At 38.1% G+C, this 71,619-nt stretch overlaps 5 protein-coding genes across 5 annotated transcripts; 3 read left to right on the top strand and 2 right to left on the bottom strand.

Moving 5' to 3' along the window:
• Window positions 1-24,536: 24,536 nt before the first annotated feature.
• LOC104234942 (uncharacterized) lies at window positions 24,537-30,780 on the top strand. The gene is made up of 10 exons (XM_070167148.1): window positions 24,537-24,692; window positions 24,798-24,911; window positions 25,009-25,074; window positions 25,292-25,459; window positions 25,594-25,707; window positions 26,862-26,933; window positions 28,874-28,957; window positions 29,067-29,167; window positions 29,635-29,719; window positions 30,246-30,780. Exons 1-10 carry the CDS (start codon window positions 24,615-24,617, stop codon window positions 30,627-30,629), a joined length of 1,266 nt encoding a protein of 421 aa, XP_070023249.1. The 5' UTR covers window positions 24,537-24,614; the 3' UTR covers window positions 30,630-30,780.
• Window positions 30,781-31,815: 1,035 nt separating this feature from the next.
• On the bottom strand, window positions 31,816-37,845 carry LOC104234943 (kinetochore protein NDC80 homolog). Its single transcript, XM_009788598.2, has 4 exons — window positions 36,619-37,845; window positions 34,869-35,115; window positions 32,461-32,607; window positions 31,816-32,320 (listed from the first exon to the last, which is right to left on the bottom strand). The coding sequence occupies exons 1-4, from the start codon at window positions 37,755-37,757 to the stop codon at window positions 32,105-32,107; spliced, it is 1,749 nt and encodes a 582-aa protein (XP_009786900.1). The 5' UTR covers window positions 37,758-37,845; the 3' UTR covers window positions 31,816-32,104.
• A 4,994-nt stretch (window positions 37,846-42,839) lies between these two features.
• LOC138873638 (uncharacterized) lies at window positions 42,840-43,818 on the top strand. Its single transcript, XM_070152115.1, has 3 exons — window positions 42,840-43,169; window positions 43,235-43,416; window positions 43,551-43,818. Exons 1-3 carry the CDS (start codon window positions 42,840-42,842, stop codon window positions 43,816-43,818), a joined length of 780 nt encoding a protein of 259 aa, XP_070008216.1.
• Window positions 43,819-46,605: 2,787 nt separating this feature from the next.
• Window positions 46,606-51,337, top strand: LOC104234945 (NDR1/HIN1-like protein 26). The gene is made up of 2 exons (XM_009788601.2): window positions 46,606-47,397; window positions 50,795-51,337. The coding sequence occupies exons 1-2, from the start codon at window positions 46,804-46,806 to the stop codon at window positions 50,879-50,881; spliced, it is 681 nt and encodes a 226-aa protein (XP_009786903.1). The 5' UTR covers window positions 46,606-46,803; the 3' UTR covers window positions 50,882-51,337.
• Window positions 51,338-52,429: 1,092 nt separating this feature from the next.
• On the bottom strand, window positions 52,430-56,131 carry LOC104234946 (large ribosomal subunit protein uL3). Its single transcript, XM_009788602.2, has 6 exons — window positions 56,064-56,131; window positions 55,528-55,624; window positions 54,634-54,744; window positions 54,147-54,451; window positions 53,125-53,534; window positions 52,430-52,858 (listed from the first exon to the last, which is right to left on the bottom strand). Exons 2-6 carry the CDS (start codon window positions 55,610-55,612, stop codon window positions 52,600-52,602), a joined length of 1,170 nt encoding a protein of 389 aa, XP_009786904.1. The 5' UTR covers window positions 55,613-55,624; window positions 56,064-56,131; the 3' UTR covers window positions 52,430-52,599.
• Window positions 56,132-71,619: the final 15,488 nt, after the last annotated feature.

The following is a 71,619-nucleotide window of genomic DNA, read 5'->3' as shown; positions in this document are numbered from 1 at the left end:
ATATAATCACACGTTGAGATGCAATGCTCCTAGACAAATAATCCCTTTCTATTATGCATTTGCTCGGCTGCTTGTGTCGTCCCAGCTTTCTTGAAATTTTTATTGTTATTCACTTTTATTCACTTTTATTTATTATATATATCTTTTATCGTGGTGGTCGAATCTTAGAGATTGCCTACGTATCATGCCCCCACATGAATCAGACCATGCGTAGTTTGGACCAAAGGCAATCACTTTTATTCATTACACAAAGATGGAATTACATTTGAAAACTTTAAGAAAATGGCTTGAAAACACACACACTTAAATCAAAATAAAAGATACAATTCTTAACATCTCACAACGTGCCCCACTTTCCACTTTTGTTGTCAAATATTGGATTATCTGCTCAATGTGGGGCTTGACCTGGATGGCCTCCCAGCGTACGATACATCCTTTCCAACTCCATTGCTAGATGACGAGCAAAAGTGGGCGCATGCTCTGTAAACCTTTCATAATCCATTCCTTGGCAGTTTACATAACTTTGAGATGTGAAGACTGCCAGGTCGTGGATTTGTGCCCTGAAACCTTGGAGACGTTGGTCTTGGTCTTGCAATTGCTGCTGACGAGTGGTGGCTATATCTCTGACACGGTTTTCACGATCTAGAGCTGATTCTAACAGAGCTCGGAGTCTGGCCTGCTCTAATCTTGCTTGCGATCTTTCCCTGTCGAGGTCTGCTTGTTGATGTTCTCTGTTGCATCTTCTTGCCTCTTCTAGTTGTGCACGAAGCTGGTCTTCTGATCGCATCCAATAGTCTTTTTCCTTCTTGAATTGTGCCTTGTCTTTTTCGGATTGCCTATCTTGGCGTTCCTTGTTAGATCTGGCTTCTTCGTTTAATTGTTGGATCCTTTCTTTTGCTTTGCTCAATGCCCTTTCGTTTTCCGCAAGAATGGAATCATAATCTTGCATTCTTTCAAAGAGATTGGCGATGGTTTTTTGATCCTTCCAGCTCCTCTTTGGCGTTTCAGAAACTCTTTTCATTTTTTGGAATCGAGCATGAAGATTTTCATTCTCACAAGCTAGACTCTTTTTCTCGCCTTCGGCTTCTTGTGCTTGCAAATCTTTCTCCAAACTGAGGCTTCTTAGATTTTCTTTTAGGGCATGGATAGTTGCTTTGTACCCTTTTTCTTTTTCTCCCCAGATCAACCGCTCTTGGATTTTATCATTGAAGTTTTGAACATGGGGTCTTTTTGTTGGCCTTTTTAGCTCAGGTTCTGGTACATCATCCACGCGAGACCGTTTTTCGAACCACCTTGCATATCCAGGATTTATCTCACCCTTTGTAGCGTCTAGGACTTGAGTATCGCTTTTCAAGTATCGGCACCCATTCCACATCTGCTGAAGTAGAGCTTCGGGAATAGTGGCTTCTGGGTGTAATTCGATTACTTGCATACTCAAATCTTTATCATCAGGAACTATTTGATATCTCCCTAGTTGCCTTAGGACTCTTAGTGGTGCATACGGCTGAATGCTTCTCAATCCCAATAGTAGTAGATAACTATTTGAGGTTGACATATGTATTACTTCCCTCATCGGGAGCCATCCCAGGGTCCATTCAATTTGATTTGCCGTTAAAGCCTTAAGATGAGATACCCATGCTTCTATCCCTTCTGGAACCTGATAATTTTTTGTTCTTTCCTCATAGCTTTCGATGCAATTATCATTGTTTGACCCATACTGTATGATCTTGGGCTGTTGTTGGAGATGTTCAATCACCCATATTTGCAACAAAATTTTGCATCCTTCGAAGACTTTTGCTCCTGATTTGCATAAAGTCAAAGCCCGATAAATATCTGATAGAATGATGGGGACAAGGGTGTGATTTTCTTTAGTGGTGAGGATTTGCACAACTTTTGCGGTGCGAATATCAATTGTTCGCTCTTTATTTGGGAAGACCATGACTCCTAGAAAAGCCACCATGAAAGCAAATCGACGGTGCATCTGCCAAGTGTCTTTGTTTTGCTTGTTAGTAAGGCCTTTCTCATGAATTTCGAACCCATCTGACTTTCCGAACCTTGAATACAAAAAGTTGAAGGAACAACATCCATTGATGACATTGTTTTTCCTGATTTGACTGCTGATGTTCAGAAGACCGAAGAATCGATGTACCGAAGGAGCCTTTGTGAATATCAAGCTTTGATTTCTTAGACTTCCGTCAAAACCAGCATATCCAGCTATCTCCTCTAATGTAGGAGTAAGCTCGAAGTCAGAGAAACGAAAAACATTGTGAGCAGGGTCCCAAAAAGTTACTAACGCCGCAATCAGATCATCACGGGGTTTAACTTTCATAATGTCCGTGAGATTTCCCAAATGCTTGACGACCCATTTTTGACTGTCTTCGCCTAAATCATACCACCACATTTGAAGCTGACATAGAAATTCTTCCGTACTTGTGGATGAGGGGCTTTGTGTGGTGCTCATTTTGTATCTGAAATTTAATTTTGATAAAGTCAAAATTCATTTTTTGAAAATTTATACTAAAACAAAAAAAAATCATTTTCGAATTTTTTATTTATTTATTAAATACCTTTATTTCAAAATTTAAAACTATTTATTTTTCGAATTTTTTTTTTAAAATTTAAAACAACCCATTTTATTCCTTTCTTCTTACCATGATTTTATTTAAGCTGGTCAACAAGCATGTTCGAGGCAAATGAATGCACAAGTAACAAGTAGGATGCATCATGATGGTCTTTTTATTTTGGGTTCACCTGTCCTAGACAGACCCAACCCCTGTGTTGAGTCTCCAAGGCCAAATGTGTATGATGCAAATAGACGTTCCTACTAGGGATCCGGTACATGGCTGAGTTATTCTAAGTGTAAAACCTTAGGTTGATTGTTCTAAACCTGGCTTACCCAAACGGACAGTTTGAGCCGAAGCGGGGGCAACGTACCGGGAGCACGAAAGTCTGCCCGGCCTAGTTACTTGTCCCAACTCCGTCTTATTTGGTATGACTTTAACAGAAAGGTGGGTCACGCGCACGTGTACACCATAAATTCAGAAGACTCAGAAAGAAGGGGGTTTCGTAGCAGTTGTATATATTCACAATTCAAATAATATTAAAGCGGTAAAAAAAACATTTAGCATATTAGCATATAAACAGTTAAAAATCATATAGTAAATAAAGCCAATTAACACAGATATTTTAAGCTCGAATTCTTTAAACCCTGAACCAGAGATTCTGGGTTACAATAACACTGGTTTAGGTCCCCAGCAGAGTCGTCAGAGCTGTCGCACCTCCTTTTTACCGCACCCGCGGGGCGCGTGGGGAGTTTTCTCCAATTAAAGGACAGTCGAAACGGGATTTATTTAATTATTTAAGAGTCGCCACCTGGGAATTTTAAGGCGTCCCAAGTCACCAATTTCAATCCCTGAATCGAGGAAAATATGACTCTGTTTATTATTCTGCGAACCAGAAATCCTGAGTAAGGAATTCTGTTAATCCGGAAGAAGGTGTTAGGCATTTCCGAATTCCGTGGTTCTAGCACGGTCGCTTAACTGTTTTTATTATTGGCTTAATTATCTTGATTTTTATTAAATACTTTTTGTTACGTGATTTTTCTACCGCTTTTACTTATTGTGATTAAGGACCCTTCTTTGAATCGAATTACGCGTACGTATATTCGTGTTATAAATTAAAAAGATGCGGAATTGTGTCACGCGTATGTGTACACAATAACTTTTGATAATACATTTATTAAGCAATCATTTTTCGAGATTGTGTTGAATCAAGAATATTTGTTTTTCTTAAATATTGAACCGCACATCGCGGGTTTTTATGAAATTTTTAACGCCTTTGGAAAAATCCTTTTATTAAATATTCGCTCGAAATTGCGCGTACGCATAATCCCAATTTTTTTGCTTTTAAAAATATAATCAGGGTACGCGAACGTATCCCTAATTGCGCAAAATATTTGTAATGATATTAGGGATTTTTCCACAAATTGTTTATTATATTATGAGAAATCTTCATTTAAGATACCCTTTAATTCTTGAAAAAGAATTCACAATTTATTGAATGTTGCCCGTTGATTATAATTTCCGCATATAACATGTTCATCCAAGACTATTCAAATTCAAAATAAAGAATAAGAACATGATTAATACTATTCTTCACAAATACAACATATATATCTACATGCCCAATAATGAATTGTATATGAAACTAAAAATGATTTATAAAGGGAAGAATATTTTTTTTTAAGAACTTTTATTATTTCTATTTAGTGCAAGTCCTATTTCTAATTGTCGTTGATAAAAAGTGTTGCAATTTGTATATCTCATCTTATTCTCATATACTTGCTTTTAATCTAATAGGCCTAATTATTTATTTAGGATGGTAAATAGGCATCAAATTGATAATAAAGGGAATTATTGTACAAATTAATTAACAACATTGCCTTACATGCCACCTATTTGTATGTCTTGAAACATTCGTAGCACTTTAACATCATAACGAGCCATAACAACTCAACTCACCATCCACTAATGGTTCTATAAATACCTGTTATCATACCACAAAAGAACGTACAACTTATATCGTTCCATCCATAACTAAATCAAGTATAAGAATAAACTAGCAATATGGTTTTGATATTTTCACTCTATTCTAACAACGCCACAAGGCCTAGTAAATGACCAATCTTTATGTCATGTTTCTTACCTTGACAGTTCAAATATGATTAAACTAATGAGATGAAGGACTAACATTATTACAAAGCTTTATACGAACTTTCAAAGTAAGACAATTAGCTCATAGCTATCAGATTGAATTCACTACTAATTAACTAACATGAAACAAAAATGGAATTTAAACTGATGAGCTTGGACAAATGAAAAACAGAATTTCAATTCAAGCTTCATTGATGAGTCATGTTGAATCTCTTTCCAACTTAAAATTTAAAAGACATGTACCTGAAAATGAAGGTAGAAGGAGTACATTTCAGCAGTAGCAGCAGTAACAAAATCAGCAGAATATACCAATAACACAGCAAGTCTGAACAAGACCCGTTAACCCAGATGAACAGTGACAGAGACTTGAGAAAAATTTCAGATTTGAACCGAACAATATTCACAAGCAAACAACGGACAGATTCTAGAAAGATAACATTTCAGATTTCAGTTTCTTTCCTCTTCCTGTTTCAGATTCCTATTTCACATTTCTTTCTTTCTGTTTTTCACAAATGTGTATGTATTTCTGTGTGTATTTCCTAATGTTTTGGAAATCAGCCTCTCTTAAACAGACAACCTGAAGAAAAACAAAAACTGCCTTTCTAAATCAGATTGTTTCTCCTCTTAAAATCTACCCAAGATCTCAATTTTCCTTGTTCTAATCTCTCTGAAAACTGAACTCTAAAATTTCTGTCTGAAAACTGATTTCTCTCTCTCTGAAAACTGATTTTTTCTTTTCTGAAAAATGCCCTAAATCAGTCCCAATTCCTTCTCTAAAAAAAACTCTTAAACTCTCTTCAAGTCCCCCCTAAAACTGCCCATCAGATTCTGTATTTATACAGGTCTGCCCCCCTTTCTTTTAGTGCTGCCTGGACCCTTTCTTTTTTTTTTTAAAATCAGAAAAGTTCCATTAAAACTACTTTTGAATACTTTAAATCCTATTGAGTGCTATTTATCCTGTTTTTCAGCAGCCCATTATCCCTTGTTCCCCATTAATATCATTAACTAATAGCCATTAACACTCCATTATCAGCACACTATCACATTATTTCAATCCCAATAGTACCCCCCTGAAATCCTGATGTTATTACTGAAAAATCAGAACCTACTGCAAAACAGATTCTATAATCTGTATAAACTTAATTATCCTTCTGATTTACAGCTATAACCAATCCTATTAACCTCCTAACACAATTGTATTTGACCAACTTTTGTAAACTTGAATTCAAACTTGACATTACAACAATATTACACTGAGTTCAGCATGATAATTCAAACTGAACTTCAAATTTGAACCAAAATCAAACAAACACAGGAGCATTGTCAATATACTGACAATGCCCTGAAACTCACTGATTTCAGAAATCAACATATACACAGCATTCATTTTGCTTCACTGATTTGCAAACAAACATGATTTAATTGACGAGTATTAATCAGTTGACTATTTACAACATTTGTCCATAATCAGTCTAAAACAATAGAAGCAGACTGTTTCAGTCAGCATTTTCAGAAATGAAAATTCGTAATATAACTAATCGACGAACTTAATCGAGTCGATTACACATATTGTAAACAATCACAACCAACAGAAATAATTCATGTTTGGATTAAGTAGACGGGTAGGAGACAAAGATGACAGAATTAATCAAAATAAAAACATGAAAAATTAACAGGTTATTAAACAAACAAGAATACATGTAGAATACTCATAAGAAACAGAAAAAATACCTTTGAATCCTTCAATTTTATTCCGACTTGGACTCAACTCGGCTTCGGATTTTGTTTGAAATCAAACAGACCTTAGTCGAAGTATTTTCCACTGAAAATACTTCGACTAAGGTCGATTAAACCTCAATCTTTATTCAATCTGAACGGAATCCAAAAGTTTGGTATTTTTAGGGTTCTTGAAAGTTCGATTTGGGATTTAACCATTTCTGGTCAGATTCGAGGAGAACCAAACATGATACAAGGGTGAGGGTAGCCTAGGGGTCATTTGGTGTCAGCTTAAAACAGATCTGAGTTTGTTCTTGTTTGGTCCGAATCTTCAAAAGGAGATTCGAGAAGCTCGGAACTGATTCGAGCCAAACAAACAATACATCCATACTCAGGGTGGTTAGGGGAAGCTATGGTGTTATTTTGGAAGCCATCGGAGAAGATCAGGTTTTCAGGCCAACCTTCGATTTAAGATTCGAAGAGTTGGGGCCTGATTCGAAGGAAACTAAGGTCATATTCGTGTAGAGGATGTTCAGGGGGTCCTAGGGTGTTATTTTGGTTACCGGCGGCGTTGATGCCGCCGGGTTTCAGGCTTTGGGGTGTTAGGGCGGCTAGGGTTAAGGGGGGGTATGAGGAAGGTGATGATGAACAGTGGAGAGGGGGGGTTTAGTTAGGGGGCCGGGGTGAGGATTATGGGCTTATATAGGGACGGGGTGGGTTAATGCTGACCGTTAGATCTAATAGGATGAGTGGTCATGATTTATTTACTTAATCAAACGACGTCGTTTGGCTTAAGTTTGGGGGAACGGGTTGGACCGGGTGTTGGATCGGGTAAGGATTGTGGGTTAGGGTGATGAGATCTCATCCGTTGATTGGATTTGATCGAACGGTCCATGATGAACCACGACTAAACGCTGTCGTTTTGACTCTTTTCGGACTGGACCGGACCTGGGCTAAAGGGGGTAATTTGGTTTGGGCCTGGATTTAAATCCAGGTCCGATTATTATTATTTTTTATTTCTTTTTCAACTATTTCATTTTTCTAATTTAAATTTCCAATTTTAATTATAAAACAATTTTAACTTCACAAAAATATATTAATTACTCTATAACAATTATTTAACACATAGACAAGACATCAATCACACAGTGGAATATTTAAAATAGAACTATTGCATATTTTTTGTGATTTTATTTAAATTATCTTTTAAATGCATAATTAAATCCTATATGCATGCAACATGTATTTTATTTTATTTTTTCATTTTATTATGACAAAGTAAACACTTACGGATATAACACAAGTATTTAGCATCACGCAAATTCAAAAATTACACAGTAAAAGAAATTTATTTTATTTTTTTGATTTATTTTGGAGTAGTTTTCATTAAAGCAAAAATCACGTGCTCACAGTCATGTCTATGCATTTTCCTTCGATATCTGTTAAATATAAAGCACCATTGGACAATACTCTGGTACAATGAATGGCCCTTGCCAATTCGGGGTGAACTTGCCTTTTGCCCCAGCCTGATGTGGAAGGATGCGTTTCAGCACTTACTGGCCCACTTCAAACTTCTGGGGACGCACCTTTTTATTGTATGCTCTTGCCATTCTCTTTTGATACAACTGGACATGACACACAGCTGTCAATCATTTTTCATCAATCAAGCTCAACTACTCCAAACGGGTTTTGATCCACTCATCATTACCAATCTCAGCCTCAGCGACAATCCGAAGGGGCGGGATTTCAACTTCCGCAGGTATCACTGTTTCGGTTCCATATACCAACAAATAAGGGGTTGCACCTACTGAAGTACGGACAGTAGTCCGATAACCTAGCAACGCAAATGGTAATTTTTCATGCCATTGCCTGGAACCTTCTACCATTTTCCGAAGTATCTTCTTTATGTTTTTGTTAGATGCCTCAACTGCTCCATTCGCCTTGGGACGATATGGGGTGGAATTGCGGTATGCAATCTTAAACTGTTAACAAACTTCTTTCATCAAATTGCTGTTAAGATTAGCACCATTATCCGTGATGATCACCTTTGGGATTCCAAATCGACAGATGATATTTGAATGAACAAAATCGACCATTGCTTTCTTGGTTACAGACTAGAAAGTTTTGGCCTCAACCCACTTGGTGAAATAATCAATGGCTACCAGAATGAATCTATGCCCATTGGACGTTGCTGGCTCAATTGGTCCAATGATATCCATGCCCCAAGCAACGAAGGGCCATGGTGCCGACATCGTGTGCAATTCCGATGGTGGAGAATGAATCAAATCTCCGTGTATCTGGCACTGATGACATTTGCGCACAAAACTGATACAATCTCGCTCCATGGTGAGCCAATAAATACCTGCTCGGAGAATTTGCTTTGCCAGCATAGATCCGCTCATATGTGGTTCGCAGACTCCTGAATGTACTTCGGACATGACAGTCGTAGCTTGTTTAGCATCTATGCATCTTAACAATCCAAGGTCTGGTGTTCTTTTATACAAAACTCTTCCACTTAAGAAGAATCCACTTGCCAACCATCGAATTGTTCTCTTTTGATCCCTCGTGGCTTGCACTGGATATATCATCATTCTGATGTACTCCTTGATATCATGGAACCATGGTTCGCCATCAAGTTCTTCTTCAATCATGTTGCAGTAAGCATGCTGATCTCGTACTTGAATGTGCAAAGGATCGACATAGGCTTTGTCCGGATGGTGCAACATTGACGCTAGGGTAGCCAAAGCATCGGCGACCTCATTATGGACCCTCGGAATATGCCTAAACTCCACTGATCTAAACCGTTGACAAAGATCATGCAAACATTGTCGGTATGGTATAAGCTTCAATCGCGTGTTTCCCATTCTCCTTGAATTTGATGTACCAGAAGATCTGAGTCTCCTAAGACCAAGACTTCCTGGACATCCATGTCTGCAGCTAGCCTTAAACCCAAAATGCATGCTTCGTATTCAACCATATTGTTGGTACAATGAAAATGAAGCTGAGCTGTAACAGGATAGTGATGCCCTGTTTCAGAAATAAGCACGGCTCCTATTCCCACTCCTTTCATGTTAGCAGCCCCATCAAGAAAAGTTTCCAACCTGGTTTTTCGGCCTGTTCTAGCTCGTCAATATGAATCACCTCTTCATCGGGAAACTAAGTCCTCAGTGGCTCATACTTTTCATCGACCAGGTTTTCGGCCAAATGATCGGTCAATGCTTGGGCTTTCATCGCAGTCCGAGTCACATAGATGATGTCAAATTATGTGAGCAAAATCTGCCACTTCGCAAGTCTTCCTATCGGCATGGGCTTTTGAAAGATATACTTCAATGGATCCAAGCGTGAAATGAGGTAAGTAGTGTAGGATGACAAATAATGTTTCAATTTCTGTGCCACCCAAGTTAGGGCGCAACATGTCATTTCCAGGTGAGTGTACTTAACCTCATAAGCCGTGAACTTCTTGCTAAGATAGTAGATGGCCTGTTCTTTCCTTCCTGTGATGTCATGTAGTCCCAGTACACAACCAAATGAATTTTCCAGGACAGTCAAGTAAAAAATCAAAGGTCTCCCTGGTTCTGGTGGTACCAGCACATGCGAGTTAGACAAGTACCCCTTTATCTTGTCGAATGCTTCTTGACACTCATCAGTCCACTTGATCACAACGTCCTTCTTCAGCAACTTGAAAATAGGCTCACAAGTTGTCGTGAGCTGAGCAATAAACCTGCTGATGTAGTTCAACCTTCCTAACAGACTCATAACTTCAGTCTTGTTCCTCAAAGGTGGCAATTCTTGTATGGCTCTGATCTTTGATGGGTCCAATTTGATGCCTCGCCGGCTGACTATGAATCCCAACAGCTTTCCGGATGGAACACCAAATGCACACTTGGCAGGGTTAAGCTTGAGGTTGTACCTGCGAAGCCTCTGGAAGAATTTCCTCAAATCACCAACATGGTCGGCCTGATGCTTTGATTTTATGATCACATCATCTACGTATACCTCAATCTCCTTGTGTATCATATCATGAAGCACGGTAGTCATGGCCCTCATATAAGTTGCCCCAGCGTTCTTCAAACCAAATGACATTACCCTGTAGCAATAAGTCCTTCATGGCGTGATGAAAACCGTCTTTTCTGCATCTTCTTCATCCATTAGAATCTGATGATACCCGGCATAACAATCCACAAAAGATATTATCTCATGTTTGGCACAATTATCGATCAAAATGTGGATATTGGGTAGTGGGAAGTTATCCTTCGGACTTGCTTTGTTGAGATTGCGGTAATCGACGCATACTCTGATCTTGCTGTCCTTTTTCGGTATAGGCACGACATTAGCCAACCAAACAGGATATCGAGTGACCCGAATAACCTTTGTATCCAACTGCTTGGTAATTTCTTCTTTAATCTTCACACTCATATCAGTTTTGAATTTCCTCAACTTTTGCTTGACGGGAGGGAATGCTGGATCAGTAGGCAATTTGTGGACCACTAAATCAGTGCTCAAACCCAACATGTCGTCATATGACCATGCAAAAACATTTTTGTACTCGATGAGTGCTTTGATTAACTCTTCCCGGATCTCTGGCTCAAGGTGGACACTTATTTTAGTCTCTCGGACATTGTCTATGTCCCCTAAATTGACGACTTCTGTATCATTCAGGTTGGGTTTGGGTTTTTCTTCGAAGTGAATTAACTTCTTACTAATCTCTTCGAAGGCTTCATCCTCATCATCGTATTCTGATTCGTAATCACAATCTACTTCTTGAACTAATATTTCGGAATTAGATTGATTTTTAAGATTGGGCTGAGGATTCCTTATGCATGTCATGTCATTAGAACCAGCGTAAAAAGAACTGTATAGATAAGAAAAGAAAACAAAAAGGAAAACCATCAGGAATGATGAAGAAAGGGAAATTGTATTTCATTGAATGATAAAAGATAACAAGGTTTGCACACTCAAACAAACTGGAAAAAAATGAAATCTGGATTACAACCCTGGAATAATCCGTACAAACTTAAAGGAAAATCAAAGCAAACTACCAAGACACCTTCCAAGTAGGGAGAGGAGTAGACTTCCAATAATTAAGCTTTGTTTTTGGCCCGACAAATTGCACTTCCGCATTGCTAGAACCTTCTCCAATTTCCACCATGTTCACACTGTCGAACAACTTCTCAAATCTTCAATTAACTCCTTGTCAAGATCAATCACAGAACTGGGAATTGCTGTTACTGGGCGACTCCTCGTACCGGACTTGACAAATGATCTAGAAAGATGTGGGACCGACTTTGGAAGGAACCATGCCCTCTGTTTCAATTTCCTGGCTCTTTTTATGTCTGTGGCTATGGGCTTGAATCCCAGACCAAATGTTCCTAAGTTTTCAGGAAGAGACACGGGATGTATGATGCCTTGCAGAGCTGATCCCAAACCCTTTCCTCGTACAAAACCATTCTTCAGCATTTCATACGCTACCATGACTGATGCGGCGGTTATCTTTGGATTTGGGATACACTTCCCTTTTGGAATTTTCTCGACTGACATTGCGTCAGAAACTTGGTAGACCCATGGTCCCTTGTCATCTTCCATTTCAATGAATGGCACAATGGTGTTGCTGTGAGCACAAAAATTATCTTCGTCGTGCACAACTATTTCCTATCTGTCCCATTCAAACTTGACCATCTGATGGAGTATTGATGGTACTACTTTAGAGGCATGAATCCACGGTCGCCCTAATAGCAAATTGTAGGAAACAGCTATATCCAGCAGTTGGAATTCCATTGTGAATTCTACTGGACCTATAGTCAGCTCCAACATTATGTCCCCGACGGAGTCTTTGCCCCCGCCGTCAAATCCCCGCATACAGATGTTGTTCTTATGGATCCTCTCATCTTCTACTTTCATCTTGCTTAGAGTGGAGAGAGGACAGATGTTCGCACTTGAACCATTGTCAATCAATACCCGGGTAACCACAGAATCCTCACATTTCACTGTAAGGTAAAGGGCTTTGTTATGCTCAGTACCCTCTACGGGCAATTCATCATCGGAAAAAGTGACTTTGTTTACTTCAAAAATCTTGTTGGCTATCTTTTCCAGATGGTTTACCGAGATCTTGTCGGGGACATGGGCCTCATTCAAGATTTTCATCAACGACTGACGGTGCTCATCTAAATGGATTAGCAATGAGAGCAATGAGATCTGAGCGAGCGTTTTCCTCAACTGCTCTATAACAGAATAGTCATGCACTTTCATTTTCCTCAAAAATTTCTCTACCTCTTCTTTAGTTACAGCTTTCTTTACCGGCGTTGAGTTATCTTTAGATCTTCTTAACTCCTCGGGAGTGAAATACCTTCCTGAGCGAGTCAAACCTTGTGCTTTACAAACTTCTTCTTTGATTTCTTTCCCTTTGTAAATCATTGTCACCCGTTCATAATTCCAAGGAACAACCTTGTTGTTGATCACTGGAAGCTGAGTTACTAGTTTTATAATAACAGGCTCTGTGCGAGCACCCTTCACGACCACAATAGGTTTACTTGTAACCCCTAGTACTACCACTTTAGCTTTCTCTGGTTTCACTGCAACAGTGCTTGACGACCCTTTCTCGGCTACCACAACTGGCTTATTGTCTACCCCTTTCAACTGGACCACTGATTTCCCACTGGTTACCTTCTCCTTTGAACTTGTTTCGCTGGAACGGATCATCATTACCGTCTGTGAGGGTTTATTAGGCTCCTCTCCTTTGTGTACCAACTCAATCATATGGGTCTCATGGTGAGCTGGTAGTGGATTATGATTGATATTTGGTGCTTCTGGGGCCTGGACCTCGATCCGATGAGTATCAATAAGCTCTTGCACAACTGTTTTCAGTTTTCGACACTTCTCTGTATCATGCCCAGGGGCCCCTGAACAGTACTCACAACTCACCGAGTGGTCAAGATTTCTAGGAGGGGGATTTGACATTTTAGGCTCAATTGGATTCCGCATGCCCAACTGCCTCAACCTATGAAAAAGACTGGTATACGATTCCCCCAGTGGAGTGAAAGTCTTTTGCTTCTGTAACCTCTCATTCTTGAAGGCTTGGCTTGGTCGGAAACCCATTCAGGAGGGATTTCTATAGGCTCTTGGGGGTGGATATATGTTTTGTGGAGCTGGGTATGGATTTTGTGGAGCCGGCGCACGCCATTGTGCGTGTGCCAGGGTTTGGGTATAGGTTTGTGCCTGATGGACGGAAAAATGGGGATCTGGCGGTGGGTAGTATTGTTGTGGAGGGCTATATGGAGAGTGGGGGTAATTTTGGTGGTAGGGTCGGGGTTGGTTATAGTAGGGTGATGGGCCTCTAGATCCGAACCAGGCTCCGGACTCAACTGTCGCAACATCTTCTTTCTTCTTTTTCCCAAGTACACCCTAGTGCCGTTTTGGATGGCCTGGGTGGTTGCCTTGATTGCTGAATAACTCATGATCTTGTTGGACTTAAGTCCCTCCTCGACCATGCCTCCCATTTTTACAACCTCATTAAAAGACTTGCCGATTGCGGACACCAAATGACCAAAGTAGGTCGGCTCTAAAGCCTGCAAAAAGTAATCAACCATCTCGCTCTCTTTCATTGGGGGATCTACCCTTGCTGCCTGCTCCCTCCATCGGAAACCATATTCTCTGAATCTTTCATTGTGCTTCTTCTCCAGTTTAGTCAAGGATAGTCGGTCTGGAATGATCTCAAGATTATACTGGAAGTGACAAGCGAACGTTTGTGCCAGATCATCCCATGTGTATCATCTTCCGTGATCTTGGCGGTTGTACCATTCTAATGCTGATCCACTCAAACTCTGACTGAAGTAAGCCATTAACAATTCATCTTTTCCTCTGGCTCCCCTCATCTTGCTGCAAAAACCTCTTAAGTGTGCTACTGTATCACTGTGCCCATTGTATAGATCAAACTTGGGCATCTTGAAACCTGGCGGCAATTGCACATTTGGAAACAGACATAGGTCCTTGTAGGCCACACTTACTTGACCTCCTAATCCTCGCATGTCCCGGAATGACTGTTCTAGGCTCTTAACTTTTCTAAACATCTCCTCATGTTCGGGATTTTTGGCTGGTCTCTCAGCTTCTCTCGGGAGATCAGAACGTGGATTATAGGGGTAGGTTTCGGGAGCTTTGAAGGTGGGCTCCAGGGGGTAGTATTGGTTGTCCTGAGCTTGGAACATAGGCTCACTCGAGGATCTATGGAGTGCAGCTGGTGGAGATGCCACAAAGACATGGGTGACTGGCGGAGGGGGGTATGGAATTGATTTTGGTAGTGGAGCTTGTGGCATATGAGAAGTAGTGCCATGGTAATGTTGGTAAATGGGAAAGCTTGGATCGATGGCAGGATGATCCTGAGCTTGAGCTGGTTGTGGGGTGGAAGAAGGGTTAGCAGGGTAAGTTATGGCTGATTATCCTCTAGACCAGGCCCGATACATCTCGGCCATCTGTTGCTTAAGTTTGAGCATCTCCGCTTTCATTTTACTGACGTCCAACTCCTCTACCTCAACACTTGTGTCGACATCCGGGATAGACATGATTTCTGGTATTGGTCCTTTTGATCTGGTTTGGTAATGATAATGTGTCAGTATCCTTTAGATAAACTAACTATTTGAATTCTCTGAAAAACAACAAACTTGATAGTTTTTAGAGTTTAACACATATGCAATTACACGTTGGGATGCAATGCACCTAGGCAATTAACCATTTTCTATCATGCATTTGCTTCGGTTGCGTGCGTCATTCCGGCCTCTCATAATTGTGCCCCTTCTTTTAAGCTTCCTTTATTCTACCCTCCTTTATTTATTTTTCATTTCCCCCTTTTATTTTTAGTGGTGGTTGAATCTTATAGAGATTGCCTATGTATCATGTCCCCGCATGAATCAGACCGTGCGTAGTTCTGGCAGATAAGTGCACAAGTAAACAGCTCTAAAAAACAAATGCTTCCATTACAAAACTCAAAACTAACAAATTCCAAAAGACTAACAGATTATGATGCAAAGACAAAATACAGACTCCGAAAATAAGCTATCATACTCCAACAAAAGGAAATACAGAACAGAAAGAAAATACAAACTCAACATGACTGACAGACTTTAACCAAAATGGAAATACAGACTTCATGAGAAATCATGAATACATCAATGCTCCTAGTCCCGCGGGACATCATTCGGTCTCGCCGCGGGCCTATATGCAAGATCCCTTTGAAGTTGGTCCAAGTCACTCATTATCTGCTTAACAAATGTCATCACTGCTGCGAAGAAGGTAGTGCGAGTTATATCCTCACAGATCTGGCACTTCATAACGAATGCCAAAGCTTGGTCGGCCACATGATTCTGCTCCTGAAGTTGTTGCAAGTCTATTTCTAATTGCGCCAAGGTCGTATAACAATGTTCCCTTTCAATACTGAAGTCTTTTGCATGTTTGATCATTTTGTTTTCTGTGGCGATGACCCTTTTCTTTAGCCCCGCAACCTCATTGTCATACTTTTCTTTCAGCTGCTTAACCAGACGTGCTCGTTCTGTCGAGTTTTCGGCCAATTGTTTTCGAGCCCTGGTTAATTCACTTTCTGCTTTATTCAGATCAAAATTATATTCGCCCACTTTCCGCCTCAGGTTATCTATAAGTTTTTCATCTTTGGCACTTCGGGCGGGGTTTTTTGCAGCTATTTTCATCTTTTGACTCGAAGGGCCTCATTTTCTTTAGCTAATTTCTTTTTCTCCCCCTCATCTGCGGTGGCCTGCAGATCTTTCTCAAACTGCAACTCCATGACTTGCTTCTCCAATCTGCCTATTGTGGCCCTGTACTCATGTTCTTTAGCCAACCAATCCCATTGTTCTCGCGACACCCCGACAAACACCTGGAGATGGGGTCGCTTGGCCGGCCTCCCAAACTCGATTTCTCTCCTATACCAAGCAAGGTATCCCGGCGAAACTTCACCTTTAGACTGATCACGTACACATGTATTTGCCGTTAAGTATTGACACTCGCTCCAAATTTGGCGGACTGCTGCTTCGTGAAATTGTCCATTTGGCCCAATCTCGTCCACTAAGATCTTCATCTTTCGGAACTATTTGGAATCTCCCCAACTGCCTCAAAACTCGATACGGGGCATAGGGCTGGATACTCCTGAGTCCCATCAAAAGGAAATGGGGTCCAGTGGCTGGCATATATATGATTTCATCCACAGGCAGCCATCCAAATGTCCACTCTATTTGGCTTGCAGTGACGGAATGGAGGCGCGCTATCCACTCTATGACCCCTTATGGCAAGCTGATTCCATCAACCATCGTAGAAAATTCCTCTATGCATGTTGTCTATGTCGACCCATAACTCATAAATTGGGGACGACGACATAGGTGTTTGATCATCCACATCTGCAGCAACACGTTGCACCCCTCAAAATATTCTCCCCCGGCTTTGCAGGCTGTGAGAGCGCGAAAGATTTTAGCTACTATCATGGGTGCGAGGGTGCTGTTGGCTTGAGTAAACAAAGTGCTGACAACCCCGGCTGCTCGTATGTCAATATTCCCATCTTTTCTAGGAAAGACCAAAAGTCCCAAAAAGACCACCATAAATGCAAAACATTTGTGTTCTTCCCACTTAAGGCTCCCTTGCTGCAGATTTTGTTTTCCGGCTTGTTGAACCCCCCTATATGACCATATCTGTTGTATATAAACTGCAAAGTACAAAAATCAGTTGACAAGTCTGGGTTGTGGACCTCCCTACTTATTTTCAAAGAGTCTAGGAACCTGTGCACGGCTATGTCACTCAGAGCAATTAGGTACTGGTGTCTTAGAGGAACTTTGGGACCCCCAATATATCCGGCTATTTCTTCCAATGTTGGGGTAAGTTCAAAATCTGAGAAATGAAATACGTTGTGAGTCGGGTCCCAGAATATGACCAATGCCTTTATGATATCCCCTCTGGGATTAATTTTCAGCAACCCAGCGAGGCCTCCCAAGTATAGATTGACCGTGTCTCGCCCTGATTTGCCCAAGTCATCCCACCACACGTGCAACTCCAAAGGGATCTTGTTCATAATTGTTACTGGTAAATTCTGGCTTGTGCTTTCTGCACATTTATTAAGGTGATTAATCATGATTTACTTTATTTTGAATCAAAACTGACCTTTTTCAGATTTTTTTTCTAAAACCAAAAGCCCAACTTTGCAAATACGGCCTTTCAGCACTTTCGGAGGGAGATTTTAAGGTTGTGTCTGCTAACTGGCCAAAAATTGGAAAAAGATCAAAGGTGGTTGTTTATGCGAAATCAGTCTTCCGACGTCCCTTTCGGGAACATTCAGCTATTTTTGATAAAAACGGCATCACCTTACCTATTTACAGTAAAATAATTTTTTTTTTCGTTTTGGGCTATTTTTGGCAAAAAGAAGTTGGACCCGATAAGGGTTGCCTACGTATCTCACACCCTGTGAGAATCAAACTGACGTAGTTCGGCAAATAAAACAAACTATTTTTGAAAACAAGATTCTTTTTTCATTTTATTGGCAAAATAAACAAACTATTTTTGAAAACAAATCATTTTTCTTTTCCTTCTCCTTTTTTCTTTTTTTTTTTTTTAAAAAATAAATTTCTCAAAAATTCGACAGAGTTTCGGCACTATTTGGATATTGATTTTTTTTTCAAAACAGGCGATTAACTCTCTTTAATCCTCATACTGCTATTTCTCTTTCCTCAAAATATTCAAAAGCCGGTCAACATGCAAGTCCGAAGCAAATAAATGCACAAGTAGCAAGTAAGATGCATCAGGATGGTCTTTTTCATTTTTGGTACACCTGTCCTAGACGGACTCAACCCCTGTGTTGAGCCTCCAAAGTCAAATGCACATGATGCACACAAACGTTCCTATTAGGGATCCGACATGAAGCTGAGTTATTCTAGGTTCAAAGCCTGGGTATTTGTTCTAGACTGTGTACCCGAGCGGACAACTCGAGCCGAGGAGGGGGCTACGTACCTGGAATCAAAAGGCCATCCGGCTTAGTAACTTGTCCGAGCCTCTTTCTTATTTCAAGGTATGACACTAACATAATAGGGAGTCTCGACCAGCGAGCACATCCCCGAATGTGAGAAGAAAAGGGTTTCGTAGCAGTTTATATACAGTTCAGATAATATCAAAGCGGTAAAAGCAGTATTTAGCACATTAGGCCCAAACATGTAAAAATCAGATAATAAACAAAGCCAATTATAACAATTATTCCAAGCTCGAATTCTCGAACCCTGAACCAGAAGTTCTGGGTTACAGTCCCCAGCAGAGTCGCCAAACTGTCACACCTCCTTTTTTCCTATACCCCGAAAAGGGTATAAGGGAGTTTTTTCCAACTTAAAGTGACAATCGAAACGGGATTCATTTATTATTAAAAATTCAGAGTCGCCACTTGGGATAATTTATGGTGTCCCAAGTCACCGGTTCAAATCCCGAATCGAGGAAAAGATTGACTCTGTTTTACAGTCCGCGAACACAGAAATCCGGGTAAGGAATTCTGTTAACCCGGGAGAAGGTGTTAGCATTCCCGGGTTTCGTGGTTCTAGCACGGTCGCTCAACTATTATAATTGGCCTATTATCTGATTTTAATACATGTTTTAGCCTATGGTTCAATTTTAACTTATTAACCGCTCTTATTCATTTTTAGGAAGATTGCAACGTCATTTAAAATATGTCTTGAACCACGTCACATAAATGCACCCGCGGTCCACGACACATTTTATTTAACGTTGTTGGGATTTGGATTTGGGTCACATGAAATGCACACCCGAGTTTAGGAAGGTAATTTCAAATTACGCGCCTAAAGCAACTACGCATTTTTCAACTTTGCGAGGGCCATAGAAAATTCACTAAATGGCATGCCTCGAATTCTAAGGATTTAAAATTAATTAAATGAGGGCCATGAGTTTTGATGTTTTATTGTGGATGGAGTAGTATAACTTGATAAGTACAAAAGGCCTAAAGAAATGGGTTAGCTACATGTATATCACTGGAGCCTTTTGTTATAGCATACTACAATTCAGAAAGGTGGAGTTGGCATTTATGTGAAAATAACAAAAGACAGTTGCCAGCTTTGGGTTCATCTCCATATCATCTTCAAAAGACCGATTTTCCTTTTCAAATTCTAGAAAGAAACTAACAAAATTTTATAACAAAATAATGAATCTTAAATGACCATATGAGCACAAAAAAAATCATGCTAAGAACTATTCGGATGAACGAGAAGGAACTAAACAAACATGAACATACCAAAATGCATTTTAAACTTGATTATAACAAAGAACACTTAAAGTAATTAATTTATTTAACACTATGCTAAAGAGAAAGTTGTAGTATCACCACTGTAATGTCTACAGTACCATTTTGAAGCAGAGGAAGTTGAATCTTCACATGGTTAATTTAAGAAAATATGCAGTCAATAACATAAACTGAAGATAAGATCCTTCCACTAACGCAATCTATTTTTTTTTTACATCTTAATGTTGACAAATTGTTCAACTTCATATACTTTTTTTAATTTCAAAATATGAACATGGTGCTACATGAGCTTGAAATCTAAATGTAAACAAAACAATACCTGCTGGTTACAAGTCATGAGCCAAGAAAAATAAAAAAAAAAGTAAAAAAGAAAAAAGAAAAAAAACGAGACAGAGTTATGAACATACTAAAATAACGTTAACATTTGCAAATCTCAATTCACTCAATCAAAGAAACATCATTCATGCGAAAAGATTAAATACGAAAGAAACTTTATCAAAAGAACCAAATCAATTTGCTTCTGCTTCAATAAAGATGCTCCGACATTTTTTAACTCAAGAGCTTGAATTACATACTTACAAGAGAGTGAATTCAAATGAATAAAATCTGAAAGTTGTAGAGTCAATACAGCAGCAACAACAAAATCTCTATCAACTATTCTTCAAACCCAAGATTCAAGGCCCGAAATATTGAAAGAAAAATTTAATGAAAATTTTCAACCTAAATTTCTTTCCTCCCCCTCTCTTCTTTTTTTTTTTCTTCTCAAATTTTATCTTCTATTTATAGGAAAATTTTCGAGATTTTTCAGATTTATTTTTAAAATATTTTATTATTTTATTATTTTTTAATTAAAAGAAAGCCCACTTACAAATTGCTTTTATTTTTTTATAAAAAACAATCTCACCTTTCTTTACTTTTATTTTTTAAATTCTAAATTTAATTACTTTTATCTTATTTAAAATCCCACTTTTTTTACTTTTTAAAAGAGAATTCCACTTATTTAACTTTTCTTAAAAAACAATCCACTTTCTTTTGCTTTTATTTTAAAAATGCTACTTTCTTTTACTTTAATTTTTTTTAATTTTCAGATACCTTTATAATTGTTTTTTAATTCCAACTTTCTTTTACTTTTTATTTTTTAAAATTTCCACAAAACTTTACTTTTATTTTTTTAATTTTCTACTTTCTTTTACTTTTTAAAAGAGAATTCCACCTACTTTTACTTTTATTTTTATTTTTTTAATTCAATACTTCCCTTTTTCTTATTTTTTTAAATCACTCCTAAAAAATTTAAAAAAAAAATAATTTTTTTTCGGAATTTTTTTATTATTTTAAAATAAAAATAAAAATAAAATAATAGTAATAGTAATAATTCACCTTTTAAATTTGTATTTTTACCCTATAATAAAAAGTGTAACAAATCTAAAAATTGTAGGTTAAAACCCCTAAAATATTTACATAGAAGAAGTGATAAAAAATTAAATATTATCAAAAATTAGGTGCTCACACTTGTATTTACCGATTACAGAGTACAGTTATAGCCCTCGCTAGTGGGAAGGTAGAACTAACATACTGTTACCGATTTTCCTCGAGTAGGGACTACCGTTATATTTGACTTCTTGCGAAGAAGTCCACAGTTATACCGATTACATGATATGTTGATTGAAACCTCCCAAAATGTGAATACTGATATTATACAGTGGTTACCGAGCTTATTACTGAATTGTTAATTATATTTTACTACAAGAAAAGCGTGATAAGACTGAAAATTATTTATTGTTCTGAAAGGGCATTTTTATGTTGTTTTCTGTTTGATATACTAGCATGTTTTATGACTTGTCCCTAAATTAAAAACGGTTGTGGTTAAGTGTTATTACTCACTGAGCTAGCGACTCATTCCCCGCTAATTTTTTTTACAGAGACAATAGTTGACGCAGGCGAGGATCTCGTTAATTAAAGCGCACAGGTTGAGAATTCTTGGTGAGCCTCGCACTTGTTCGCGTGGGCGGAGATTTTTATCAATTGTTATGGTCTTTTCTTTGAATTCTTAGAGTCTCTCCATGGTCATTCTTTTAGTGTCATGAGTATTATTTTGCTATTAGCCTTATGTCGAGTATCATTCTTTATCATCAAAGTCGGAGATAAATTAGTATTTCTGGTTGTTAGTGGGTTGATTAGTAATGGTGAAGACTATTTTGGTTAATTGATAAGTTGTCGATTGTTGAATTGCTATTAGGATGTTTGGTTGCTGATTTGAGATAGGGAAATTTTTTGGGATAGTCAAAAAATAGGAAAAACTCTGTCCGATTTTCTGTAAAATTACCGATGAGGCTTATTTGGGAGCACTTGCTCCTAAGCGTCGGTCACAATCCTAAATTGGGTCGTGACATCCTCGCATAAATACCGGCAGTCCCTGGTCTGGTGGTTGTTGGTCCCACTATACTTGCACCATAAATTAGAATCCCTCTGACTGAGATCGAATCTTATTGGCTTTGGGAACAATGCTTCCTTAATGTTCCTCATTGCCAATACTAATTCCACCACACTGATGTTGGAGTTGTTGTCAGATAACCTAGGGTAGGTAGAGTCTCGGGAGCTTGATACCTCTTTATCCTACAATGATCTGCTATTCCAGCCTCGATCAGCTCTCCTATCGGTAGCGAATCTATCCGCCGATCGAAGACCTCTACCGCATCTTTTGGCCCTTTCATAGGGCAAAAACCGACCTCTAGAGGACCATCGATCTGTGTCGAAATCATTCTTTGATTTCTCCTTATTATTCTCCCGATTCCGACCCTTGGTTGATGTTGGGAAACCTAGATGGTCATCCTCAATTCTTATCTTTGACTCGTACCGGTTGTAAACATCCGCCCATGTTATGTCCTGAAATTTGAGCTGACTTTCCTTCAATTTCTGAGAAGCATCGGGAACTTCTCGGATTCAGCCCTTTAGTAAATGCTTCAGCTGCCCATTCGTCCGATACGGCCAGTAATAACATCCTTTCTTTCTAAAATCTGGTCACGAACTCCCCCAGCAATTCGGGTTCTCCTTGTGCAATCCTGAATATATTGGCCTTTCGGGCCTGTACATTCCTAGCCCCGGCTTAGGCCTTGATTAAAGAATCCACGAGCATCTCAAAGGAATCTATTAAGTGCTCGAGTAAAAGTGAATACCATGTCAGGGCCCCTTTCGTAAGGGTCTCCCCAATTTTTTTTAGTAAGACCGATTCAATCTCGCGCGGAGCTAAGTTGTTCCCTTTCACCGCCTTGTGTAGGTGGTGATGTGCTCTTGAGGATCCAAAGTCCCATTATATTTCTGCACGTATGGCATCTTGAACCGCTTAAGGATCAACTCTAGTACCACGTTTGGTGTGAATGGCAACTGGATGTATTTCCCTCATAAACCGCTTGAGTTCGGTTTTAAAGGGGTCATTCTCATTGTTATTACCGGATCTGCTACCGTTCCCCTCCCTCCCCCCCCCCGCCCCGTCGAAGCCGACTTCGCCCCTCGGGGTGTTATTTTCAACCCTCGGGGTTGTTTGGTTTGTGGGAGCACCGGGGGAAACTGAACCTCGTCCATTCACATTATTGGAAGCGCCCGACAATGCCTGCCTCAGTTCCGTCATGACCTAATCCTATCGTGAGAGGTCACCCATAATAGCCTTTTGTTGCTCCCTCAGGATTCTTACTGTTTTAGCAACATGTTCGTCCTCAGCATCATCAGGAGTTGCCTCTTGAATATGTCGTGGATATTTCCCGCCATGGACCGGCGTGGTCTCATCCCCCTCGTTGTGGGTATCACTGATCGAGTTTTCGTGTTGAGGCTGATTTCCTTGGGCTTCAATGTTGTGTGCGACAGTGACATCGTTATTTGCCATTTTTATGATTTTTTGCTAAGAACAAAGAATCAAACAGGTTAGTAATAGGTGCAAAGATCAACTCAATTATGCAACTGTCTAAGCCCCACGGTGGGCGCCAAGCTGTTTACATATAAAATGGTACAGTTGAATTTATACGTGGTTTATAGACAAACGAATCGATTTGATCCCAAAATGATAAATAAATTAAATGAGGATGTAAGACTTAGCGGTGAAATCGAGATAAGACAGTAGAGAGTTTGGCTCCGGGAGCAAAGCTTCCGAAGGCACTAATAACAATATTAAGAAGCAAGAAAATAAAGTGTTATTGAGCTTTAAACACTATATAGCGTAAATTTGTCAAAAAATTCATGTCCTTACAATGGTTGTTGGAATCCTTATCTGTAGTGTAACCTAGGGAACAAGGTCGTAGGATCAAGCCCTTCTTGGGCCATTGAAGAATGTGTAACGGCAGACTATGAATGACATATTCTCTATAATGAATTATATATTTAATACTGCAGAATTTTCTTCATTGAATGCTATCGGATGACATGTATTCATCTGTCTTCTTGAGCAACGTTCCCTTCGGGGGCTTCCCGATGCCAGCCGAGACTGCTGCCCCAGTCTTGACTTCCATCTGTCTTTGGTTCCATGTGTCACTCTATTATACAAGCATTTAATATGAACTCATTTTACCCTATACACATACATTCATTGATAATAGAAAATATCTTATATACATAATACTTTAATCAGCTGTATGAAGTTACTTTTTATTTTTTATGTTAATAATCTTACTTCTAATAAATAATTACGTGTAATTAATCATATTTAGCTAGTTGTTTAATAATGTAAAAGTTCTTTTTAGAGTGCCAAATGGTTATCTTGACATATTTTTTTCTTCTGTATGATTTTCCTGAATGGAAAAAAGAATCTAACAAAACCGAACCGGGGCGGTTCACGAGTCACTTAATTAAGGACCTCTACTGGCTCTATCGTTGGCTGGTTAAGGGAGAAGAAAATATAGTGAAGAAGCAGAAACCCCTAAAAAATGGCGAGCGCCGTAGGGGAGAAGACGGAGGAAGAGCTCCGCAAAGAACTCTTTGAACTGAATCGTCAACAACGCGAGGTCCTCTCTTTCTCTTTCTTTCTCTGTGTGTATTCAATCTCTTTCTGTTTGCTGGATTTCTAGGTTTTTCCCCTTTTTGTAACCACTATACTATCTCTTGACTAGATAACTGAGCGGCTTAAGGATCCAAGAGGTCTTCGCCGCGGTGGATTCTCCGGTGGCGGTGGTCCTCGGAGTTTTGTTGCCAACGGCGGCCGCCAACGTGGCCTTGTTAGACCTGTAAGTTCTCTCCTCATATCCTTTTTGATGAAGCTTCCTGTTAACTACATCGTTTTCGTTTATTGAGTTTGGTGTTTTTGGCTAATTGGTTATTTAGGCGGAGAGGAATGATGCAGAGGATCAGCCAGCACCTAAAAGGCGTATTTCTTCAGCTGTTGTGAAGGTGAACACTGAATATTGGATAATCCCCCGCAAGAAAATTACTAATTTGCCTTAAAACCGTGTTGAATGGAAATGAGCGGGATAAATATGGACAATTTATAGCCAAATTGCAATTTTTTGTGGGATTAAGGATATGTTGTTGTGGTGGTTGTTATTGGCTTCGTTTCAACTAGAAAAACAAGATCTTTTGTTTTTATTGGATTGATTTTTGAATTCAGATTGAAGAGGGGGAGATTGCTGACGATGTCTCTGGAGCTCCAACGGATGCAAATAAGGAAGATTCAGCTGTCGAGGAGGGAAGTTCAAGGGAGGCACATGTCAGACAGAATGAGAGAAAGCCATCCAATTGGCTTCGGAGGGATGGCAATCAAAGACCCTCAAAAATGGTAAACATGGATGGACACCTTTTTGGGGGCCATGTATTCTTTTTGTTAGTCCTTTATTCTTCTTCTTATAGACAATGGTGTGTTTCTGGACATTGAAGACATTGAATTTCATTCGCTTTAAATAATGTGTGTAGGATTCTGATGTTCCTCCACCGGAACCTGTGCCGAGAGTGTTGCCAAAAAATGAGGATCCTAAATTGGTTAGTAGGAATAAGAGAATGTTGGGACAGCTGCTGGGGACCTTGGAGGTGAGTATGAAGTTCCTTTTTCAAGGTTATGTATTTTGAACCTTCAACTTGTTCTAATGTGCCTATTTGGTTGCTTTAATAGTCGAACTGCTATAAATGCCATTTCCTGGGGATATTGTTTGTGCTTAATTTCATAAGTTGAAGAATAAGTCATCCACATAATATTGTTTAAGCCAGTGTTATCAAAGGCGAAAAGCGCAAAGAAGCTCTAAGGTCTGATGGGGCTTTAGCGCAAATCACAAATAAAGCATGAGCTTTAATGAAAAATGGTTCAACCGGAGAAAAAGTAAAAATTTATATATGTAGTCCAAGACCAATAATTATAAGCATGAATAACACATATACAGACAACAAAATTGAAAAAGAATTATGATAAAATGAAATATCAATTGCTTAGTCTTAGTGTCGCCTTTTTAGGATTACGGTCATTGGCAAGGAAAAGTATGCCTTAGAGCCTTGATGCGACACTGAAGCGCCCCCAAAGCGAAGCGAAGCGCTCAACATGTTTTGAACCTCGCTTCAGGGCTTAAGCTCGCTTAAAGCGCGCCTTTGACAACACTGGTTGAAGCGACGTTGGAGCAGTACTCAATCACCTAAAAAGGAAAAGTTGTTTTGCAATTCTTCCCTCAGGGAAGTTGTTAATAATTGCACAACAAGAAAGTGTTTCTTACACTACATACAACAGCAACAACAACAACAAAAAATTCAGTGTAATCAGTGGGGTCTGGGAAGGGTAATGTGTACGCAGACTTTGCACCACATGCAGGAAAAGAAAATTCTATTCTCAGTCACTGAAAAGAGGTAGAGGTATGGTGTTATTACTTATAAATCTCCTGGATATTATCACTTAAACTTGAATTGGTAGCTGCAGACCAACTCGAAGTTGAAGGGACTCATCACCCAAACTCGATTTCTACTTAAGTAAAAGAAAGGGTGAAGATTTTTCAAGATCAATACAGAGAAGGGACTTAATAATTAATGATTTAGCATCTTTTGTTCTAAATTTATCAGGTTGATAATATCTCCTGGATTTGACAATTCTCAATTTAACACCCTCAGTACTTGAGCTGTACAATCTTAATTCTGTTTAGCGTGGCGACACTTTGGCTTACCTACCTTTTTCTCGAATTTGTATATGCATGGAATTCTCTCAGAAGTTCCGAAAAGAGGACATGCAGCTTTCAGGGAGCGAGGCTTACATGCGGAGGTCAGATTCTTTGAAAAGGGTGAGTACTCTGATTTTATCATCTTTCTACTGACTCTACTTGAATGTTTTATTTTCTAACATATAATATAACTTTATTTGAGAATGTACATTTTACCTCTATTTTATTTTTGTATAATATTGGCCTGAGATGAGCTTAAATGGAGTGACATGTTCATTGAGGATTCTTCGGCCAACCCTGACTTGAGTTTGAGATTGAGGTGTAGTAGTTGTTGTATACTTTATTGGAGGGTGAAAAATTAAGGTACTGGCTGGGATAATGAAGTTGTATGTTTTTGAGTGGAGATATTATTTGTTGGTACTAGTTTGGTGGGGGCTTGAGTTCAAATTTGAATATTGAGTAGCCGGGAAAATTGAGTTTACCTACGAATGTACGAGGATTAACCTTCTGATTAAATTGATTCTAACCTTCTTTTTATAGTGGTTCTCCGTTCTCACTTTAGTAATCTTTGAACTTTGTCATTCGATGATTATCCTGATGAATTTGGTTTTTAAAAATATTTGAACCTAAAAATCTTTATGAATTCCCAAATTCCTTGAGACATCTAAACATATCTTAAGTAGGACACTGTACTCATTGAAAATAATATATCTTAATTAGGATACTTATGAGTCCGTGTGGATGGGGGCTCTGGTGTATCATATATTTTGCTTTGACATGTAGTTTTTATCATCACTACGTTGACTGCACCGACACTTCAAAATGAGTTTACGGGTGCATGTTTTCTCTTCAATCCACACTGAATCTTCTACCGCCCATTATTCTACGAATTTAAGTTACTCGGACTCGGGTGCGGGTGTCCGGTACGGGTACGGATCTAGAGATCGGATCCTTCATGATCTAAATTTTAGGATTCGAGGATATGGATCTAGGTACGGGTACGAGTGCTGGGATTCGACAAAAAATAAATTAAAAATCTAAAAATACAGCTATAAAGATATGCATAAACATGAGAGATTATATGGAAAACTTACATGTAACTTGACTTCTGTAGAGTATAGTAACCGAGTCTTCTGTTTTAAGTTGTAGGCAGGCATATAAATAGTATAATTAGGTTAATTAATAAAATTTGTTTATTTAGAGCATATAGTTATTTGTAATATTTATGAAGTTTACTCAAATGAAAAATGCGTGCCTCAAAAGAAACTTTAGTTTACTTTGATTAAAACTCTAATTATTTTTGGTACAATTAAAACTCTAATTTTTATAAACTTAAAACTCTTGAACATTAGTATATGTAATGTTTATCTCATAAACCAACGTGGCAGAATATGCGTAAAGATGGTCAATTCCTAATTAGTCTCTTAAGTCTTATTCTCCATTGTTCTTCACAGCCGCGTCTTCTTCTTTCCTTCTCTGAATCTTCTTCCCCAACAAAACCTTTTCGATGTCTCTGTTTTTTCCCAGTACAACACGACCCATTCGAGTTCTCCCCAATAAGCCTCAGTCCAGTAGTCCACCACCCATCTTCAGCTTCTCTGCCCTAAAAAAAACACAGAAGCTCTTGATTTCAGAAACCTGCAGCATGAACAAGAAGATTGACCAAGACAAAAAGCTTCAAAGGAGACAAAAGGACTAGTATAAATTACTACATAGCAGCGGAATTGAAGGTATTTCGTTTCCCATCTCTTCAAATCTTTACTTAGGGAAATCAATTCTCAAAATTTTCCCCAAAATTTTGGTCAACACACCCGATCTCGTCTGACCGGATCCGACATAGATCCCACACCCTTACTCGTGTCAGTGTCGTGTCGACACGGGTACGGCGCCCAAATTGCCGAGTCTGAGTAACTTAGTACGAATGCATGCTTTCTCTTACAATCCACACCTACTACTTTTCCCCCTCCCCCCTTCATAAAGTTTGAAGAACGGAGGAAGAAACAGTTTGTATAATGATCATAAACCTTACTCGAGGTACTTTTGACACAAAATAATGCCAGGCTGAGCAAAGGGCGCGTGAAGAAAGTGAGAAGTTAAGACAACAAGAGCGTGAGCAGCGTGATGAAAAGCTGAAAAGAGATTTGGTGTGTCTCAGTTTTAACATTTCCAGCAATTCTTGCAATCAACTTTTGTGGTAAATTCTTAGATGAGAAACATAACTTGCACCTGTTTTCTTTATTTGTCACTGTGAAGACTCTTCGAGCACGTCTTGCTGCTAAAGCTGAGGAAAAGAGGTTGGAATTGCTATTTCTTCGGTGGAGTGAGCACCACAAAAGACTAGCCAATTTTATAAGGTATGTTGCGTCGGCTACATCAAATCTCATATGTAGATGCATCCAGCAATGAAGCTTGTCGAGGCCGTGCCTGAGAAAGCAGGTGTATGGGATGCATTCCTTTTTTATGCGAACCCCTTAAATTTTTGAGATCACCATGGAGTTAAAACTTTATTAGAAATATTTTAAGGGTGGCCTCCTCTCTTATTCGGCTGTGTCCTCATCTGCACTATTTTAGATGCTGTGACACAGTGAATTTTTCGTGTTAATTCTTGCGTTTTCATTTTGCAGGTTATTTCTTATTTTGGTCCAAAATGTCCATATTCACAATTTTATTGACGCGAAGATAAGTTTCTGTTCATGTACAGAATGTTGAAGCTGCTAAATGACTGAAAAAATCGTACTTGCAGCTGTGTAGGGTGATCAATTATCTATCCTGGTAACAGTTCATAACTTCTCTTTATATCTTTTTGGCTTGATGTTTTCAGGACCAAAGCCGAGCCTCCGATCTTTTATTCTTTTGCCAAACCATTGGAAGAAGATCCAAACTTAGTTGAGCAGAAAAAAGATCAGGTAAATATCACCCTGCACATTGTCGGTTGCATTATAGAACATTCACTTGTGAAATTGTATGCAGCAAAATCTTCTAATGCAAAAGTTGCACACATCAAATGCCCTTGTTGAGGTGGCAGACAATTATGTTTGTGTGAATACAGGAATATAGTGACCTTGAAGCTTTAGTGTGAATTCCTCTGGGAATGCACCGGTGTTTGTTGGGAATTTTCCCTTCTTCCCAACCCTCATCATGATTTTCATAGGTGAAACATTCAAAAGTATCTTCTCACCCCCCATAAATGCCACATCACGAACTTTCTTGTCTGCATAACTCTTCAGCCTATTCTGAGTTGTTCGAAGTAGTTCTTGAATCAACTTTATCTTCTTTGGGGGGGGGGGATACTGTGCAGTTCTTGATCTGAGCATGCAAGACTACACTATTGGAAATTACATCAAAATTACCTCAAGACTGATTAATTATTGGACATATATGAGGAAATATTATCATGTTCACAGATCATTTAACCCATTTTTTCCTTTTCAGATATTCCAAGAATGGAAAGCTGCAAGGAGAGAGGATTTGTCGCTATACCAGAAACAAATTGCTGAACAATATGTTGCAAATGCTGAAGGGGAGTGGAAAAATATTTTGGAAAGGAGAGCCAACAGAAATCCAGCAAACCTCCAAGAGACAATGGACAAGGAGCTAGAGAGTCATAGGCTTGAGAGTGGACCCAAGACTAGAAAGATCCCTGGTGTTAGCAACAATGAAGATGAGGATGTTGAGGATATCAATGTTGCGGAGGACGATATGATGGATGATGTGCTTGACCTGGATGATAATAACCAGAGGAGTGATGAAATTGTAAAAGTTGAAGCAGGTAACGGTAGTACACAGATTGATAACAATGATCAGCCGAAGATATGAATCTCTTATCTCTTTAAAGGTTTAGTTTGTGTTTGGTTTTATTTCCCTTTTGTTTGGCTTTTATGGTAGTTAGTATATGTGTTGCGTGTCATTCTGATTTCGGTTTTGAGGAATTGCCCTTATTTATATTAAAACTTCCAATTTTGTTGTACTAGCTCATTGTCTGATTAGTACATTTATGGCTAAGAAAAAGAAAACTGAGCTGCTTTTCTGTGACACCTATATTTGAATGTTTTATTTGTGCTCTATGTCAAGATTAATTGTCAAGGGTTGTTGAGATTCAGCATGGAGTTGTTTGCCGGATGCATGTAATTTGTTAGCTCTCACTATCTACAAAGTCCAAGCGTGGAATGTGACAGCCGACAGAAAACGTTGCAAACTTGCAATACATATATACGATGAGTACTCACACATTAACGAATTTTTTTTTTAAAAAAAAGAACAAAGATCATGCTTTACCTTTTTCAATTTAGTTACCAAAAGTGGATATTCAATTGAAATTAAAATTTTATAAAATTTGCTGTCAAGTCGATAGAGCTCCAGAATTTAGAAACAGTATCATAAAGTGTGACACATTTCCATCCAGTAGGCCATTTCCTCCAGAGTTTTAGAAGAAAATATCTGGCTGGTTCAGTTTTTGCACATCAGTGATTTCTACAATTTCCATTTTTCTGTACTTTCGCCAATTTGCTTTGAGTGAGGAAATTAAAATTTAACAATGTCCTACCTACATAACCCTTCCATTTGAAGCTACAGTAACAACGAGCGCCACCTATCTCATTTTATCTGACGCCATTTTCATTTTAACCTGTTGAATACATCGACATTGTTTTATATTTAAAACTTTTCCTTTAATCCTTAATAACTTGCTCTTGAAGCCTGCAAGCTGAAGTTTACTCCGATATCTCATTAAAATTTCTGCTAGTAGAATCTTGTAGGGGAAATTATCGATGTCAATTGTATATTAGCCTCCTCACCGGCTGACAGAAAAGAAACACTAATGTTGTTTTCGTCTAGCCTGATCCTACGAGAATTTAATAATCAAAGGTAAAGCCAGTGGTTAAGGATGAGATTTTATCAGCAATAGTCTAATAAATTGCTTCACCCTTCTAAGACCTTACCAAGGGACACATGCTTCTACATCTTGTAAGCATAGAGCTATTTATGTTATCAACACTCCTTGTTTACGCATCAACTCCATCAATATTCGATAAAATTCACTATCCCAAAAAGAGGATCACAGACTTTGTACAATAAAATTTGTAAAGCAAACTATCTTGATATTGGGTCAAATGTATCAGGGAAGCGAGTAAACCATTGCAAAACCATAGACTAGGAGTGCTACTAAAGATGGTAAATGCTTACCCGCACCGGGCATTTACACCTAAATATTTATATTTGACTAAATATTAGTAACAACTAAGAAACATAAGATAATTAAAGAGAGAACTGTAATTGTTATAAGAGGCTTAATATCACCGGCTTGCAACAGACCCAGGTAAACCGGCTTTATGCATATCCGCTACAGCCCCCGCAGTTTCTGCAAGAGCATTCTTCATCGTGGCAATTTTTGATGTAACAAACTCTTTATATTTTGAAACTGTATCAACAACAGCAAAGAGTTCAAGAGCACAAGTCTGCACCTCTTCCTCAGTTTGTGCAATTATTTCCTGCAATTTGGCATTTGATGCCTTTGAAAATAAAGATAAGCCAATCAGAATCAAGATTATACATCTAAGGTAAGAAAACTCCACAAGTTCACATCTGTCGGAGGACATTTGTAAGTGATGCATAGCAATATAAATCTTGTTTGAATTGCAAATAGCCTTACTTTCAGAAAATCCGCTGCCTCTCTTTCAACCAGATCCGACTTTCGAGTCTCTGTTTCAACTTCCTCAGCCATCCTTCTGGCTTCTGCTGCACACCTAGATATGTAGTCCTGCTTTTCCTTCTTTAATAAGTCCAATTGCGCTTCCAGCTGACACATCAATCATAAAATGATTTGGAAATAGTCATGTTAGGCTTCAAGTGCTGTTAAAAGGCCATAACTATAGCAATGATGGAAACCTTCTAAATTACTAGCCTTGTGTTTATTTGAAAACAAAATCTATTGGTGTCTGAACCTGATAAGTTTATGTGAATGGATACAACAACAAAAAACCAGTACAATCCCACAAGTGGGGTCTGGATAGGGTAGTGTGTATGCATACCTTACCCCTACCTTACAAAGATAGAGAGATTGTTTCATGTGAATGAATCTATAAACTAAAACAAGGTAGGCCTCAAAAGGCATTGTTGCACATAAGGGTGGCAAACAGCCCGGGCCCGGGCCTAAACGGGCCTCACGGACCGGTGCTATGTGGGCTCGGGCTTCGTGTGCCGGGCTTAAACGGTCCCGGGTTTCGTGGGCTTTTGGGTGTAACCAGACCGGGACCATGAACTAATGGTCCCAGGCTATGTGGGTCGGGCCCGATCCTAAACGGGCCTTGAATATTTTTAAAAAAAAATTATCTAAGGCAATTTCTTGTAAATTATATAGCTTATATATATTATATATACTATATCTATATCTATTAATATATATATATACTTTATACATTGCTTATATATATATATGTGGGCCTATTTATTTGTTTAAATTTTTTATCTAAGGCATTTTCTTGTAAATTATATATATATATATAGGGGCCTGAGTGGGCCTGACTTTTTCTTCAATTTTTTTTTATCTAAGGCAATTTCTTGTAAATTATATAGCTTATATATATATATATATGTGGTGGGGGGGGGTAAGTGGGCCTGGCTTTTTTTAATTTTTTTTTTATCTAAGGCAATTTCTTTAAATTATATATATGTGTGTGAGCCTAAGTGGGCCTGACCTATTTTTTAAAAAAAAATTTATCTAAGGCAATTTCTTGTAAATTATATAGCTTATATATATACATATATATATAAAATTTAGATAATTTACAAGAAATTGCCTTATATAAGATTGTATATATAGTAGTATAGTATTATAGATATACTAAGTATATAGTATATAAGCTATATTCGAATTTCGATATAATATTAGCTATATTACGACGTATATATATATATATATAACATTATATATATTAAGATGAACTCGGTATCAAAGTTGCAAATTAAAGTTTACATTTAATACTTCAAATTAAAGTTCAATGCCTTCAACATAATACTTCAAATTAATCTAACAAACTAAAACATTAAGCATAATACGTCTAATAATTTTAAAATAACACAAATTATCTCAAATCAACTTAAAATCTTAAATACGAATGTCTGGAGAATGCGCAAGACAACTCTTTATATGCCTCCTTAAATAGCCTGTGCCCTCCAACTTTGGACGATGAGTATAGACTCGACCACAGTTCTTGCACTTTATTATGCAAACTTCTTCATTTTTTTCTACCACATTAAAGTGTTCCAAAACAAATGGACGCAATCTAGAATCACCGGGCATGATTTAACTTGAATTAAGAATTTGAGTTTGAGAAATGAGAGATGAGTGAAGTCTTGAATACTTCAATTTGAGTTTGAGAAATGAGAGAGATTGATAATTTTGTGAAAAAAATGAAAGAATGAGGGGGTCTTTATAGTTGAAAATAAGGAAAAAGTGTAATTATAAGAAATTTGGGGTTAAAACAAAGTTAGGGAGGTTAAATGACTATTTTAGAAAGCCCAAATGGCTATTTTTGCACGCCAACGGCCATTTTTTAAATGTTGCAACTGCTAAAAAAAGTTTTTAGATTTTTTTTTTAAAAAAGTAGTCGTTGGGCCCGTTTGAGCCCATTTAGGACCGGTTGAACCGGTCCCGGGCCCAAACGGTCCTGGTCCTAACGGGCTTCTTCAATGAACCGGCCCACTTGGGCCTCAAGCCTCCTGGTCCCGGGCTTAAACGGATAGGCCCGTTTAGGCCCACTACCCATATGGGCTCGCGGGTCTGGGACGGGCCAGGGCCTAACCGGCCCACTTGCCACCCTTAGTTGCACATCCCGAACATATCAATAAAAGAAATCTTTCAAGCTGATAGACCTTATGTCATTAAATTTTGTCAGTAATGGTAACAGTGCCTTGTTTATTTTTCAAATCCAATCGTTGAAAGGCCAAAATAGTTCAGCTACGCAAAGACACACACATGCGCACAAGAGGAAAAGAAACACTAGTACTCCATAGCTGAAGAAAAAAGATATAAGGCAATAGGATGCTGGCTACACTTACATTGTCAATGTGAGCCTGAAGAGTAGTTAGACGATTCCTTTTTGACTCTATTTTGGAAGCCTTCTCAACTGATTGTTGCTGGAGAGTTATCAACTCTTCCATTTTCATCATGGAACTCTTCTTCATCTCATCTTCAAATGATGCAAGCATGGGTTTTAATGTTGTTTTGTAGTCTATACCTAAGACCTCCGCTTCTGAGGACCCTTGGGCATTCAAATTATACTGAAATTCATTTCCTAGCTTTAACCTGAAATTTCAAACGAGATTATCCGTAGTCAATCATCAAGGAAAATATGACGGGCAACAAGTAGAAGGAAGCTCTACTTTAAACCAGAGAAAACATAAACAAATATACTTGCTCATCTCACTTTGATCGACCTAGCTCCAAATATTCAATCTAAACCCCTCCCAAATTATGATCTATATCATAAAATTGTAGAATTTTTCCACCAACAGTTCAAATTCAAATATTCAATGTGACGCCTTTTCAGCCAATTGTCTGCTTTCACATTGTGAACTCTTCTTACAAAATTCAATATAATAATCAATTCAAAGTTTTCACTCTCAGACTCCAAAAGAACTAACCCAGGTCATTTAAAAAGATACAGAGGAAGTATAACTTATGGAAAAGAAAAAGAGGAAAGATTTTTCAACCAGCAACAAGAATGTACCGGTAATCTGAGAGACAAATTGTTGCATATAGGCACTCTCATTAGAACTTTTTTCACAAGTGCTACTGGATATTTGGTCCATGAAATTGGCCAAATTAAGAGAGCGATGCAATTAAATTGAATAGATGATGTACCTGAACTTTCCACAATTCAAATCTGTTTCACAAGTAACACTAGGGTGATCTGACAAATTCAGGTGGCTATACAAGAGAAACAAGGATCTTCATTTCTCTAGATAATGGGATAATAATAGATTAGAAGTAAGCATATCTCGAGTTCGAGCCCTGGATATGGAAAAATCCTTGGTAGGGAGCGCTTCCCCCGAATGGGGCCCTACGCAGCGCGAATCCGGATATAGTCGGGCTCCAATGCGGGTACCGGACACCGGGTGGGAAACCAAAAAAATATATATATCTGGATGAAGCGACACAAAACGAAAAAACAACAGAAAATACCATCAATAATTGCCGTATAATCCAACAGCAAATAAATAAGATATCATATGTGAACATGTAATAAAGGATATTCTTCATGAAAGACCAGGGTATTGATGTAAATATGAAATTCAATTCCAACACAGCATTTCCAGTCAGGCATGATGCAGCCTTAATTTCTAGCAAGAGTGATTGGAAAAATTAAATTCGGAATAGTTAGCCTTATAGCCTTCTGACTAGCATAATGTTCCTCATTCATGTCTCAAGTGAAAGTTGGTGGAAACAGCAGACGAGCTAAGTTGTGATTCTCATACATCACAGTAAGCAAACTGCAATCCATTTATCAGTCACCTAAATTATCTGCTGAGAATCCAATATGGAAGCAATCGGACGCTAAACATGTTGCAATGGACACTTCCACTATTAACACTTACTCATACTCTTAGAGCTCCATCTAGTCCAACTAAACTAGCCATAGTAGTAAAATAAATCCATGCCCAAAGAATAATAAACCTTAGATTACTAAAAAAATTAATTACATTCTGTCAAATGTATTTTTTTTTTTTTTTTGATAAGGTTTGTCAAATGTAAATTAAGTCAATTTTTTCTTTAACAAGAATAAACAACAGGAGAGAGTACGAAAACCTCCTGATAGATTGGTTGCACTCGATCATTAGCTCCTCAAGCTTCTTGTACATGTTCCCAATGGCAGAGTCGAGGTCCCAACCCTTCTCCTCCCATTCTATCCTCTGGTTCTCAATATCTGCAATATCCCTTTCCAAAGCATGCAACTCCCTCTTCATCCTATCTGCATCCCTGGGATTAATCCCTTGCTCCTCCACCTTCTTCTTCAACTCCTCGTTCTCCGCATAAATGCTCTCCTTCTCAGCAACCTTAGTCTCCAACCCTTTCACTTGCTCCTCCAACGACCTCTCCACCGTCGTTATACGCCCTTGTAACTGTTCAATGATAGAATGGAACTTCTTGACATCTTCCTCCAACGCACTCTTTTCATTCTCCAATACCTCTCTCTCTGATGGCCCATTCTTCAATGCCTCCAACTTTGCCTCTTGTGCCTTCAAATTCTCCTCCGAAGCATTCACATCCGCAACCAACCGCGCCTTTTCTTGTTCCAACTCCAGCATAAATTGACTATCCAAGTCATCCGCATCTTTATCTTCTCCCCTAATGTAATGAGAGTAATTCTCAACAGTATACCTAAACACCTTATTCTCCGAAGCAAGCTGTTGAGCTCGGGTACTCAACCGGTGATCATCAAATTTACCGAGCTGAACAAGCCAGTGAATCGCTGCAAGTAGACTAGGCCACGAATGAGGCGTCCCAGGGGCACGCAATGCAGATTTGTTCACTTTTACGGGGCAGTTTAGGCTTTTCAGTAGGGTTTGGAGATCATCGTCGAGTTTTTGTGATTCTGAGGGGTTAAGTCCAAAGCGAGAGAGGATGAATTTTAGGGTTTCGGTAATATCTTTAGCAGAAGGGAGAGGGGGTTTGAGAGTAAAAGGGAGAGAGTGAGAGGAAAGGTAAGCGTTGATCGTACGGATGGCGTTGAGTTGATAGGAGCGGTCGGAGATAGGGATAGCGGCGGACCGGGGGTTTACACCGACAGATGACGGCCGACTACTGGCGAAGCTTGCGTCGGAATCACGGCCGCCGGTGGCGATAAATTGCCTTGGGTCGTTTGCCTTCGTAGCGGTCGGAGTCGGCGGTGGATGTCGCCAGTCCGGTGCTACAGAGTTCGTAGGGCGTCGTCCGGCGCCTCGCATTGTTGGAGGATGCTACTGTTGATCTCTGTGGACAGTGAAGGTTTTTTGAGTTGAATTCCCGCTTTGCAATTGGGAAATGAGATGCGGACATATACCACTATTGAAGTCATACACTAAAATCATGTCTAAAGGGGTGATTAAGAGGAATAACATTAAATATTGTCCCCAAGTTAAATGTAGTTAGAAAATGAATTATTGAGAGATTTCTCTACCAAATGAGTGGAGTTTGTCCCGAATCATCAATTTAGCAAAGTAACATTAAATCAAGAAGAAGGCACAATTTATTTTGTTCAAAGTCAGCAATAAAGTTTTGAGATTTTTAAGCAAATCGCTAAATTATCATTTAAACTAAAAGTTTAATCATAAATATTCAACACTCAGACGATTTTAGTTGTAATTAGCTATTAAGTTTGAATTTTAACCCCGAACAACAAAGTTGAAGAATTGTAGTGGTCTTAGTGAAGAATAAGAGACAAATATATCATTTGGCACATAAGGGGAAGAGATAGAGTTAATTTATAAATATCACCAATTACAATGACAGTTAGCTACGAACCAATCTTATTAGGGGACACTCTATGCAATTTTTTGTGTCTGAAGTTGGGAGAGCGTGACTGAATTTCATGCGCCTATGACTAAACTTGCCAAAGCCTAATTTGAGACAATTTGAAAGAATTGTTCGTAGAATTTTAACAATTTTATACACGATGTAATATCTAAATTTACTCCAAATGAATTCAATTGAAACATAAATTTCAAATATAGTAAAAAACAAATTTCAATCATCATTTGTCAAAATAATAAACAAAACGACCCTATTTTGCAACAACGATGGTTTACCAATGTTTTTAAGATATTCCAAACATTAATCACTTAATTTAAACTCATTTTTCATTTTACGAATACATAACAACACTTTTCATATAAACTCGACTTACGCTCAGGGGTGGATACCAGGTTAACTGAACTCAGTATTTTTATTGCGGAGTATGAATTTATGTGTAAAACTTTATCAAAATTACAATAAATAGTAGATATGAAGTCATAGCAATAACAACCGAATAATCAAACCGTTCTAATACAAGTTTCACAACAAACTTACACCACTGACAACCCAAAGACAATACCCTAACAGGCTAGCCCAACCCCCGATACAAAGGAAGAAAAGCGCTCGACTCCCTCTTAACCATCCACCCTAATGTTCGATCTTCACACCTTCATATCTAAAGCCATGTCCTTAAAAATCCGAAGTCGCGCCATGTCCTGCCTGATCACCTCACCCCAATACTTCTTAGGCCGCACTCTACCTCTTCTCGTACCCGTCAAAGCCAAAACGCTCACACCTCCTAACCGGGGCATCTTGGCTTCTCCTCCGCACATGCCCGAACCATCTAAGTCTCGCTTCCCGCATCTTGTCGTCTATGGGAGCCACGCTCGCCTTCTCCCAAATATCTTCATTCTTAATCGTATCTAGCCTAGTGTGCTCACACATACTCAGCATACTCATATCTGTTACTTTCATTTTCTGGGTATGGGAATTCTTAACTTGCCAACACTCAGTCCCGTATCATAAGTCACGAGTCCCAATTCACAAACCATATTCATGGCACCTCGTGCCCACATTATTAATCACAATTACACGGACAACTCAATTTTAGAAGGTTGAACCCAAAAAATTTAAATTTTAGATCCGTCTCTGGTTACGTTTTTACTGGTACTTCTTAATAAGTTAAGTGCCTCTAAGATATACTTGCAACCAGACTTCATATCATCTATAGTCGAGAGAAACTTCTTTTAGTCATAGAGCATAACGTTTGGAGCAGAACCTTGGGTTATCTGTTTATAGTCAATATAATTAATTATATCTCTCTGGCTGTATCCCCAACTCCATTCGAAATTAACCAACAATGACCATGGGGAAGGAGGAGGAGAAGATAGTGTGTTTTGTCTGTTATTTGTTACAATTGATTACATATTAAATAACGGGATCTTAATACAAATAACTAGCCATATTCATTGTTTACTTTTTATAGTCATATACATATATTATACAATGATTATACACAATTATACATATATAATACATACATTATGCATATATTATACTTGCACCGACTATTTTTAATTTAAACGGTTTGGCAGATGATTATTTGGATTAATTCTTCTTAAATAATTTTGTAAACATGTGGGTACATATTAAATACCAATGTGCAAACAGGATGCGTCCTGAAACTTTTAAAAGTGAGAAACGGCAGTAGTTTAGGGCACCATAAGACAAACTAATGTCTCTAACGTCTCTAATAATAACTTTAAAGCTCGTTTGGATTGACTTTAAAAAAAGTACTTTTTAAGTGTTGAAGTTAATTTTATAAATAAGCAGTTATGTGTTTGGATAAAAGTGTTGGAGCTGAAAAAAATCTGTTGAAATGTTTGGTAAACAAGTGCTGATAAACACTTTTTCTATTAAAATGACTGAAATATATTTAAAGTTGTTAACACTATAAAGAAACTTATTACTAGTATAATATTTTATTTTAAATTTATTAATACAAATACAAAATAATTAATATTTGAACTGATCACCTAAAATAAGACTCAATCCGAATTGTATGATTATTGATATAAAAAAAAATATGAAATGGAAAGAAAACAATTGGTAAATGCTTTAGATAATCCCAGCTAGATGAGTGGCGGTGGACAAAAAAAATAAAGTAAAAACTCAAAATGTGAATCAAATCAAGTGTTACCAACTGAAAAAGAACCAGAAAGAAAAAGAGCAAAATGAAGAAATACAATGGAAGTCGCAGGAATAGAAAACGGGAAAGAATAGAGTTAAATTGGGATTTTGTTGTGAAGGACATTTTTGGAATAATAATATTATTAGGGATAAGAGGGTAATACTTGGTCAAAGATAGTTGGCTTTTAAGCTAAAAAAAAAAATTGGGATTAATCAACTTGTGGCTTTTGATTTTTTTTAAGCCAGTTTAACTTTTTTTAAGGTGTTTTCTTTTTCGCCAAACACTTCCAATATTTAAGCCAATCCAAACAGGCCTCTTAAGGTGATAACTCTATGACATTCGGGGAGCAACAATGCTCCACATGGTGCTGTAATTTTGGGAATACCTTAAGGGGTCGTTTGGTATGATATATAAATAAAAATAATCTTGGGATCAAATTTCAGTACCATTATATCGCTTATTTGGTTAATAAATTTGAGATAAATATTATAGGATTAAAAATAGTACCGAGATAACTTATATCTGCCTGAGGCTGAAATAGTAATTCTAAGATAAATTATCCGAAACGACTCATATATATATATATATATATATATATATATATATATAAGTTTGACAAACAAAAAAAAATGCTAGAACAAGAAGAGTCATGTTGCCAACCGAAAAAGGAACTCTTACCTAAAATCCCCACCATTTTTTCCCTTTTTCCATTTTTGTTAAAATTTATTTGTTTTACCATAACCTTTCAAGTGTTCATAAAATGTCAAAACTTTCTTCTTTGCATGCTTAATGCTTTTACTACCAAGTCCTAAATAACTCAAACATGCATCTTCTAGTGCCATGCTCAATTAATAAGTAACTTAAACACCGAGTATTTAAATGATAAGATACGTAAAGATTCATTTTTCGACAGTATGTGTAACTTAAATAAAAAACAGGGGGAGGTTTACTAACTTTGGTGTGAAATATACTTCCGTAGAGATGCTATTTGATATCTTTCTATATCACTAAAATCAACAGAGAAGCAAATTTATTTAATTAGTATCTACTTCATCAATAGCTTATACCTTTATATACTCCAAATCTATATGAAACTATTTATCTTTCAGAAAAATTAATTTAACTATTAGTTACATATTTTTATAAGAATAGACATGACTTGTTAAAACCACTAAATACTAAAGTTATTTTTTGAAAAGTTACTAAAGTTGATTATTCGTATTTTTTGGTACTCCTACCAATCTCCTACCAATCTAACGGTAACACTGCCATTTCCACCGGCAAATTTCCGCCGGCAAATCTCAGCGCCGGCGATTCGTCCAGATGAACCAGGTAAGTTCGACCCTCTCTTTCCCTCTCCTCTCCTCACCTTTCTCTCTCCTTTCTTTCTCCTTTCTCTCTCTCGGGTCTCTCTCTTCCTTTCCCTTTCTTTTAACCCTAGCAGCAACTAGGCCGGCGACCGGCGACCCACCGGCGCAAGCTATCTTCTGCTTTTTCGGCCCAGCCATACCACCCTCCCCTGTGTTTCCCCTTTCTTCAAACCTTGCCTCGGCGTTCCTCTAGTTCTCGGGCAGGCACTGTTTTCCGGCGACCGTTCTGGTGATAGTCCTCCCCATTTTACTTGGCCTCGGGGTTTGCTGTGTGTGTTGCAGGTACCACTGTTGGCGGCTGTTTGGTGACGGGTGGGAGGTGCACGGACAAGCATAGCGGAGCAGGCCATTTGACAGTCACAAAGGGCTGGACGTCGGGTTCCAAAGCACCCAGGTTATATTTGCGGGAATTGCTGCAGCTGACTAGGCAAGCGCGAGGCATACGGGCGAGTAGAGCGGAGCATCTCCGGGTGCATCAAGTCATATTCCCAGGTTCTTTCGATCGGGAGTTGGTACCTCCCGTTTTCTTGTCTCTTTCTCTGTGTTAGATAATTTGTGGTTATCTAGTTAGCACCATTTTAAGCGTATTTTTAGTATTTTAGTATACTTGTAGTTGCAACCGGTTATTTTCTGGTTTGGGCCCGGGTTAGTGCCTCCCGAAGTCTGTCGTAGGTATAGTAGCCGCGGTGTGGGATGGTAGAGTAAGGTCATGTCCTCGAGGGGTGTCGGGGGTGAGAAGGGGGGTGGGGAGGGGGTCAGGGGTTGGGTCGAGAGGAAAGGAGGGTAAGGGGAAAGAAGGAGGCTGTAGATTGAGGATCGGGTCGTGGAACATAGGCACGCTGACGGGTAAGTCTATTGAGTTGGCAAAGATTCTCCAGAAGAGAAAGGTTAATATAGCTTGTGTCCAGGAGACTAGGTGGGCAGGGTCGAAGGCGAGGAATGCGGACGAGTATAAGTTGTGGTACTCTGGAGTCATGAGGGGTAAGAATGGAGTGGGTATCTTGGTGGATAGGGATCTTAGAGAGTCTGTGGTTGAGGTTAGGCGAGTGAATGATAGGCTAATGTGTATTAAGTTAGTCATTGGTGAGTGCACCCTCAATGTAGTTAGCGCTTACGCGCCGCAAGCGGGCTTGGATGAGGAAGTTAAGAGGCGCTTTTGGGAGGGTCTGGATGAGATTGTGCGTAGTATTCCTCCTACTGAAAGGTTATTTATTAGAGGGAATTTTAATGGCCATATCGAGGCAGCTGCTGGCAGTTATGGCGAGGTGCATGTGGCTTTGGCCTTGGGGATAGGAACGGAGGAGGTACTTCACTGTTAGACTTCGTTAAGGCTTTCGAGCTGGTGATTGCGAACTCAACTTTTTCGAAGAGGAAGGAGCATCTGGTTACTTTCCGAAGTTCGGCGGCGAAGACTCAGATCGATTACCTTCTCCTCAGAAGGTGTGATAGAGGGTTGTGCAAGGATTGCAAGGTTATCCCGGGAGAGACCCTCGCAACTCAGCATAGGCTCTTAGTGATGGACATCGGCATTATGATGAAGAGGAAGAAGAGGTATGCTCGTGGCCGACCAAGGATTAGATGAGGAGCTTTAACCAAGGATAAAGCCTAGGAATTGGAGGGGCGGTTATCTACTATGGGAGCTTGGAGGAGTAGTGGAGACGCGAGCACTATGTGATCAACTACAGCGAACTATGTGAGGAAGACAGCGAGAGAGGTTCTAGGTGTATCGAAGGGTTTTCTGGCAGGCACCAAGGAGACTGGTGGTGGAATGACATAGTCCAAGGTAAAGTGGAGGCGAAGAAGGTGGTGTACGCGAAGTTGGCAGGGAGCTCAAGCGAGGAGGAGAGGAGAGCGAATAGAGAGAGGTACAGAGTGGCTAGGAAGGAGGCAAAGCTGGCGGTTACGGAGGCTAAGAATGCAGCGTTTAGCCGTATATACGAGGAACTAGGGTAGAAAGGAGGGGACATGAAATTGTTTCGGCTGGCTAAAGCGAGGGAGAGGAAGGCCCGGGACCTGGATCAAGTGAGGTGCATCAAAGATGAGGATGGTAGAGTATTGATGGGAGATCCCCAGATTAAGCGGAGATGGCAGACATACTTCTATGGTCTTCTAAATGAGGAGGGGGACCGGGATATAGCGCTAGGTAACTTGGGGCATTCGGAGAATCTCCGAGATTTTAGGTATTGCAGGCGCATTAGGGTTGACGAGGTCGTGGGGGCTTTGCGTAAGATGAGTAGGGGTAGAGCGACCGGGCCAGATGAAATTTTGGTTGAGTTTTGGAAGTATGTGGGTAGAGCAGGATTGGAATGGCTGACTGGGTTGTTCAATGTAATTTTTAGGACGAAAAGGATGCCGGAGGAATAGAGGTCAAGTACAGTGGTACCGTTGTACAAGAACAAAGGTGATATCCAGTGTTGTAACAATTATAGGGGTATCAAGTTACTTAGTCATACCATGAAAGTCTGGGAGAGGGTGGTGGAGGTGAGGGTGAGGAAGACGACGTCTATATCCGACAATCAGTTTGGATTCACGCCGGGCCGCTCTACTACGGAATCTATCCACCTTATTAGGAGGTTGGTGGAACAGTACAGGGATAAGAAGAAGGATCTGCATATGGTGTTTATTGACTTGGAGAAAGCGTATGACAAGGTTCATAGGGAGGTGCTCTGGAGATGTCTTGAGGCGAAGGGCGTGCCGGTAGCCTATATAAGAGCGATCAAGGATATGTATGATGGAGCTAAGACTAAGGTTAGGACTGTGGGAGGCGACTCAGAGCATTTTCCGGTTGTTATGGGATTACACCAAGGCTCTGCGCTTAGCCCATTCTTATTTGCCTTGGTGATGGATGCTTTGACACATCATATTCAAGGGGAGGTGCTATGGTGTATGCTATTTGCTGATGACATTGTTCTAATTGACGAGACGAGGGCAGGTGTTAACGAGAGATTGGAGGTTTGGAGACAGACTCTTGAGTCTAAGGGTTTCAAATTGAGCAAGTCTAAGACAGAGTACCTGGAGTGCAAGTTTAGCACTGAGTCGAGGGATGTAGGCGGGGACGTGAGACTTGGGTCACAAGTCATCCCCAAGAGAGATAGCTTCAAGTACCTTGAGTCGGTGATTCAGGAGGATGGAGAGATCGACGAGGACGTCACTCACTGCATAAGGGCGAGCTGGATGAAATAGAGGCTTGCATATGAAGTCTTGTGTGATAAGAAAGTGCCACCGATAATCAAAGGTAAATTTTATAGAGCGGTGGTTAGATCGACAATGTTGTATGGGGCAAAGTGTTGGCCGATTAAGAACTCCCATATCCAGAGGTTGAAAGTAGCAGAGATGCGGATGCTGAGGTGGACGTGCGGGCACACTAGGATAGACAAGATCAGGATGAAGATATTCGGAGGAAGGTGGGTGTCGCCCCTGTGGATGACAAGATACGGGAAGCGAGACTCAGATGGTTCGGGCACATGCAGAGGAGAAGCATCGATGCGCCGGTGAGGAGGTGTGAGCGGTTGGCCGTGGTGGGCACGAGAAGAGGTAGATGGAGACCTAAGAAGTATTGGGGAAAGGTGATCAGGCAGGACGTGGTTCGTCTGCAGATTTTCGAGGACATGTCCCTTGATAGGAAGGCCTGGAGGACTAGCATTAGAGTTGTAGGATAGGGGTAGTAGAGCTTGCCTTTCTGCATGCCGGGGGCGAGGCGGGGTTGGATTGGGGTTGATCTTAGATGGTTTGTAGTTTATGTTGAACCCACACTATTCTTGTTGTTTATCTTAGATTCCCTAAACTCTGGCTACTGTTATTGCATGTCATTCATCTTTTGATTTTTATGCTTCTGTTACTATAATGATTTTTACTGGAGTTACTAATGAATTCTTTTTTCTTTTCTTGTTTTCCTTGTTTTTCTTTATTTTCGTCATTCTGAGCCGAGGGTCCATCGGAAACAGCCTCTCTGTCCTACCAGGGCAGGGGTAAGGTCTGCACACTACCCTCCCCAGACCCCACTATATGGGATTTTACTGGGTAGTTGTTGTTGTTGTTGTTGTTGTTGTTGTTACTCGTATATATTTAGCTTAAATGTCAAAAAATATTATTCTTTCTTCTATCCTTTTTAAACTCTGTTTAACCTTATATTATGTCAAACTCTATACTGTGTGTTATTTTGTTGTTGTTATGGTTCATGTCTTCATTATTTTCAATATGGCTTGGCTTCTTTACCGAGTGATGTTGAAGAATCAGCGGGTGAGTTGTGGTTAAGGGTGAAATAACACTCGCACCCTAGAGCTAGTTGGTTCTTCTCGAAATGCGTTGAGACGCAGTAATTGACTGGACATCTAGGGGTAAAGCACGGTTTCGGTGTGGGCCGCGAGAGCGGTACCAAATCGAGGCAAACTCTGAATACTAGATATACTTTTTTTCCTTGCGTCGAGGGTCTATCAGAAACAAACATATCTTTAATTACACACGTTAGGACTAAGATCAGCATACATAGTATCCTACCCAAACTGTGAGAATATACTAGGTATATTGTTATTACTATCATACACGGATGAGATATTGTCCTAGCAACACTTCTAATAAATTATTAGAAGTATAATTTCCTCTCATATTTTCACAAAAAAAAAAAAAAAAAAAGAGGAAAAGGAAAGAGGAACCAAAAACAATAATGGCAAGAATGCCAAGTCAAAAAATTAGCCCACCTTGATGCCACCTTTTTAAAATTCAAAGCAAACACACATACACACACACGCAGTACTCTTTCTCACACACTGTTGTCGCTCTCTTTCTCTCTCTCCCTCCATCTTCACTCTCTCCAAAAGCAAAGCAAAGTCGAAAAAGGAGTACAGGAAAAGCAAGAGAGAGGAAGAGATTGGTGGGTCTTCCTTTTCCCCAACTATTCTTCTTCCTCCTTCTCCATCATCATCTTTCTTAACACAAAAAATGACCTCTACACTTACCCAAAATAACATCAATGGCAACCACCACCACCACCCTCAATATTACCCTTCTCATTCTTCTTCCTCTAAAGCTTCTATCAAAGGTTGTTGTTGTTGTCTTTTCCTCCTTTTCTCCTTCTTACTTCTCCTCATTTTAGCTATCATACTTGTAATAGTACTCGCCGTTAAGCCCAAAAAACCCCAGTTCGATCTTCAACAAGTTGGCGTTCAGTACGTCGGAATTACTCCCAATCCAGCTGCGATAGCCACGTCATCTGCCTCAGTTTCGCTCAATATTCGCATGGTTTTCACTGCTTTCAATGATAACAAGGTGGGAATCAAGTACGGTCAGTCGCGGTTCACTATCATGTACCGTGGGATTCCTCTGGGTCGGGGCACCGTACCCGGGTTCTACCAGCCAGCTCATAGCGTTAAGCGGGTCGAAACTACCATTGTTGTGGATCGGGTTAACTTGCTCCAAGCTGACGCCGCGGATTTGATTCGTGACGCGACGTTGAATGACCGGGTCGAGTTACGGGTATTGGGTGATGTCGGAGCTAAGATTCGAATCCTTGGGCTTACTTCACCCGGTGTGCAGGTTAGTATTTTGTTGCTTTGCTTTAATATTACAGCCACTATCTTCTCCCTTTTTCGGTAGGATTTTGCTAAAATCCTCTTATTATTTACTCTCAAAAGTTTTGTTATTAATGGAAATCCTGCTCTTGTTTGCTTTGAGTTATATATTGGACTTAAGTCTTAAGTGCACTTTGGATTTGTTTCAAGAGTAGGATAATTGTAGATATCTAACATGAATGGACATCACTGGAAAAAAAAATGAAATAATTATATTTTATAGTCGCTTTCAAAATAATTACCGAAATATATATATATATTTTTTTGTATATATATATATATATTATGTATATTATATACAAAAATTATATATTTTTCAAATAACGAATATAAATAGTTTGTGGCGCCGACTAAAAATGAAAATAGTTCCTAAAACATCGTGCATAAATGGGGGGAAAATGAAAATTGGAACTCAATGTTTATTTTTATTTGGGGTTGAGATAAATGATTAGCGGTGGAATATTTTTGTCTAAGTTCTCTCTAAGTAGCAATACAAACAAGTAATGTTGATATGTAGTGGGACCCATTTAACCTGTCATGTCCAAGTATATTAGTAGGTCATTATTGGCAACAAAATATGTCTTAAGTTTCTCTATTTTCTCACATACTAAATTTATACTAGTAATGCATTTGTTTTCTTTGTCAAGACTATTTTGCCAGTAACATTAAAATTCAAGATCAAGTTTAAATTTTGCTGAAATGTATTGTCTCTTAAACTAATTTTTCAACTACTATTTGTTTGATCTTTGTCGCCAATGCAAAAATAAATCAACATGTTAACGTTTGTTTCCTAATAAAAGAGTATTGTATAAATTGAGACGAGGTGAGTACGAGATTCTGCATTGATTTGGGTGTTTGCCGTAGTTTTTTGGAATCGAGAACGCAACAATGTGAGCTGTAGTGTGGTAGTAGACCATTATAGTGGGCAGTACAATTTGTCCACCTAGTATTAGAGTGTGGTACGGATCCTGTCTTGAATGGAACTTGCTCTTTTCTCTCATGTTGATTTTCTTTGTATACTGACATTTCTTGACACCATTCAAATTTTAGACCAGCCATGTTGTTGTCTTGCCTTTGCCTTATACACTCTCTTTCTTGAGCTGCTGCTCCTAATTTCTGCCGTTGTTGTCTTGCCTTTGCCTTGTAGACTTTCTTGTAGGTATGTAAATAGGGCAGGGTAGGGCGGGCAGGTTTACCCGATTTGCCCTGTCCCGTTTAACCTTTTGTCAGGATTTTGCCCTGCCCCGCTTTGCCCCGTTTAGACTATTTTTTATTTTTTATTTTGCAGTATGCTTTTAATTTCTTTTACCCTTTCAACTTTCTATTTAAATATTTAAAATTGACATGTCAATAAAAGTTGTTTGTGCATATTGATTGAATAAATGTAAATTTTTATTAATATTATATAATTTATCAAAGACTAATTTTTTCCTTATATTAATGTTCCACTCCAAGTAAATAGCTAATTGTTTAAATCACTTCTGGAATGGTTTGTTTCCTTTAGTTATCATACTTCTGAAGTTAGTGAACTAATTTGACTGTAAAACTGCATGACAAAGCATCACTTCCATTAATTTCCTCTATTTTTTTTTTAATACAACATCAGTTTATTAATTTCAATACCATAAAAAATACCATCAATTTTTTCTTTTATACAATGTCTTAGTTTAACAATATTAGGAGATCAAGCGTGCGCATAATCTGAAGTTCTCTGTTGTTGTACCTCCTATCCCGTAAGACTTTCTTTATAGCAACAGATTCACGAGCTATACTACAATTGTATATTACTTGCTCCAACCAATGTATAAATTTTTATCATCATTTGCTAGGCATAAAGTAGAATCGTTAATAAACAATTTGATATTTTATAAAACTATTATATTTGCAATTATGCTACTAGTTAACAAATGTTAGCAAGCAAACAAAACAAGTTTTTTTAAAAAGAAAACAAAACGACAAGAATTTGAGGCACCAAATGTGTTGATGCTAAAATAGCTAGAGAAGTAAGCACACACAAGTGAGTTTGAGCTAAAATCCTGCCCTGCCCCATTTACTATTTTCTGAAAATGTGTTTTGACCCGCCCCGCCCTGCCCCATTAAGACTTTGCCCTGCCCCACCCCATTTGCTATTCCTACTTTCTTGAGCTGCCCTTCTAATTTGTTGCTCTGATTTTAGTTAAACTAACATGGTCCACAGTCTCTGCTGCTTCCTGGAGGACTTGGTGCATGTAGTGGTGGAGTTAGGAATTTTAAAAGCAGATTAGAAGCTTGAGATTTGAACTTGTGACCTAAAGTAATTTTGTAGTCACCTTTGTCACTACAAAAGAAGCTTCTCTTATATCAAGGAGCTATATTCAATAGTTTTTATGTGTATACGGAATTGTTTTCACTATATTTGTCGATATAATTTAAGATGAAGCTAAGGAGTTCAATCTAACCCCTTCAATACATGTGATGTAGCTCCGCCTCCGAGTGCTATTTTCCAAACAAGCATGCTATTCTTAATAACTCTTAATAGGTAGAGAGGTAAGAAAAAGGTCATGGCTATAGGAACTCTCTCCAGTGAGTTGTGACTATTGATTAGTCCCATGTTCTCTCATGTGAACAGATATTGTAATTCTTGAGCTAGTTTTTTCTCTTGATGCTTTATGCTTGCAAGTCCTGGATTCCTAACGTAATCTGCAGTGGAGGGGGAATTACCCTGACATCCCGTCCACTTTACCATCTTCAACAGTCTAATTCCCCCACCTGGAAAAACAACTCTATAAGCAACAATTCTCATCAGATGCATATTGGTAGTGGCTGAGTCCAGTGGGTAAAAGTTTATGTCTATACCAAATCCGTCCATCGTCACAACAAAGAATTAGCAAGTGTAGTGATATTCAGCATTTACTGACTTGAAAGAATCCCGGACAGACCAGAGTGGGTCTAACTTCCAAGTACACTACACACAAGTGATGATCCTCCTTTGCTACAACTGTACAACCTGCACCATAAGCGAGAGGTGGACGTGGAGCTAGGTGTCGGCAAGGGTTCAATAAAATTCCCTTCGCCAGAAAATCATACTTAACAAATGGATAAAAATGAATTATTTTTGTTATATATAAATTGTTGAATCTTCTTGACCTAAGAGAAAATTCTAGTGTAGTATCCAAGGGAGTTCAAAAAGTCTGTTAGAGCACTGAGCACAGTTTCAAATGCTATTGCTAGGTGTGACAATCTAGTAGTTTTTTGAATCCCTTTTTATGAATTACTTGCTCCATAGCCGGAAGCTCCCCTCCTTAATTACTTTAATCCTTTGATTTGTGGCTGGTCTAACTGTATGTTTAGAAATGTAACACATGATAAATGGTGTTGAACAGGTATCAGTGGATTGCGCAATAGTGATCAGCCCTAGGAAACAGGCTCTCACATACAAGCAATGTGGATTCGATGGTCTAAGCGTATGATTCTGTAACTGTTACTTAATCCTGAAGTTTAAAGCATATCTATTTTGTTGGACTTGGTATAAGAAGAAAAGAAAAAAAAACAAATTCAAAAGGAAAGTTATTTTAGGAAAAAGAATACTAAAAGCAAGATTCTTGAGCCAACTAATTTTAGTCAAAAAAACATTTATTCATTAACTGGATTTTCTTTTCTTTTCTTTTTTCGGGAGAAAATTTTGTTCTGCGTTGTAAAGTTTTGGACTGATTGTATTTTCAATACATTGTTATGCCACGACTCATTGTCATCTACTAGTTTTACTATATTTTATTTTTAGGATAAATTATTTATTTTTCTGTCTCTTTCGACTCTAAAGAGAGAATCTGATTCTGTAACTTTGCCAAATGAATTCTGGATTCTCGAATCTTATGTGTCGGAGATGTGCTTCCTTTTCATTATTGTATCTATTTCTTTTCTTGCAACTTTACCCTAACAAGTGAAATATCCTGTCGAGTAACTTCTCTAATATAAGCTATAACTGAATTAATATTTACAGTGTCCAAGGAGTAAGGGAAAAAATAAAAATAAAAAACGAAGCAGTCATCAAATTCATAATGTCAAACAAAAAATGATTAAGTGCTAAGAAGTCTATTCTAACTATTAAAAATTTACGAACAAACTTAAATCATCTTAATTTACTGCTCTAATTAGTGTCCTATTAGTATGTAACGTATTACGTTTATGTAAACAGACATTCTCTCAGAAATTAAAGGTAAACCACATCGTATTATTTCCTTTTCATAAAAGTAAATCGAGAACTAGGAGATATTCTGATTGACGAGGCTCATTTCTTCTGTTATGCCATCCAGAGGTAGAAGAAAATGTTTTTATCACTTCCATTTTGGAATAAATATTACCTTCACCAAATAAGCAAATGAATTAAGTAGATGAGAAAACAATCCAATGATAAAATATATTTTTTAAGACATTTTTAAAATTTAAAAAAAAAAATGAAGAGACTTGAAGTTAAGTAACACATATTAGACATGAATTTATCTCAAAAAAGGAAACTTTTGCAGAGATGATTCATAGCCTGAGGCAGAGGTTTAAGTTCTTAAATAACAATAAGGTAGAAGAGGAATAAAAAGGTATTCATGAGAATGTCACAAATGGGTTGTGTATCATCGAAATATTAGAACATGTCTAAATCAGATAATGAAATTTGATTTGTAGAGCCTGTTATTGTTACCTTGTCTTCTTCCCCTTACCAAAAGTAAACTAAATTGAATAAAATGAAATATAGGATCTGATAGAACTGTGTGAAACGATCATGGGCAAGGAACGGAAGTGATGGCATTTCTTACCCTCGAAATGATTCATGAGAACACTCGTGGAGAGCTCTCTCAATTTATGCCCTTCTAAATCAGGATGGTGACTGATCCTCCATCCAAATTATTAAGAGAGGCAAGCTTAATAAAAATCATACCTTAATATGCATGGCTATTCTAGCAACACACACAAATGGCATAGAACCAAACCCAAAAAGGTCTCAACTCTCACGTAATAATCATGCCTTTGAACCACAACAACAAAACTTTTGCATTACTAATATTCTCAACTAGAATCCTCATGGCGACAGAAAGCTTTTAAAATGTCAAAATTGTCTTCTGAAACACCCGATGAAAATAAAGAGTAACAGCAATAATAACTTGTGTTCCACCCAATGACTTGAATATTGAAACACTTAAGCCTTCAGCCGGCCATAGAATTTCTGCTTCTCTTGAGTGGTCTGGAAGCGACCATGTCCAAACTTTGAGGATGTGTCGATGAACTTCAGCTTAATCTCCTCAAGAGCAACACGAGAGGTCTGGTTGAGCAGGGACTGACGAAGGGTTACAACCCTCTTCTTAGGACCAACACAGCATCCCTTGATCAACAGGTAATCATCCTTCACCACACCATAATGGGGAAATCCACCCATGGGAGTAATGTCTTTCTCGGTCCTGTTAACATTAATGAAAAGTAATCATGGTTCAGAAAAAGAGAACCAGTACAATCGAAGGTACAGTATATGGTAAAAAGCACACAACCACGGGCCACATGCAGAATATAAGACATTCTCAGCATAAGGCAACAGCTTGACTGGTTTTTGAGCAATCGTAGATGTGCAATTGCTCACGCAAAAGCACTAGTTCACATAAGTAGAATATCGAGCACCCCCTTGTAGGAAAAGAGAAGCTTTAGCAGGAAAAAAGGCAATGTTGCATACCTGTCAAAATCAGTTATGGCAGCATGGGATTCTTGGCCAGCCTTCCCTAGTTTGTAAACCTTCTTGTTCATCTCGGTACGGTGATGGTATCCATTTTGACCAGCACGGGCAACTGTGTAGGAAACTCTAGCAGGGTGCCAGGCACCAATACAAGCAACCTTACGCAGACCCCTGTGGGTTTTGCGGGGAAGACGTGTCACACCCCAACGAGTTACAACACCTTCATAACCCTTACCCTTGGTGACACCAATGATATCAATCATCTCATCCTTCTGAAAAACAGCATCAACTGGAACCTGCTTCTCGAAGAAACCATATGCAAAGTCAACCTTCTGAGCAATTGTGCCACCATTCACCTGGATCTCCATCAAATGGGCTTTCTTCTGTTTCAGACCCTTCATCTTCCTTATCTGCCAGTTTTTTGAAAAAGGCAATCCCATTATATCGAGTCTAGGTAAGCTTATCTTATTTGTTTACATATCTAAGACACTGAAAAATATTCAAAAACATTAATAAGGATTTGGAATGAGGTATAAACCAAAATGACTTTTTTTTTATTTGCATTGGGTGTTCAAGTCTCTATGAGACACGACTAATCCCGGGGGTGCACAGGCCCTCGGCAAGGAGTTTCCCGCAAGTGCACTATGGTTAATTCAGGTTTTACCCAGTCTGATGGCCCTCAGAAATTGTTTGCATCCAGTAGGTTTCGAACTTGAGACCTTGGAAGGGAGCATACCCCAAGGCTCAAGTCAATTGCCACCAGGCCAACCCTGAGGGTTATGACTTCAAACATAACCGGCGGAGAAAAACCATATTATCTGCTGAGCCAATATAGGGATGGCATTGGATGTCTGACACTACCTCTTTATCTAAAATTTATATGAGATGTACACGATTTGAAAATCAAATTCTATCTAGAATAGAGGTATTTTCACAACACAGTTCTTGGGCCGAAAGACAGGTGTTTCTAGGCACACTAAAAGGAATAGCTGTTGTTGAAGATGATATTGGACTAAGATTACCTGAGTGTGAGCCAAAACACGGATGACGCAAGCATACTTCTTCAATTTCTCCAGCTGTGTCTGGATATCCTTTTTCCCTTCATCAGTTTCATATTTCTTGGAGTATTTCAAGAAGGCCTTCTTCTTGGACTTGCACCAGTTCTTGTAGAACCTCCTCTTAAGCTCTTCACTGAGATGTTGAGCCCAGACAGTGTTCAGGCAACGAAGACCACGAGGTGTCTTCACATACCCAACAACACCAACAATCACCATTGGAGGTGTTTCAATGATGGTGACAGCTTCACATGTCTCCTTCTTGTGGAGTTCTGTAATGACCAGATGAATGTGAAAAAATAATAGCATAAAAAATTAAAGTGAAGTATCAACATGATACTGCTTCTTTATGAATCCAGTTAATTTATCAAGCCAAAGATACTAATGAAGAACCGAGAAAGATATGGATTAAATCAAAACTGAAATGAAAATATATTAACAAAAGATAAATTACTTGATCCAGGTTTTTCAACATCTCTGACAATGTGAGTCATGCCAGCTTTGTAGCCCAGGAAGGCGGTTAGCTTGCAGGGCTTGCTTGGATCATCCTTAGGGAATGCCTTCACTGCAATCGTTTAAAAAGGATAAAAATGAGCATCTCTCACATAATTATGAGTGTGTGTTTAGGTATGATGTAAAATGCTTTCCAAACAAAATATTGTACTTCCATGTAAAACATATTCTTCAGGTGGAAACTGTATACATGGCACAATAAGTATAAATTAATTTTTAAGAAATAAATATGAATACCTCTTGAGATGGGATAGCACACTAAGTGGTGTTTTAGTGATATATTATGAGTATTAAAGGTTTAGAACAGTTTTACATATTCATAGTGATGGATGCTCATAAATAACATCACAAGTAAACTGTTTTATTTATTTTCAGCAAGGAAAATGTTTTCAACGGTTTAAGATAACCAAATAATCAGAGGCGGAGTAGAAATTAATGTGTGAAAATTCATTAAATTGCAAAAATAATAGATTTGAACCCATAACTTTAAATATATAATGGGTTCAATGTTAAAAATCTTAAAAATTGGACCCATAGAATTTAAATCCTGGATTCGCCTCTGCAAATAATGGAAAACGATTTTATTGAGGAGTATACTTTAGAAGCTATCTTACCGTATGGCTACATAAATACACTTTATTATGGATAGCATGTTTTGATCCATGAATGATTAACAGGAGCACAATTAATCCAGTAATAACCAGAGGATTTTGTTTATTGCAATATTTACATAATTAAACTTATAGTCAGTGATCAAAGTGTCATTACAAAATAGACATTAATTCAGAATTATTTAAAAATGCTTGTTGTAATAATAGAAAGAATGTAATAATACCCTTTCCCCTGTGTCTGGCAGCACGCTTCCTGGGAAGAAATCCCAAAGAACCGTGTCTTGGATGCTCGAACTTCCTGTGAGACATTTTCTCCTCCTCCTATGTGTCACCAATGAAAACATTAATCAGCTTAAACTAATCAACTACTCATATTCTTCTATAAGCACAAACAGTCCCAAGGAAAAAACCCACACGCACTCGTACGTAATAAACACTCAGAAAACCGTAGTTACATGGCATATAATTAATAGGTAGAAGTATAACAACTCATTCTGAAAACAAAACGAATGCATCGTTGATATTTTCAAAAAGTAGTTTCAGATTAAATATTTGTAGCTATATTGCATTTGCTTCTATAATTAATTGGTACTACATAACAATTCATTCTGAAAACAACGTGAATGTATACATGAAAATTTCAGAGTTTTACATACTTGTAGCAGAGACAGTGATTGAATGGGTAAACTAAGATATCAGGAAATGACAATGCATCAGTAAAAGTAAGTTAGAGACGGGAAAGTGGAAGAGGGAGAAGAACCTGCAAGAGACGGCTACTGAGGAAATACGGGGCTTCGTTCAAAGTGTAAAACCCTAGTAAAATATGGATTTATATAATTGTCTATCGGAGTTAAATGGGCTGGATTATGGCATCTGGATTCTAGCCCAGCTGAAGTCATTTGTTCGAGGGAATGTTAAGGAAACGGTCAAAATAAGCCCAAACGTATCTCTAGCCATTAATCACAAATTTATCAAAATTAACCAAATTTATGCAAAAATAAAAACCCCCACATAAATAAGAATTCTTTATCTCCAAAAATCACACGCAAAGATTTTATTCCATATTTTTAAGTGTGATCAACAACATTAGACATAAGATTGAAAGAAAATTTCATAGATGAGGTAGTAAATAAGGTGATGAAACACAAAGAAAAAAAAATATAAGATTCCAAAAAAAAACTAAACAAAAAGGGACTTTTTTCAATGGGTATGGTGAAATCCATTAAAAATATATAGATAAGTCAATATACAAAATCTAAGGAAGATTGGATGTGATTTAGACTAGTTTTGAGCCAAAATTAGTAGTTGAAATCGAGTTGAAATTTTCTCTATGATACGTGTATCAAGCACGTATCTCACAATACATGAATAGATGGATATACATGAGATACATATATGATACATATGCGATGCACAAATGATACACAGTGTGATACACATATCATCTTTTTCGATGTTTATGTTCTACTTTAAATTTTAAATTCAAACTACCTCAAAACTCCACCAAATCATCCCAAAATTGAATTTCAACTCGTTAAAATGTACCCAATCTATTCAACAACACCCGCTCAAAAGAAAGTAGAAAATTGATATTTTTTGTTATGAATAACTAATTGACTAATTTTGAGAGCATTTGACTAGTATTGATAGTATTTTTTTAGAATTGACTCGTTTTTGTATTAACTTGCTTACAGGCTGACATAACTGATAGTTTCTCTTTGTTTAACTACGCACACACATGTTCTATATAATTAGGCAGTATAACTTTTCGACCAAATGGATGTGGTCCTGCCACCTTTTCGTCAAAAGGCAATTCTTGTCATAAACCTACCAACAATCTCAAGTTCAAATCAATCACCTTATTAGTTTATTCTACACATTAAAAATAGTTAATACCCTCAAACTCACCTAAACTATACGATTTTTGTCAGTTCCCTACCTAAGATATCGAGTATCCCTGAAACCCCCATGAACTATATCCCCTTCATAATAAAATACCCCTCCCTCTATCCCACTCTTACTAATGCATATCATACACGCTCTAAATATTTTTTAAAACTTGGCATGTGGCATTCCACGTGGATACTTAATACCCTAAATAGGCTTACTTATTATAGTTAATTTAATTATGTGGTAAAAATTAAAAAGGGGGTTTATTATAACCGGTCGGTTATTTCTTCTCTCAGCAACACTTTGCTCTCACCGAAAACACTCTCATCGGAGATGAGAGACACCTTCTCTTAAGTATCGATTCTCTCCATTAATCAGGGTTTCTACCACCGAGTTCCTAGTCTATTATTGCTGTTATTCGAAATTGGAAATAAATATAGGGTTTTACTGGTGTATCAATGTAAAAAATTAGGGTTTAGGGTCCTGAATATTCTCAAGGTTCTGAAGAATGTTTGAAGATTTTGAAGATTGTTAAAGAAGATAGCTTCAATACAGGTCGTATTCTTTATTTCCTATTATTTTTGTTGCGAAATTATGGTAGGTAGGTGCTGCGATTTAGTTTGTAGCAGAAAATTTTGGTTTTTTTTTGAGTTGTTACATCTTTCTGCCTGTTGATATTGATTTGTCGAATATATAGTTGCATGCATATTGCTTGTTGTTAGTTTTAGATTTCGGATCTTTTTATGTTGGTTTCCAAAGTTGTTCTATTTTTTTTTTGCCTTATTCTTTGTTGTCTTTTTTATTGTTATTTTAGGGTAATGACAGACAAATATCTGAATTTAAAATTTTATACTGGTTGTATGCTTTGAGGTAGAGCCAGTTTATGTTGGGAGGAACATTGAATATTCTTTTAATGTGGATACGGACAAACTATCTGTTCAAAAAATTGTTGATTATGCCAAGGATTTTGGGTTTACCAATATAGGAAAAATATATATTGTACTCCCTCCGGTTCACAATAAGTGACCAATTTGCTTTTAGCACGCCCATTAAGAAAATACTAAATTCTATACAAAAATACCTACTATGACTAAACTACCCCTAATTAAACATTTAATGTGATGAGTAAGAAAACTTTTTAGGGATATGTATATAGGGGTTATTTTGTAAAAACAAATTGAATTCTTTCTTGATTACATAACTGGACACTTATTTTGAACCAAAATGAAAAAGCAAATTGGTCACTTATTGTGCACCGGAGGGAGTATCTTCTAAGGGTGGCAGTTTGGTAGAATTGAAAAAAATAGGGATTTCTTGGTACTTGTTTATTGTTAAGTAATAAGAATATAATAGACATTTACGTATGCCATAAGGGAGATAATGTGGTCTAGAATAGTCATGTGACTAGTGAGGTCAAATTAAATGTACCTTTAGGTTTCCAAATTTAAAATATTGATTTAAGTGATCAAATAGAACCCCATGAACAATCAAATATTGTAGAAAAACTTCCTAGATACTCCTTAGTAGGCAATGATGATTGTCACGGCCCAAAATCCAACTAGTCGTGATTGTATTTTACCCAACCCGTTAGGTAAGTCAATTAAATGCAATCCATTACCAATGAGATTTACCGAGACAAATAAAGATATAATAACTGAACTTATATCCAAAATCCCAAGTACTGGTTGTACAAGTCATGAGCTTCTAAGATTTAGAATTTACAAAGATGGTATGAAATAAATACATCATCTATTTGAAATATACATGAATAGATTAATAATTCTAAAGCTACCAAGAACAAGAGACAGCTATGACCGGAATGCAGGTACGTCTTCAATTCCAGCTCCCGACATGCACAAAACATCAGCATTCAGAGTCTGCACACAATGTGCATAAGTGTAGTATGAGTACAACTGACCTCATGTGCTCAATAAGTAACAAACCTAACCTTAAGATGAAAGTAGTGACGAGCTTGGACAACTGTAGGAGTCCAACACCAATAGCCAACAACTCATAACAATATAATAAAAGTAGTATAAGAAATAACTCAAAGACATGATGCTCAGCTCGTTCACAATTACGAAAAAATATGCATGTTTCTCAAGTATAACAGTAAAACCCAAATCCTTCACCGAATTCACGAAAATGTAGATATATCAGAAAGCTGTATTTTTTCCAAAAACTTTCAACAACAGATAAAATATTTCAATATCAGGTTTTCATGAGGGAAGTACATCTCTATGCCTACATGTCAATGTGCATGTGAAGTCATGAATGTCACAATACCGTGTAGCATGAGAAAATACATCTCTATGCATGTATGTCAAGTATACATGTCAATGCAATGCATCATAGTGATGAACTCATGTACTCATACTCTCAGAGCACTCAATCTCATTGTCTCGCACTCCCACTCATCATGCTCAATCCCTCGGCATACTCAGTCACTCAGCACTGTACGGTGCCTGCTGCGACGCACAACCCGATTTCATCAATAGTAATAAAGCTTATAAGGCCTACTGCGACGTACAACTCGATCCATATATAGCCATAAGGCCTGTTACGGCGTGCCACCCGATCCACATATAACCATAAGTCATGTTGCGGTGTGCAACCCGAACCGTATATATCACTTACAATCCAGCCCTCAGCCTCAGCTCGGTCATCAATCTCTCTAGTCTCTCGGGCTCACAATCTCATGCCAATTAACCCAAACAATGATGATAACAGAGACTAAGATATGATATGCAAATGAATGAATATGACTGAATATGTAATTCATATTTAAACAAATAACCCGACAACAAAAATGACCTTAGTAAGTCCCAACAGAATAAGTACATAGCCTAAACATGATTTTTAACATGGATCACAACTCAATTATTCTAGCACATAGGAATTTCATGGATAAAAATAAGATAGAATACTACACGGTACCGCAGAATCATCCGAGTCATAATTCACACAGTATACGCCCATACGCTCATCACCTAGAATGTGTGTCACCTCAACACCAAACACATAACACGTATATTCAGATATTCATACCCTTAACACCAAGTTTAGAAGTGTTACTTAGCTCGAACAAGCCGAATCCAATACCGAGCAAGCCAAACAATACTCTAAAAATACCATCCCGTGCATATTGACTTTCGAACGGCTCCAAACTAGCCAAAAATAACTCAAATACATCAAATAATGCATAAGAAAATAATTCCAAATGATAAAGGTCGAATCTTTAATAAAAAATCCAAAGTCAACCAAAAAGTTAAACCTTAGCCTCGTACCTCGGTACCCGATAAAACTTACAAAATCCGATAACTCATTCAATCACGAGTCCAACCATACTAGTTTCACTCAATTCTGACTCTGAATCAATGTTCAAAACTCAAAAATTTACTTTATGAAATTTTAGATAAAAACCTCCAATTTCTCTTTTGAAATCATCTACCAATTGCAAAAAATAAATATAGATTCATGAAATATAATCAAACTGAGTAGAGAACACCTACTCCAATCTATATGGTAAAAATCGCCTAAAAATAATCTCACTCCGAGCTCCATAGATCCAAATATGCTAAAATGGTCGAAACCACCGAAATAGAGTACTATATAAGTACTGCCAAGGCGAAATTTTCACAAACACGGAAAAACCATCGCATTTGCAATGAACAAAATAAACTGCCACCAAAAATATTCTACGCATTTGCGGCATAGTCCTCACAAACGCGATGCACAACAGCTCCAACCTAACACGATCGCATTAGAAACTCGCAAACGCGAGGACATTCTCCCTAGTCCCCAGCTTCCCATCTCAACTCAATGCGAACGCGAACATAAGAATGCGAACGTGACGCCCAAGCCTCACAAAGATATCAAACGTGATAAAATGGTCGTGAATGCGATGAAGGAAAAGGTTGGCTCCCACAATACACTACGCAATCGCGATCCAATCTTCGCGATCGCAAAGAAGGCCTGAAACACCAGAAATCAGCAGTGCCAAAGAACATGGAAATGATCTAAAACTCATCTGAAACTCACCCGAGTCCCTCGAGAACCCATCCGAATATACCAACAAGTCTCTTAATATAATACATACCTATTCGATGCCTCAAATCACGCATAACAATATCAAAATGATGAATCTCACCTCAAATCGAACAAAATGAACTTTAAATCTTTCAACTTCTAAAACTCGTACCGAAACATATCAAATCAACCCGGAATGAGCTCAAATTTTGCACACAAGTCCCAAATGACATAAGGAAGCTATTCCAATTTCTTGAACCACATTCCGAACCCGATATCATCAAGTCAAATCTTGGTCAAACTTATGAACATTCCAAACCTTTATATTTTTAACTTTCGCCAATTAGCGCCGAATCTTCTAGAATTATCCAAATGCAAATCCGGGCATATGCCCAAATCTAAAATTACCATCCGGACCTAACAGAACCATTAAAACTCTGAACCGAGCTCAAATACTAAAAAATCAAACTTGGTCAACTCTTCTAACTTAAAGTTTCAAACATGAAATTCATTCTTCCAAACTAATTCAAAAACACCTAAAAACCAAATCTGATGATACACATAAGTCATAATACATTATACGGAACTATCCATGACCTTAAACCATCGAGCAAAGTATAAATGCTCAAAACGACTAGTCGTGTCGTTACAATGATTCTGACATAGAAGATGAATATTCAGAAGAAGATAATACATAAGTTGTAGGTAATGTTGAAGATATTGATAAATCCAACAATTCTAATGATGAAGATCATGAGGTTGATTATGGTAGTGATGTGCAAGAAGAGTTGAACATAGTTAAATAGATTTGAAGAAAAAAACATCAAGAAAGAAAGTTATTGCTGAGTGCTTTCTTAGACCAGTTGGGATAGAACCAGGGTTTGAAGATATGTATAAAGGAAATAAAATGTTTCTAGTAAGTTAGTTGGTGATGAGCCTTTTTATGACAGTTCAAATGCTGATAGTTTTGAGAGCGACAGTGATAGAAGGAGTGGTAACGAATCAGAAAACCTAAGTGGTAACATGAAAGCAAGAAAGGAAAATAAGAGGGTAATGTATGATCCAACATAGGAAAAGGTGATTTGGCAACTTAAAATGGTATTTGAAAATGTATATAAGTTTAGGGAAATTGTCACTAGGTATGCAATAGAAAGAGGTTGTGAGATAGAGAAGATTACAAATGATAAAAACAGAGTTAGAGTAAAATGCAAAACTAGTGGATGTCTTTGGTTATTGTTTGCAAGCAAAGAGCCCAAATCTAGTGATTTCTTTATTAGAACTTATAATCCCAGGCATAACTGCAATAAGACCAACACAAATTCAATGTGCAATACCAAGTATCCCCGATACTATAGAAGTAGGATAATTTCACAACCTTGCATAAAGGGTTGGGAGATGCAAGATTTGGCAAGGGAAGATTTTGGGTTTATATGTTGGGAAAAAAATTTATTTGAAGGCTAGGAAACAAGTATTGAAAGAAGTGATGGGTTATCATGTGAAGGAGTTTGGCAATATTTATGATTATATACATGTGCTCCTTCATTCAAATCCAGGGAATATATGTGTGGTAAAAGTGACAGATTCTGAAGATAAAAAAAAATTATTGCACTCCTTCTACATTTGCTTTGCAGCAATGAAAAAGGGATTTATTGAAGGGTGCAGCAAATGTATTGGATTAGATGGTTGTTTCTTGAAGGGAATATCTAAGGGACAACTACTTGTTGTTATTGCAAAGGATAGGAACAACCAAATATTTCCAATAACATGGGATGTAGTTGGGACTGAAAGTAAAGACACACGGAGTTGGTTTATAAGGATATTGAAGTCTGATCTGGATATCAATGATGAATAAGCAGAATTGACAATCATTAGTGATATGCAAAAGGTACTATCTTATTTGTTTATTTTATTATTTTGCAGTCTCTTTATTTTTAAACTAATAGTCTCTTATTTATTTATTCTATTATTTTGCAGGGTTTGTATTCAGTAGTTCAAGCATATCTTCCTGAATGTGAGCAAGACATATTTTAGCTAATTAGAAACAGAAATAGAATGGGTATTGAGAGAAGAAATGGATTTTGGAGTTGTGCAAGGTCAATTTATGAAGCTGAACTCAAAGCAAATTAGGACAAGCTAAGTAATCTAGTTCACAAGATCTGTGAAGGCTTAGTAAACTACAATCATGAGAAATGGAGCAAAGCAATGTTATGAACTTCATCTACGTGTGACAGTGTGGATAATAATACGGCTGAAAGCTTCAATGTTTGGGTTTTGGGTCCTAGGCACAAGAGAATCATTAGCATGCTTGAAGAAATTAGTATAAAGGTAATGAATAGGTTCACTAGAGTAACGACATTTGAAGATACTTGGAATGAAGGCATATCCTTAATGGCAATGATGGTATTTGTTATAAATGTGAAGAAGTCAATGAAGTGCACAATACACCGGAATGGTAATTTTGGGTATGAAGTTAAGGGGGCTACATGGATTAAACACATTGTCAAGTTGACCAAGGGAGTGTGTAGTTGCAGAGCTTGGCAACTGAAAGGATACTTTGTACACATAGTGTAGCAACAATTCATCATAAAAGACTTAATCCACTTGACTTTATTTTTTAGTGGTACAAGAGTGAGACCTGCCTAAAAGCTTATTCTCATTTCATACAGTCAGTACAATGCATGGAGATGTGGCCTAAGTTAACAAATGCAAAGGTTGAACCACCTCATGTTAGAACAATGACTGGAAGGCCCACAAAAAAAAGGAGTTTGGGAAGATAAAAAGTTGTGGAAAGCTTACAAAGAGAGGAATATCAATGAGTTGCTTAATTTGTAAGTCCACATCTCATAATAGAAGAAGATGTCCAAATAAATCTCAAAGCACTTTAGAGACACTTTCTTTCCACTTCATAGTTGAGTTGCTCAATTTCTGTTAGCTACTCAATTTCTGTTAGTTGCTCAATTTCTGTTAGTTGTTAGTTTCTGTCAGTTGATAGTTTATGATAACTGTTAGTTCTATTAGTTTTTGTTAGCTTTTGTTAATTTACTTCTCTTAGCTGTTAGTTTCTGTTTGTAACAGCTGATTTTGTTAGCAACTGATTGCATTTAGTAAGTGTTATTTTTCGTTAGCAAACAAGTTTAACTGATTTTGTTAGCTTGATTGCATTTAAAAGCACTTCTGATTTTTGCATTAAGTAATTGATCTTTGATTGGCAGATATGAGTAGCCATTTTAGTTGAATGACATCCAGGATTAGCTAAGTCCAGTTAGTTAGTCTGATCAAATAATTGTTTGATATCTATTATTTCTGTTTTTATTTTGTGGAAATGGAGTGGCTCGCTCACATAAATCAACCTCTAAGAAAAGATCAAAGGCTGACTCACAAGCATCTAATAGTAAGAAGAATGTTAAAACTAAGGGTGGTAAAGGAAGAGGCAATAGCAAGATGGTGCAGAACTCACAAACCTCAGATGTGTAGCATTTTGGGGTTTCAGATGCAACATTCTCATGTTTCAGATGTGCAGCTATCTCAGGCAAGCAACAGAGGTGCAAAAGGTGCATTTAAGAGGCCAAGAGTAGTGGGACATGGTGTATTTGTCAGCAAAAATGGCTATACATGTATTAAGATAATGAACAGTTTGGTGTGCTAGTTTTGAGGTTGTAGGTTAAACTTAGTTGTTTGATATCTATTATTTTTTCACTTAATTTTCAGCAAGAGAGGCCTGTTAGTTGGGTAATCAACAGTGGAAGCAATAGTAGAGTAGTTGGAAGTTTAGTGTAATGACTGGTCGTCTTGGTTATAAACCAAGTAAAGGCCTGAAATGGAAGGGAAAGAAAGCAATTACAACTAGATAACTTTAACACATAAGTGCTTTACTATAATGTTTAAGGTCAAAATCACCAAAAGCTAGTGAAAAACCTAGAGATGTTTGAGCTTCGGCACTACTTTATTATGGTTAAGAGCTGATGTTAAATGGTACTTTGATTGTAGCTTGGATAATGTTTTTACAATGCAAGTTATGATGTTAACTATTAAAGTTGTTTTACTTCTATGCTTTTGGGATACAAGTTGTAATATAAAACTGATGGAGTCTAGGCCTTTTGAGCTTTAATACAACATTCCTAGTCTTTCATTGTGGTTGTGCAACAGAAAATACACTATCTACTAAAGACTTTCATGTGTTATTTCTAGCTTTCAATGCACGTCTTGTTTATAATCTCACTGGACAGTGGCAATATCATTGGACAGTGGCAATAAGGTCAGCATAGTTGATCACACAAAGCTCGCTACAGCTCAATCTCAAACTTCAGCAACACACACACAATACATGGAGTGCATAATTGACAAAAGGGGAAGAGTTAATACCACAAATTGAAACCTCTCATTCTAGATACAACAAACAAAATAACAAAACTTCAATACACAAACAAGGTTCATGGTTACACAACACCTCCTAGCATTTGAACATCCAAAAATACACATTGAAACATAAACTAATTGTAATGGCCCGACCAGTCGTTTTACTTTCTAGATCATCATTTCCCTAATTAAAACCCTATGTATGTGCTTTTACTATATTATGACCTGCGGGGATAGTTGTTTTAGGTATGGAAGGGTTCGGGTTGAAATTGGAATACTTTATTCCTTAATAATAACCTATAATGGTTAAGTTTGACTTGAGTCAACGTTTTGAGTAAATGACCTCAGAACCGGGATTTGACGGTCCCAATAGGTTTATATGATGATTTTGGACTTGAGCGTGTGTTCGGATTGGGTTTTGGATGACCCAGAAGCATTTCGGCGCTTGATATTGAAAGTTGGCGCATTGAAGGTTTTCCAAGTTCTTTAAGTTTGATTTGGAGTAGACTTTGGTGTTATCAAGGTCTATTTGGGATTCCGAGTCTAGGAATAGTTCCGTATGTGATTTTTGACTTGCACGCAAAATTTGGCATCATTCCGAGTTGATTTGATAGGAATCAAACGCACGAAAGTGTTTTTAGAAGTTTTTGAGTTTCATATCGAATTCATGCGTTTTGGCGTCTGATTTGTAATTTTAAATGTTATTGTGATGTTTCAATTGTGCGAGAAGGTCCATATTATGTTGTTGGATGTGTGAGTGTAATTGGATGGGTCCCGGGGGCCCGTATGGAAAACAGATTGAAATTGGACTCAAAATTAGCATGGGGAACTGCTGGTGCTTCAGATCTGGTGCAATCGCACCTGCGTGGAAAGGGTCGCAGGTGTGAACTTGCAGAATCAGCCTTGTGGTCGCAAAAGTAGATTTGTGGTAGGAGCTGGGTGGTCGCAGGTGTGAGGAGTTTTCCGCATCTGCGTGCCCATAGAAGCGATCGAGGCTCTGTAGATGCGGAATTGGGCTAGTCGACCGTGGGTCGCAGAAGCGAAAGGAATCCGCATAAGTAGATCCGTAAAAGCGGAAGAAGCCCGTAGAAGCGGCTCCCTATCCACAGAAGCGAGGAAGATGGAGGCAGTGGGGGATCACAGGTGCGACCTTTTGACTGCATTTGCGGTTCCACATATGAGTTCAAGTGGCCGCATGTGCGAAAGTCGCTGGGCAGTGAGGGTTTTTAATCCGAGACTTAGGTCATTTTTTCCTCATATTTCATTTGTTCTTGGGCAATTTTGAGAGCACATTTGAGGGGGGGGGGGTTCTCATCAATATCCTAAGGTAAGTAACTCCCACCCATTTTCAAGTTAATTATGAGGATTTTAGGTATATTAAACATGAAAAACTTGTGAAAACTTGTGGGATTTGTAAGAACATAGGGTTTTGGTAAAAATGATATTTGACCATGAAACTGATTATGGAATTAATTAAAAATTATATATTTGAGTTTGCGAGGCTATGAGTGATATTTATCTTCAAAAATTTTCAGAATTCGGACACATGGGCCCGGGGGCAAATTTTAAGAATCTTCCAATTTGGGGTGAGTAATTACTCTAATAGATAATATATGATCTTTTGAGTATATATTTATTAAATTATATAATATTTGACTAGTTTCAGATTTTTCAGTATCGACTTAGGGCTTTTAGAGCGAAATATTGGACCGAAAGTGAGCTTGGGAACGAGGTAAGTCTCTTGCCTAACCTTATAAGAGGAAACTCATCCCCTTGGGTGTATTTTGTTGTGTATTACTTATGTGGGGAGCTACGTACGTACGAGGTGACGAGAGTCCGTGCGTAGCTATATTCCATGATATGTCCTGGTAGACTTAGATCCACACCATGCTTTTAATTGGATTGTTGTGTTTATCTTGCGTATTGACTGTCTTGAAACAGGCGAGACTAGAGATTTAAAGTTGCAATTATTGACTTAGCCTTCTTATTTTGGGAAATTGAGGAATACTTAATAACCGTAAAAAATCTAAGTCTTCTCGCTTCGCAAGTACTTCCGTGAGCGAGGTAAACTTCTCTACTTTAATGGGACCGGGTCGTTCGCCTCAGCAGTATGGTAACACCACTCTTATGGGATTGTGTCCTTCACCTCGGTAGGATGGTAACACCACTTTTATGGGATCGGGCCGTTCGTCTCGACAGTATGATGGTAACACTATTCTTATGGGATCGAGCCCTTCGCCTCGGTAGTACTGAGTACCATTATTCTTATGAGATCGGGCCGTTCGCCTCGGCAACTTCGTGCTTAATAATCGAAATAGATTGCAGTTTGGATAATTGAGTTAGTGCCTTCATGGCCAGTTATGAGATGTTGGTGATGTGTTACAAACTCCTGATATATTTATTGTAGTTGCTTTTATTTGTCTCATTGATACCTGTTGTATGCTTACCATGTCTACTTTATGCACTTTTATTATTATTATTAACCTCTAGTAAGTATCAAGTCGACCCCTCGTCACTACTTCTTTGAGGTTAGACTAGACACTTACTGGGTACACATTGTTCTCCGTACTCACACTACACTTCTACACTGATATGCAGGCACTGAGACAGTTTTCACCAGTGGTCACGCGAGCACATAGCCGATCATCTACGGAGACTTAGTAGTGAGTTGCTTGCCTTGCTACGATCCGCATCACTGGAGTCTCCTTCCACCATATTTACTATTCTTGTCTATTACTTTTGGACAGTAGTTTTAGTAGTTTTGTATATTCTCTAGATTGCTCATGTAATTGTGACGCCGGATTTTTGGGATTTGTAGTACCTATATACTCCTATACTTGTCATTTCTATTACCGCAGACTATGCACTTATTATGTTGATATTTTATTTAAAAAGACTTATCACAGTTGCATGAAATTTAGTGTAATTAAAAATATATTAAAAAGGGATAAATAAATAGTAGTTTCGCTTGTGGGCTTGCCTAACGGCGGCGTTAGGTGCAGTCTTGACCTAGTATGGAATTGGGTCGTGACACTAATAATAAGCAACATCTTCAAATTTTTCCTCTTCTTCAATTCAACCTCAAGTTCCATTTTTTTCCTTTTGTAAGCCAAGAATTAACGCCTTTGATTGGCTAGGAAATTCCGGATCATACCACTAAAAAAAACCACAAGTCACACAATTCTTAGCCTGCAAATTTTAACCAGACAATTATAAATAAAATGAAATCTTAGCCATATTATAATCACATAACATATGATGATTTGAAAGATGATTACCCCGTAGTATTTGCATAAAATAATATCTTCCTGGATTTGCATTTGTCGTTGACGTTCTCAAAGAAGCAGGCTGCCCACAACTACAAAATATATTAAACCTCATCTTCTACAAATACTTGAAAAGGTATTCCTTTTTTCAGACAACTTTAGATAAGAATGAAGGATGGATAAAACGAGAAATATAAGAAATAAACTCAATAATAATAAGAGAGAGAGAGAGAGAGAGAGAGAGAGAGAGTCAAATGGATTAAGATGAAGAAATGGAGAAGAAAGGTGAAGAAATAGAGAAGAAAGATGAAAAAACGGAGAAGAAAGGTGAAAAAATGGAGAAGGAAAGTGTAATATAAAGAAAAAGAGGAAAAATTTAAGTATTTTAAAAATGGCTAATTAGCCGTTAGTTGCTGTCACACAATATGCCACATAAGCGATTGAGAGTTTTATTATGGGGGGGGGTATAGTTAGGGGGTTTTGAGGGACACTCGATAGTTTATGTAGGGAACTGATAAAGATTGTATATTATAGAGGGGTTTGAGGGTATTAACTCCATAAAACTATGTAAGGTCAAGAAATTTGACATTTTAGCACGAGAAGAAAATAATTGAGCTAGTATGAAAACCTTTAAACAATGAGGCTGAAGGTTAGTTCACTTGATGAGTTTCATGTAGAAAATCCAAACTCATGGTGTAGTCCGATATAAACCAACACGGCTTAATACTTTTTGCATATACCATATGGAGAATATTATAATAGGCTTCTTAATAATGATCAAACTTTTTGGGCAGACATCGGAGGATTTGTTTTCTCCAGACAAATATTGGACTGTAATATTATCAATTTTGATCATAGTTGTGATGACCCAAAAGGTCATCACTTGTGTTACAAGTAAAATTCTGTATTCTGAGGCCTTAAAACCCTCTTTTTGTCTCATCTCGATTTACATGCGCAGTTCAGACGCGTTTTCGGGCTTCGGAACCTAGTTGGTTCAGTATAAAATGGACATATAGTTGAGAAAATAGTAATTTTGATGTTTTTGAGTGATTTCATGAATTTGAGGTTTAATTCATAGTTGCTGATGTTATTTTGATGATTAGATTGCACGAGCAAGTCCGTATGATATTTTTGCACTTGCGTGCATGTTTGGTTTGGAGCCTCGAGGGCTTGGGTGAGTTTTGGATAGGCCACAGAGTGATTTTGAACTTAGAGAAAAGGTTGTTGCAAGTTCAGCTGTATTGCAGGCTATGATCTTGCAATTGCGAGGTCAGGCTTCACTATTGCAAGCAAAACAGGCTTGGAAATTGCGATGGCTTGATCGTATTTGCGAAGAAAGCCTTGCCTGCCAATGTTTGCAATTGCGAACCACCCTTCACAAATGCGAAGTCATTAGGGGAGGGACAATATCGCAATTGGGACTATTTGTTCGCAATTGCGAGGTTAGCAGAAAATGCCCAGGTTCTCAAATGCGAGGCCTTGTTCGCATTTGCGAGCTTCACAATTGTGAATCTCTTGTCGCAATTGCGACATCTGCGATCAGTTAATTGGGACTTAGACGCATTTTCCTTCATTTTTCAAACTCTCTCAAACCCTAAGCTCTCTTTGGCGATTTTCTAAAGAAAAGTTCTTCTCCAAATCAATTGTAAGCCATTTCTAACTCATTTTCTTTAATCTATAACATCTTTTCACATGATTTCAACTCAAAATCAAGGGTTTTCATGGGAGAAATTGGGTGTTTTGGGTAGAACTTAGGATTTTCAAATTTTAGAGATTTGGACCCGATTTGTGATCCGATTTCAAGACAAATTATATATTTGAGTTCGTGGGTGAATGGGTAATCGGGTTTTGGTTCGATCCTCGAGTTTTGACCATGTGGGCTCGGGGCCAATTTTTGACTTTTTTGAAAAATTCTTTAGAAAACCTATTTTCATGCATTAGAATTGATTCATTTAGCATTTATTGATATCGTTAAGTAAATTATGGCTAGATACAAGCGAATTGGTGGTGGAATCAAGAGGTAAAGTGGTAGTTGAGGCTTGAATTGTGTTCGTGGCATTGAGGTAAGTGTTTGGTCTAACCTTAGCTTGAGGGAATAGGTATTGTTCTTTGTTTGCTATGTGCTAGTGTAGTATACGACGTATAGGTGTGATGACGAGTATCTATACGTCGTTGTCAAGTATGCCCGTGAGTCCTAAATTATAATCGTTGTGATCTTAATAAGTACTACAAATGCCTAAGTTGTTGATTCTCCGTGTTGGGCAAGAATTATGATTGTTCACGTGGTATTTGCTTATTGTTGAGTATTGGTTCTAGTTGAGGTTTCATTTGTGAAGTTAAATATTGGTATAAGTTTGGTTATAGCTTATTCTCTTGCCGGGACGTATTTAATTCTTACCGTTGGTTCCCTTGCCCCTGTGTTTATTCATATTGTTGGTTCCCTTGCCTGGATAGTGTTTTTTCCTTATTGTTCCCTTGCCGAGATTCTTTTGTGATTGGTGTTGAATTATATATTGGGATCGGGTTGCACGTCACAACAATATTATATGGGATCGGGTTGCACGCCTCAACAATATTATATGGGATCGGGTTGAACGCTGCAACATGGAGTAATAAGGGAGGATATGAGGGGTTGGGTTGCACGCCGCAATAGTGATTTATGATTGGATCGGGTTGCACACCGCAACAGTGATATATGATTTGGATCGGGTTTCACGCCGCAACAGATTTATATTAGTTGGATCGGGTTGCGCGCCGCAACAATAAAGAATAAAA

This window comes from Nicotiana sylvestris, chromosome 1, assembly GCF_000393655.2.
Source record: "Nicotiana sylvestris chromosome 1, ASM39365v2, whole genome shotgun sequence".
Lineage (NCBI taxonomy): Eukaryota > Viridiplantae > Streptophyta > Magnoliopsida > Solanales > Solanaceae > Nicotiana > Nicotiana sylvestris.
The sequence above is the reverse complement of the archived record's forward strand: the minus strand, read 5'-3'. Positions and strand labels throughout refer to the sequence as shown.

What these genes read in the sequence shown, in the direction of transcription:
- LOC104234942 (XM_070167148.1), top strand. Translation starts at nt 24,615, where the DNA reads ATGGCGAGCGCCGTAGGGGAGAAGACGGAGGAAGAGCTCCGCAAAGAA. An exon ending in AGCTGCTGGGGACCTTGGAG is followed by an intron (nt 25,708 to 26,861) that starts GTGAGTATGAAG and finishes GAATTCTCTCAG; the next exon opens with AAGTTCCGAAAAGAGGACAT. An exon ending in GGTCAGATTCTTTGAAAAGG is followed by an intron (nt 26,934 to 28,873) that starts GTGAGTACTCTG and finishes AAATAATGCCAG; the next exon opens with GCTGAGCAAAGGGCGCGTGA.
- LOC104234943 (XM_009788598.2), bottom strand. Translation starts at nt 37,757, where the DNA reads ATGCGAGGCGCCGGACGACGCCCTACGAACTCTGTAGCACCGGACTGG. An exon ending in TGCAACCAATCTATCAGGAG is followed by an intron (nt 35,116 to 36,618) that starts GTTTTCGTACTC and finishes TTGAAATTTCAG; the next exon opens with GTTAAAGCTAGGAAATGAAT. An exon ending in TTCAGGCTCACATTGACAAT is followed by an intron (nt 32,608 to 34,868) that starts GTAAGTGTAGCC and finishes TTGATGTGTCAG; the next exon opens with CTGGAAGCGCAATTGGACTT.
- LOC138873638 (XM_070152115.1), top strand. Translation starts at nt 42,840, where the DNA reads ATGAGGGGTAAGAATGGAGTGGGTATCTTGGTGGATAGGGATCTTAGA. An exon ending in TGGGGATAGGAACGGAGGAG is followed by an intron (nt 43,170 to 43,234) that starts GTACTTCACTGT and finishes ACTTTTTCGAAG; the next exon opens with AGGAAGGAGCATCTGGTTAC. An exon ending in ATGATGAAGAGGAAGAAGAG is followed by an intron (nt 43,417 to 43,550) that starts GTATGCTCGTGG and finishes GATCAACTACAG; the next exon opens with CGAACTATGTGAGGAAGACA.
- LOC104234945 (XM_009788601.2), top strand. Translation starts at nt 46,804, where the DNA reads ATGACCTCTACACTTACCCAAAATAACATCAATGGCAACCACCACCAC. An exon ending in TTACTTCACCCGGTGTGCAG is followed by an intron (nt 47,398 to 50,794) that starts GTTAGTATTTTG and finishes GGTGTTGAACAG; the next exon opens with GTATCAGTGGATTGCGCAAT.
- LOC104234946 (XM_009788602.2), bottom strand. Translation starts at nt 55,612, where the DNA reads ATGTCTCACAGGAAGTTCGAGCATCCAAGACACGGTTCTTTGGGATTT. An exon ending in TGTTGAAAAACCTGGATCAA is followed by an intron (nt 54,452 to 54,633) that starts GTAATTTATCTT and finishes TGGTCATTACAG; the next exon opens with AACTCCACAAGAAGGAGACA. An exon ending in GTGTTTTGGCTCACACTCAG is followed by an intron (nt 53,535 to 54,146) that starts GTAATCTTAGTC and finishes AAAAACTGGCAG; the next exon opens with ATAAGGAAGATGAAGGGTCT.